Source organism: Staurois parvus, unplaced genomic scaffold, assembly GCF_062004578.1.
Source record: "Staurois parvus isolate SC_StPar_1 unplaced genomic scaffold, SC_StPar_1.0 ptg001418l, whole genome shotgun sequence".
In the NCBI taxonomy this organism is placed as follows: domain Eukaryota; kingdom Metazoa; phylum Chordata; class Amphibia; order Anura; family Ranidae; genus Staurois; species Staurois parvus.
Window position 1 is genome coordinate 3,212,501 of NW_028319214.1, and position 53,222 is coordinate 3,265,722.

A 53,222-nucleotide genomic window follows, 5' to 3' on the forward strand; every position below is an offset into this window, starting at 1 on the left:
AGTGGCCTGCTGAAGGTCATTTTGTAGGGCTCTGCAGTGCTCATCCTATTTCCCCTTGCACAAAGGAGCAGATACCGGTCCTGCTGATGGGTTGAGGACCTTCTACGGCCCTGTCCTGCTCTCCTAGAGTAACTCCCTGTCTCCTGGAATCTCCTCCATGCTCTTGAGACTGTGCTGGGGGACACAGCAAACCACCTGGCAATGGCACGTATTGATGTGCCATCTTGCAGGAGTTGGACTGCCTGTGCAACCTCTGTAGGGTCCAGGTATCGCCTCATGCTACCATTAGTGACACTGACCCTAGCCAAATGCAAAACTAGTGAAAAACAGTCAGAAAAGATGAGTAGGGAGAAAATGTCAGTTGCCTCCACCTGTTAAATCATTCCTGTTTTGGGGGTCATCTCATTGTTGCCCATCTAGTGCACCTGTTGTTCATTTCATTAACGCCAAAGCAGCTGAAACTGATTAACAGTTGACCAGATCAATATCCCAGGAGTTTAACTGACTTGATGCTATACTCTGCTCCAAAAAAATTTAAAGGAACATTTTGTAATCAGTGTATATACACACAGACCGGGAAACCATTCTATTAAGGGCTTGTTCACACTTGACTAAATTTCTAACTATTCAAAAACGCCCCTATAGTGTTAGTATAGGCGTTAATGAGCTTTAGTATGGGCATTAACAAGCGTTAAAAACGCTCTCCAAATGCACTATGCTTGGTTTTGAGGCATTTTATAAGCATTAAAACTGCACCACAAACGCCTATTATAAACTCCTAAAGATATTAACGTGCAGCAACTGCACTGCTAGTGCCCCACAAATGGCTGCCAGGGCGTTTGAGGAGCATCACCCTAGACTTGAATGGGAAGCGTTGAAAGGCTTCAACTCCTCCTAATTTGACATGAGTCTTCAATTTTGAAGCAACGCAATGCTGAGGCTTCATGTTTTGATAATGTGAACAGCACTGTGTGCTGCCCATAGTATAATTTCCATAGGCTTTTGAGAAGTGTTAAACGCCTGCTTTCAAAGCTAGTGTGAACTAGGACTAAGAGTGAACACCATCAGCCCCAGTTTATAGTTTTCAAACTTGATGACAGTTAATGTTTGGGATAGCATATGCTTTAGCTACAGTGATAATTGCATTTTAAAATTCAGTAAAAGCCAAATGCATTAAAAAGCTGTGCCTGTCTAATGTCAGTGCAAGGCAGGACTGTTTATGTTTGCTGTCTCCTGGGGGCTGCAGCGCTTTGCCAAGCAGCAATAGCTGAAATCATTTCTTGCCCTGTGTCCGACCTCCTTTTTTCTCTTCTCCTTCGAGACATCTCGGCTCAGATTCTGCTGCACATCCCTTGTTTTGATTTCATAGCACAATAGTTTGCATATGAATAGTATAGCGCCCCCGCATTTAACAGATACAATGTGAATGTGGTATGTATGCAGTTGTATGACAGGCTTTTTGAACATAAAACAGTGTTCATGTAGATTGATATCTTCACTTACTGATTTATATCTTTATTCCTCCCCATACATGTGTCAGTTGGGATCTTTAAATAGGAAATTAACTTATAATCAAACCATCGTTTGTAACTACTGCTCTAATATAATTACAAGGGAAATGGCCATTTTTAAAACTGCAGTTTAATCTGCTTATATTTTGCCTTTCCTTGGATAAGCTGGGGAGGAAAGTGTTAGATGATGATGGATGTTCTCCTGGCAGGAAATTAAGTGGCTCTGTTTGACCTGCCGCAGCTTCTACACTATGAAAGGCTCACAGTATACAGTAAAATCAGAGCGAACAATTTCAGTAAAAATCTGCAAAACTGAAGGTGAGGCTGGAGTTCAGCTTTAAAGTGGTATAAACCTAAAACAAACATTTGTTATATTGCAGTTTACTAATTCTTAAATGTGGTGGATGCATTAGTTTTCTTTAGGCTTTTTTCCATTTATTTTCACCTGATGATCTGCCCACTAAGTCTATTTTTCAACTTCTTTAACCCCTTTACGTCGGCCGCACACAAATGTGCGGTATCCCGGGGTCTGGGCCTAGACGCCAAGCGTTTTTGCATTCATGTTAGAAAAAACATACGTGCTGAGAGCGCGCGCCCTGGGCACTCCCAGCACACATGTCCGGTACTCACGGAAAGGTCCTGGTCTGCTCTTTCGATCGGGACCTTTCCCGATCATATGACTGCCGTGACGATGTGTCATGGCGGTCACATGATCCCTAAACGACGCCACGCCTCCCAGCGTCTGAAACTCTTAAAGGGCCGGGAGGTGTCGGCGGGAAGTGGTTAAGGCTGGGTTCACACTCGTGCAGTACATCGCATGTGATTCGCACAGAAACCGCACTGCATTCCTGTGCAAATCAAATGCGACTTGCATGCAGTGTGATTTGAACCATACGTTATGTTTTGCTCAAATTGCACCGCATCCAAAAGGTGCAGGACCCTTTTTTGGGTCCGCACTAGAATCAGATTGCATGGGTATTCACACCTATGCAATCCGATTCTGCACATCACACCACGTTTTGCCGACTGATTTTCGGGGAGTTGTTAACTTAACATATACACCCACAGCAATTTGCATAAATGGGGTGCGAATCTGATGTGGTGCGGAATTCGCACAGAAAATGCTGGAAATTCCGGACCACATCAGTGTGAACCCAGGATAACAGACCTGCAAAAGTGTTAGTTAGAGGGTTGAGAAACTACTTAACACTGACGGGTGCTTACAATAATCCTCATTTATTTATGTAAAATCTTTATCCCAAAAGAAAATAACTGGTTGCTGTAACTGCTTATGTGATAGATGGATTTGACTAAAAATTAAAGCTGAACTCCAGCTCAGTCTGCTAGTGCATCTAAAAATGCTGCTATCCAAAGATGTCTCTGTTGCTCCTCCATCCAGTGTGGAGACACCCTAAGACATGAAGTGTGTTACTGACTGGACCACCAGGTGAAAATAAGACAAAAACCCTAAAAAAAAAAAACTACTGCAGCCGCTATATCTAAGGATTGGTAAGCTGCAATATATTCTGTTTTTGTTTTTGAGTTTAATACCACTTTTAACTCTTCCAGGATCCCTTTCATTCTGTGTATTTTACTTCCTTAACCTTGCTGAAATTTTAGTGAATCAGCAACCTTCTTTTCTTAGAGCTTTGCTGGCCTCGGTTGTTCTGTGAAAATAATTCTATGTACATTGATGTTACAAAGATCTTTATTTCTCCTGTACTCAGTTACACAGTTGTTGAATGGCAGTTCTGACTGCGCACCTCTGCAAAATGTTTTGCCAAGCATGCAGAATTCACAAAGTAATGGCATTTGTCTTCAAATGGGAGGAGTTGTTTGACTCCTCATTCTGTGCTGAATACAAGATGTGGGCTTCATGCATAAAACAGGAGGGGAGGAAAGTCGGTTCCCATTGTAAGTGATCAGATGCTTTTCTTCATTTTCTGGTCTGAGCTGGAAAATGACAGCTGGAATCTGGTTGATCTGGGAAACAGATTTTTTTTTTCCCTTTTTGTTCCTATTTTAAACTTGCTCAGCGTGTGTGGCCATTACTTACATGCAAAAATAAGAGAGTGCACTGCATAAATATTTAAATGAGCTCGCGACCTGTGGTTGGAAGAAGAAGGAACCCTTCTTGAGCATACTTTTAGGTGGTAGTGAGTGTATGTATAAAGTTACTCTAGCCTTGATTTTTTTTTTTTTTTTTTTCTTTACTAGAGTTATTCCACAGATAAAAATAAGATTTAAAAGGTTCTTGCCAAGCTAAAAATATAAGAGCAGCTATTGATCTATTTTTAAAGGTGAGGTTGTCATCCTTATCCTTCCGTCATGAACTGGTAGGCCATTGAACTATAACGTGTGTATGTAAGTGAATAAAGCTCAAAATCCTTCTAATAGCTTTTATTTCCATACATACAAATGCATTGGGAACACTACACATTCTATTCCAAATCAAAACATGAAGAAAAATATATCAAATTTGTGTTGTTCCTCTAAAAAAAAATTGAAGAAAAGTGATTAGACTGTTCAAAAAAATAGCAGTGTTTTGTATTCTTTACAAACTCAAACATTTACTATATAAACTGAAAAATGTTTGAAGATTTTGCTTTCCTTTGAATCACTTAATGAATATTTAGTTGTACAACCACTGTTTCTGAGAACTGCTGTACATCTCTGTTGCATGGAGTCAACCAACTTCTGGCACCTGTGAACAGGTATTCCAGCCCAGGATGATTGGACTACATTCCACAGTTCTTCTCTATTTCTTGGTTTTGCCTCAGAAACTGCATTTTTGATGTCACCCCACAAGTTTTCTATTGGATTAAGATCCGGGGATTGGGCTGGCCACTCCATAACGTCAATCTTGTTGGTCTGGCACCAAGATATTGCACGTTTACTGGTGTGTTTGGGGTCGTTGTCTTGTTGGAACACCCATTTCAACAGCATTTCCTCTTCAGCATAAGGCAGCATGACCTCTTCAAGTATTCTGATGTATTCAAACTGATCCATGATCCCTGGTATGCGATAAATAGGCCCAACACCGTAGTATGAGAAACATCCCCATATCATGATGCTTGCACCACCATGCTTCACTGTCTTCACAGTGTACTGTGGCTTGAATTCAGTGTTTGGGGGTCGTCTGACAAACTGTCTCCGGCCACTAGACCCAAAAAGAACAATCTTACTTTCATCAGTCCACAAAATGTTGCGCCATTTCTCTTTAGGCCAGTCAATGTGCTCTTTGGCAAATTGTAACCTCTTCAGCACATGTCTTTTTTTCCAACAGTGGGACTTTGCGGGGGCTTCTTGCAGATAGCTTGGCTTCACATAGGCGTCTTCTAATTGTGACAGTACTCACAGGGAACTTTAGACCTTCTTTGATCTTCCTGGAGCTGATTGTTGGCTGAGTCCTTGCCATTTTGGCTATTCTTCTATCCATTCGAATGGTAGTTTTTCGCTTTCTTCCACGTCTTTCAGGTTTTGGTTGCCATTTTAAAGCATTTGAGATCATTTTAGCTGAGCAGCCTATCATTTTCTGCACTTCTTTATATGTTTTCCCCTCTCCAATCAACTTTTTAATCAAGATACGCTGTTCTTCTGAACAATGTCTGGAACAACCCATTTTCCTCAGAATTTCAGAGAGAAATGCACTGTAACCAGCATGTACAACATTTGCTGCCTTCCTTCCTTAAATAAGGGCAATAATTGCCACCTGTTTTTCAAAGAATGCATGACCTCACTAATAGAACTCCACACTGCTATTATATTGAGCCTGCCCCTTTCAATTAGTGATTCAATTACACAGAATCAGCAGCATGCATGTCCTGACTGTTGGGTCTGTTGGATTTCTATTACTCTACTACACCTGCTAGTAAATTATTTGCCATGTAGAAATATCATTTCTACCAAAAACAGTGATCAGGTTAGTGATGTCTGACTGCTATTATTTTGAACACAACTGTGTGTGTGTGTGTGTGTGTGTGTGTGTGTGTGTGTGTGTGTGTGTGTATATATATATATATATATATATATATATATGTATGTATGTATGTGTGTATATATATATATATATATATATATATATATATATATATATATATCACAGTGGGGCAAAAAAGTATTTAGTCAGCCACCAATTGTGCAAGTTCTCCCACTTACAAAGATGAGAGAGGCCTGTAATTGGCATCATAGGTAGACCTCAACTATGAGAGACAAAATGAGAAAACAAATCCAGACAATCACATTGGCTGATTTGGAAAGAATTTATTTGCAAATTCTGGTGGAAAATAAGTATTTGGTCAATATCAAAAGTTCATCTCAATACTTTGTTATATATCCTTTGTTGGCAATGACAGAGGTCAAACGTTTCCTGTAAGTCTTCACAAGGTTGGCACACACTGTTGCTGGTATGTTGGCCCATTCCTCCATGCAGATCTCCTCTAGAGCAGTGATGTTTTGGGGCTGTCGCTGGGCAACACGGACTTTCAACTCCCTCCAAAGGTTTTCTATGGGGTTGAGATCTGGAGACTGGCTAGGCCACTCCAGGACCTTGAAATGCTTCTTACGAAGCCACTCCTTCATTGCCTGGGCGGTATGTTTGGGATGATTGTCATGTTGGAAGACCCAGCCACGTTTCATCTTCAATGCCCTTGCTGATGGAAGGAGGTTTGCACTCAAAATCTCACGTTACATGGCCCCATTCATTCTGTCCTGTACATGGATCAGTCTTCCTGGTCCCTTTGCAGAGAAATAGCCCCAAAGCATGTGGTTGCCACCCCCATGCTTCACAGTAGGTATGGTGTTCTTTGGATTCAACTCAGCATTCTCTCTCCTCCAAACAGGACGAGTTGTGTTTCTACCAAACAGTTCTATTTTGGTTTCATCTGACCATATGACATTCTCCCAGTCCTCTTCTGGATCATCCAAATGCTCTCTAGCAAACTTCAGACGGGCCCGGACATGTACTGGCTTAAGCAGGGGGACACGTCTGGCACTGCAGGATCTGAGTCCCTGGCTGCGTAGTGTGTTACTGATGGTAGCCTTTGTTACATTGGTCCCAGCTCTCTGCAGGTCATTCACTAGGTCCCCCTGTGTGGTCCTGGGATTTTTGCTCACCGTTCTTGTGATCATTTTGACCCCACGGGGTGAGATCTTGCGTGGAGCCCCAGATCGAGGGAGATTATCAGTGGTCTTTTGTATGTCTTCCATTTTCTAATTAATGCTCCCACAGTTGATTTGTTCACACCAAGCTGCTTGCCTATTGCAGATTCAGTCTTCTCAGCCTGGTGCAGGTCTACAATTTTGTTTCTGGTGTCCTTCGACAGCTCTTTGGTCTTCACCATAGTGGAGTTTGGAGTGTGACTGTTTGAGGTTGTGGACAGGTGTCTTTTATACTGATAACAAGTTCAAACAGGTGCCATTGATACAGGTAATGAGTGCAGGACAGAGGAGCCTCTTAAAAAAGAAGGTACAGGTCTGTGAGAGCCAGAAATCTTTGCTTGTTTGTAGGTGATCAAATACTTATTTTCCACCATAATTTGCAAATAAATTCTTTCCAAATCAGCCAATGTGATTGTCTGGATTTGTTTTCTCATTTTGTCTCTCATAGTTGAGGTCTACCTATGATGCCAATTACAGGCCTCTCTCATCTTTTTAGGTGGGAGAACTTGCACAATTGGTGGCTGACTAAATACTTTTTTGCCCCACTGTGTGTGTGTGTGTGTATATATATATATATTTATTTTTTTGGACACTATGTAAACATATCCTTGCTTTTGACTTCGTGTTAAGAGCTCAGTTTCTTTAACATGCCCATGTCAAGCTCACCTGCTCTGTGTAATGGTTTTGCACCATGCAGACTTGATCCTCCTTTTCTCAGGTCCCCCGCTGGCGCTCCTAGCCAACCATTATGCTTAGGTTCACATTAATAACTTAAAAAATACTGAGACTACAGACCGCTAAAGAAGTTCAGATTTCTCCTGTTTAGTTTTCTTTAATTTGTCCATAGTAGGGTTATTTGGTAGCATGTTATGTCTCTCTGGAGTTCAGCTTTATCAAATTTATTGTACAGTAAAACTATATATTGTGGACTGCTGCTTGTGTTATGAACTGTACATCTGTATCCTTTTGCCACCCGAGCTGTTGTTGCATTCTTTGCTTACATGTTAAAGTGATTCTATAGGCTTAATTTTTTTAAAGAAAAAAATTACAAACATGTCTATACTTACCTGCTTTGTGCAGTGGTTTTGCACAGAGCAGCCTGGATCTTCCTCTTCTAAGGGTCCCCTACATGCTCTCCTGGCCCCTCCCCCATGGCAGGTGCCCACACAGAAAGCAGCTTGTTATGGGGGCACCCACTGCTCAGTTTGTCCGTTCACACATGGAGCTGCGGCTCTGCCCCGCCCTCTTCTCATTGTCTCTCTGGCTGTGATTGACCGCAGTGGGAGCCAATGGCTCCCGCTTCTGTCTTAGCCAATGAGAAGAGGAAGTCCCGGGATAACCAAGACTCCAGTGCAGATTGCTGGACCGAGAGGGGGCTTTGGTGAGTATTGGGGGGGGGGGGGGGATGATGCACACAGAATGTTTTTTACCTTCATGTATACAATGCTTGAAGGTAAAAAAAAAAACTCAAGCCTTTAGAACTTAAACTTCAGGCTTAAAATTATTGCTTTAGTTAAAACCCCCTGAACAGTAAACCCAGACCCTAGATCAGTGGTTCTTAACCTTGTTGGAGGTACTGAACCCCACCAGTTTCATATGCGCATTCACCGAACCCTTCTTAATTGGAAAAATAAAATATGATTTTTAAAATTCAAAACATAGGTATACTGTATATTTATACATAGGTGCACAAAATGAACAAAACCGTTAAGAACAAAACCATTAAAACATGATTTTCACACAAAAACAAAAACATAATAATGAATATTTACTGCACGAATCATATGAGTCGGGTGTGGGTCTTCACCTCCGCCGAACCCGCGAGACTGACTCACCGAACCCCTGGGGTTCGATCGAACCCAGGTTAAGAACCACTGCCCTAGATATTAAAATGTTCCAATTTTTTTGCAATACAATATTAGCACAATAGTTATCAAGCTCAAAAATACCCTAAGGTTAATTTTATTGTGCACAAATGCAATTCATTACACAATTTGTTGGTAAAATATAAAAAAATTAGGTTGTGCTGAGTAAACGGGTACCAAACATGTCAAGCCATGAAATTGCAAACTTTGGTACCAAATATTTTCCATAGGCAATGCTTCAAAAGTTCTTACAGGTCATCAATTTAGAGTTAAAGAACTCTGGGCAAAAACCTTCTTACATGTCCTTGTTGCAGATTTCCTACCTTCACTGAATGTCATCAATCTTCTGGTTCTCTCAGTAGTTGCCTATTCATTTTCAAATCAAACCATTAATTTACTTTGTTTTCCTGGTTGTAAAACCATTGACTACTATGCCTCATATCACCCCAGCCACTAGTCTTGGCACATACCTTCTGTAGTTCTTTTTTCAGGAAGCAGTGATGTAATTTAGCTCACATTCAACATGTACAGGCCTAGTGTACTCGCCCACATTCACTACAATTCCCTGTGGTTGATGAGAACTGTAGTTTCCTTACTCTAGTGCACGGTGTAACATGTAGTGCAATCTGTTTTCGTGAGTAAGCCGTTTGCTGGTCTCCCTCCCCTCTACCATGAAAAACCCATCATGTGGATCCCAGGCCTGTAGGAGGGATAGCGAAGCCTAGTCAACATGGCAACAGGGTTGCACATGTTATGGGGGTCAGTGCAAGTGACTGGATGGTTGAACAACTGCCTGATCATTTTCACCTTAAAGTCGACTGTTGGCTTGTCAGATTAACATGCATGTGTGTGTGAAACCCGCCACTGCTGCCGTCATATGCCAATTACAGAGAACCTATATTAAGCAATCAATCATTGATAAATTGTATTGGAGTCAACTGTGTTGGTTTTCAGTTACAATGGTTTAAGTTTTAACTGGAAATGTAAGTGGTTACAAAAAAAATTGTAACATATCTCCAGATGATCTGTGTCAAACAAAGTAACACAGGAAAGATACAATGTTTTGTGATTATTTATGCATCCCAGCAGCTCAACAATTGAATTACAAAGATTGAAGTGCCTTAGGGTTTGGTAACACCCTGGGTTTAGTGGGGGGAGGGAAGAAAAAAATATGGGGGGGGGGGGTGATGTTGAGAAGAGGATAGAGGAGTAGGAGGGGTGATGAGATATGGATTTAATCGTTTAGCTAATGATTCCTTTGCTAGGAAATATCTAGAGTGATTGTGGGAGAGGAATAGGTAAGAACGACCTATTTTTTTTTTTTTTTTTTTTTTTTTTTTTTTTTTTTAATGCAATGAAGGAAATAGAAGAATGGCAGTCAAGAGGGAAGATTGAATTGGAGGAAAAAAAGGAAGCAAATAAAGATTGTGGTGCGGGGGCTCTCCTTCCCCTGTGGTGGGTTCCCCACAAGGTTGTTAGGCTGTCGTTAGAAAAGGGCTGGACTGCCTGAAAACCTTTTCCCATAATTTTGGAAACAAACTCGCTGTCCCACCCTACAAGACTGGCAGCAAGAGGTAGATAGAGTGATGGATGCAGAGAGATGGGTTTACACTGCTAAAGAGAAATTTTGTGGCATCTGATCTGGCTGGATGTAATATTTTCTCGAACTTGACAGGCTAACCCAACCTGATACTTGCCCACTGCACTGACCGTTCTTCAACGCTGGACATACCTTCAGAAGTCATGATAGCCCTAACAGTTGCTGCTAACTCCCTAAAGGGGAATTATAATTGTCTGCAATAGACTATACACTGATCTTCGCTTTCCATGTTGCTCCTTATGGACACATCTCTACAAGCAAGTAGACCTACTTTTGTCATCCTAGTTGACCTTATTGCATAGGTTTATGTTGTGTGTGTTTGTGTGTTCTTTTTTTTTTTTACTTTTTAATTTGATCTTTTGATGTTCAACTGTTTCGTATCTGTGTTATTACTGACATCCTATCACTTTGGTTTTATAAATGGTGTGGTGAGATGGAATTCCACTGTCTTTTTGCTGGACGCTACTTACAATTGTTAAGATGTGGAAATGCAATGATTGTAATACTTGCTACAGCACATTTGCTGCTCTCCCTTAGTGATCTTTTACTTCTGTATTGTATTGAAAAATCTTCAATAAAGAAAGATTATACAAAAAAATAAAAGTGTTGGGTGATGATTGTAAGCTCGAAGGAGCAGGGCCCTCCTAACCCTCTTGTATTGAACTATCATTGCTGTATTGTCTCCCTTTTATATTGTAAAGTGCTGAGCAAACTGTTTGGTGCTATATAAATCCTGTATAGTTTGAATTTACAAGCTCCACACCTTGAGAAAAACTGCTCATAGATATCTGAAAAATGCTAGTCAGCACTTTAACACTAGCTATATGGATATTCACTAGGTAATCAAGGTATCTGGATCAATCTACCACACAGTACTTCATACTTTGAATTACCTGGCAATACCCGATTACTTTAGTTTTCTGACATAGTTGAAGATATTCCACTTCGAAGTCTTTATAGGATACCACTTCTGGACAGCCAATAGGGAGTGTTCATGGCATGCAGAAACATACTGCATCAATTTAAAGGGAATCTCTAGTGGTTTTGTATATATTTTTTCTTTTTATAGTATGCAGATAAGGCAACGCTTTTTGTTTTACACAGCTCAAACTAAATATTTACACAAAACAACTGAGTGTGTCAGAACAGTGACTATCAAAGCTCTGAGGAAGGGGGTTTAGCTCCCGAAACGCATCAACTTATACGCATCATTAGACACAGATGTACTGTGACTGTGCTTGTGGACCACACATATTGCTTTTATATCACGCTAGTTTGTAAGTATATATATATATATTCTTTTTTCAATAAATACGTGTTTTACCACGGTAATGCACGATGAGAGTGCGCCCTTGTCTGTTCTTTTCTATTAGAACAGTGACTATCCCTGCTACTTGTTCAAGAGGATGTTCCCACTCTCTAATAAACGGCCAATAATATGTGATTTTGGTGTCCTTTTATGAAACTGAGATCAGCAGCGATCCTGAGGATCGTTGCTGATCTCAGATCGTTAGTGGTTTGGGAAACCGAGATGATCAGCGGAGAACATGTTCTCCACTCATCATCTCCACACACAGATGGCCAGTGTATGAAGGAGCGATGTCAGCCCTTTACTGGTAATCTGTGTGAAAATTCTCCCTCCACATTCTCCAGCCCAGAGGTGTAGAATCGGGGAGGAGCAAACGAAGAAGCGGTAATTTACCTCTGCTTAGTAAACTTTGTGTTTGATCTCTTACTGTAATCTTGCGAGATTACAATAACAGCAGCCGTTTTCTAAAGCGTTTGTAGATCGACTCTCTCCTCATTAGGAGAAGCAATCTACACTCCTTCATGAACGGGCATTCAGATGAGAACTGTCTTCTCTGAGAATGCCAGAGAACTGAGCAGTGGTCATTTACCGCTGCATGATAAAAGGACACCTTAGTGTACATAAACAAGTATATTTGTTTTCATACTGCCTTTGTGCTGCCTGGCCCATTGTTCAGCCATTTTGGAAAATGATGTCATGATTCTGCTATGCAGTATTGTTGCATGCATGAGATATAGTGCATGATATTGTGCTTCAACATATGCATGTGCAGTATGAAAATACTGCAAGATCTCGCAGTTTAGGTATGAGGAAACAAGGAAATGAAAAACAAAAATGGTAAGTAAACAAAATAATAATTGTAGATAAAATAATCAGTGTTTGGTTTTACATCTGAACGTGAATTTTAGGAAAAGGAGGGAAACTTCAACTTTAGGAATGCTCTGTACCAGGTTTTACAGCTTCAAGAAGAGAGGGTTCTGAAAATCAGCAAATTGTGTTATGCTCTCTTGTTATATTAAATCCTATGTCCCCCTGTTGAATGTGTATCTAAAAATACAAAGATTTTATTAGTTTTTAAAAAAAAAAAGAAACATTGGTTGCAGTATACCTCCAAACTGTTTTGCAGATGGACCCTGGATGGTGCTGCTCCATCTCTTCTAGAATATGAAAATACATAAAAACACTGAGGTCAGTTTTATGAAGTTTTGTTGGGATTATGGACATTATGTACATGGTTGCTCAACAGTGCCATTAATTCTAAACTATACACCACCATGCAGTATTGTGTGTTTGTGTGCTGTGTTGCTACCTTAACACAGCACATATGTTGAAAAGATTAGATTTTAACCACTTCCAGTCCGGACACTTTGAATGACAATTGCGCGGTCATACAACACTGTACCCATACAACACTGTACCCATATGAATTTTTTACCATTTTTTTGAGACATTAAAAGCTTTATTTTGGTGGTATTTATTCACCGCTGGGATTTTTATTTTTTTTTGCTATGTAAATGAAAAAGTCCAAAAATGTTGAAAAAAAGTGTTTTTCTTATAAAATTTTGCAAATAATCTTTCATCATAAATCTTGGCCAAAATGTATTCCGTTATCTTTTTAGTAAAAAAAAAAATAAGCCAAATTAGTTTATAACCAAAAATTATAATTTTGTAAATTTTTTTTTAACATTTTTTTTTTTTTTTTTCTTTACATAGTGTCACCCTAGCAGTACAGTATCACCATGGTGACACTGTACTACTTGTGGGGGGTGATGAAGATTTTTTTTTTTTTTCTTTACAGCAATTGCTTTTACACCCATATAGGATGTAAAAGCAATCATTTCTCTTTCTGCATTCTTGCAGCCATTGAGAAATAGTGAGCTGTGATTGGTCACAGCTTGTCACATGGTACAAGGCTGTTGTGAATAGCCTTGTACCATGTGACCACTGTGATCATTCACAGATTTCACACGTAGTAAGCAATGATGTTACAAGTGACATCTTGCTTACTACTTTGCATGTGATCACTGATTGGCCTATCAGTGTTCACATGATCGGGACCTCGTACAGAGGTTCCGTCCGACGATCGGTGTTTCACTGTGTCCGGAGGACACAGCGGGCACCGGATCGCGGTGCTGCGCACTCAGCTAGAAATGGGGGGTGCTGTTTATGAATGGCAACCCGCCCCTGAAGTGCCACCGTCCTGCCGATTATAAACAGCAGGCGGACCGCAAGTGGTTAAAACCAAGACAAAAGCAGGCAGCTACAACCAGAAGTCGGTGTCTTGCTCAAAGCACTTTTTTGCAACCAGGTGAGGTCCTCCCTTTTTTTTTTTTTTTTTCCCCCTACTTTTGTCACAGTGCAAAGTGAACCTGATTAATTATGTAGGCCACTTTCACACAATGGGGTCCGATCCTGTTAGCCTGTCTGTTTTTCAGGTGCCCACTCTGCTCTGATAAGCAGGGGATCAGCGGACAGATCCCCTGCTAATCTAAACAGAGCTCGCCCCCCCTGTAAGGGGCCATAGACTTAGTATAAAATGTTAACATGCAATTGTTGGGAAAACCAGTCATGTGGTTATGACAATCACCCTCAGCTACAGTGCATATGCAAAAATGGTTTTGTCCTTTCCCTACTGTTGTGGGATAATTTAGATTGTATAAAAGTGTAGAGTGCCAAAATAAAACATTGTCCTTGTACCTTCACTATTTCTGTCTGAGAAAACTAAAATGAGATGGGGCTTTGAATTCTAAATTCAAACCTCATCCAACTGGAAGTAGCTACAGAGCCATTCTAGGCAGGCCAGGATTATCCTGCAAATATATATATGTATAACTTTATATATGTGAGCTAAGGCTATTACACTTTGTTACTAGACATGTGCGGTTCGTTTCGTTCCGAATCAAAATTCAAATGAATTTTTCGTTATTTGGAGATTCGAATGTATCCAAATTACAATAGTAACGAATTTAAATGAATCTGAAATAAGGAAATAATATTTTGTCCAAGATTCAAATTGAATTAAAAAAAACCTAAATCTAATTTGAAAACCAAATTGAATTTGAAAACAAGAATAGAATAAAACAGAATAGGAAATAAAGGAATAGAAGAGTAAAACAGAACAAAATAGAATAGAAAATAAAGGAATTAAAATAGAAACAAATAGAAAAGAATAAAGTATAATGGAATATAAAATAAGGGAAAAGTAGAGAGTAGAAAAAAACAATAGAATATAAAATAGAATAGAACTGTATATAAAGTCAAGTTCAAATACCAATTCAATACTTTTCTCATTCGATTAAAATTTTCTGAATTCAGTCAACTTCAATTCAACCAAATTCAGAAATTCAAATCGAATTAGAAAACAAACAAAACTAAATAAATTCCAAAAATGAATTTGACAAAAAATATTTAAATAAAATGTTTTTGTTCTGCATTTCTGTTTGTTACACTGATTTATATCTGCAAATGTTAACAGCTCACTCAGACAGAAGTTACCCACAGTGCCATGTATATTTTATTATAAAAGGCTGCCATGGAATCTGTATGAAGTATAATAAAATGGGCTCTCCACAGATGTAATTTTCCTACCTCGGAGTGTGTGTAAAAAGAAAACACAACATCTAACAAAACAAAATGGTGGAGTTGCTATTGCAGACATCTTTCTGAAGATGCTAGTTTTCTGGCTGTTACCCAGAAAAAGAATACAGATTAGTTCTGACTTCATTGTTTGTGTGCTTGTTTATGGTAGGTGTCTCAGAATGTTTTGAAACTAGTAACAGCCTACTAGCTACTCTTTTCAGAAAAGTGTCAGCAATGGCAGCTCACATTTATTTCTTGGGATAGTTTTTTTTAAACATAATAACACACAATATACTGTAGATTTGGTTCTGGTGCCTGGCAAGAAATGAAATCCACTAAAATAATGTCTATAGCTCCTCTACCAACAGCATATTGAGCATACTCGTATACTTCAGCTGGCTTTCTGTAGGCAACATTTATAGTACCACCACTACACACAGACCTAAGGCTAATACTACACCAAATAATTTTCATATTGTCTAATTTTTTTTTTTTTTACAATGTCTAAATTGTATTTGTTTATAAACTGACCTAATACTGTAAACTAGTTATAAATTCTATATAAGAAACATGAATACCGCATGTCTTTAAAGAGGAAAAAAAAATAATAGTAATGCATAAATAATATCTACCAAATCTAAAGTTGTCTAAAGTCTTAGGCAGGTGTGAAAAAAATGCTGTAAATTAAGAATTCTCTCAGAAATAGAAGTGGTCATAGTTTATTTTTATCCATTAACAAAATGCAAGTGTACCTAAAAGAATTTAATATTTAAACAGTTTTTGAAGGAACTTGGCAGGTAGGTTGTTCCAAACTTCTTGGAGAACTAACCACAGGTCTAATAATTATGCAGGCTGTCTCTCCGAGTCTGACTGGGATTACATGATGATGTTGAGCCACTGTAGGAGCCAAGCCATCACTTCCAGGACTCCTTGTCCTTTACACTGAAGATAGTTCTTAATGAGATTTGCTGCATGTTTGGGGTCATTGTCCTGCTGCAAAATAAATATAGGGTAAAATCACACACCTGCAAATAAAAATGTCCACCTCCCAAGTCTATAACTGGCTTATGAAGCAAGGACACATAAACAGGCATCACATAGTGAATAAAGGGGAGAGAACAATGTTCTTGGACAACTTGCCAGCCAGCTTGCTAACAACCAAATTAACCTGTCTAACAGTATGCGTTTAGAACAGGGGTTTAGTTAGCACACATTTGCAAATACATATGTAAGCCACAGAGCCACGTCACGGCACCCTGATAATCTGTGGTCCTAACTCTACAATTTCTGAGAGTCCCCCCATAGTAGAGGCACATGCATTTAATGGATAGATCAAGGGCAGGTGTACCTGAGGGAGCCCACCCCTCACACACCTCCCTGATGATATAGCTTGATGGTTAAGTGTCAGCCTGTACCTCTCATCAATGAGGATATCATTGATCCTGACCAAATCTCCAACTCCATTTGCAGAAATGCGTCCACAAACTTGCAAGGAACCTCCACAATGCTTCACTGTTGCCTGCAGACACTCATTATTGTACCACTCTCCAGCCCTTTGAGAACAAACTCCCTTTTGCAACAGCCAAATATTTAACTCATCAGCCCAAAGCACCTGCTGCCATTTTTCTACACCCCAGTTCCTATGTTTTCGTGCATAGTTGAGTTGCTTAGCCTTGTTTCCATGTCCTATGTACAAATTTACCTATGGTACAAAACCCCAACTGTCCTGCATAAAATGAACTGGTGAATAACAAAAATGTCCTGGTGGCAACGCAAAGTGAAAGGCAAACTTTCACATTTTGGTTTAGTTCAGCAATCCAGCCATTTTGTAAGAGAATTCAAAACCGCTGACAAACATTACGGTAACTAAATTCAGTGCCATACTCATGAGCAAACCTTCTGCTCCTATTATAACTCCCTGCATAGACATCTGATAAATGCTGCACAAAAAGTAATACCTCGACACTAATGATGCACACACACACCTACCAAAAGATATGTATGTTAACTATATCTGTGAGATGAATGAATTGTCAGCTACACAAGGCACTTGAACCTTTCATCACAATGTGATATTACTGGAAATGCTTCACTTTTTCCCATGAATAATAATAAAAAAAACTAGTCATAAGTGTATAAGTCATAAGTAGCCTTTGCTAACACTGCCCTCCACCAGAAATTAGGGGACTCTTTTCCTCCTTTGATGAAAATTGAATGATGACCAACATACTCTCCCCCCCCCCCCAAACCTCTTCTACCATACCTTCCCATGCCCCAGAATAACCCCCCCCCATCCTTTTTGTTATCTCCTTCTTTCTTTCTCCCAGTCTGGGAGGGGATCATGGGGCCCCTGTGTCTTGCCCAAACTCAAAAAAGCCTATAAAAATGGTACCAGGGGCATCTCATGGGGCCCCCTACTGAGCCTGGGCCCTCGGACAGTGCCCGAGTTTCCAAATGGTCAGTCCGCCCCTGTGTTACACTTAAATAAATTGAATTGCAGAAAAAAATCTATTAGAAAAAAGGGATAAACAGATTAAGCTTCCCATAATTCTATAATAATAATAAATGAAGCGTGCGCATATTCAGAAATATCTAGGTGAATAAAGAATTAAATGACGATTATGTGCAAATACTAAGATGCAAATATTCACTGTACTATACTAATGGCGTTGTACTCCATAGGCCCTCACTTTCACTGTCCTTTAACTGAATGACCTAATCATGCACAGCAATAGATGGGGAGTCTATTGTACCGGCATATCCAGCTGCTTTCACTGTACATGTTCTGTAGCTCTCCCTTTTAAATGCAAATTTAGCTCTGTATCCCTTACTGGTAAAGAGAGGCTCTGGGAGGGGAATGCAAAGCAAAGTCCTTTTTTTGTATTGAAGTCCACAGCAGGTGCTTAGAGTCTCATGTTCACCCCAGCAGCTGACAAAAAACATTGTCCCACCTGTCAAACTGTAGACAAGCAAACTGTACTGTACTCTCTAAATACCCAGAGAACATGCAGGAACAATTTTACTGCTTCTTTCAAATACCCAATAAACTGTGTGGAAGAAATGTTAGTAGTAGGCAGTGATTAATATGAGAAGTGTATAGCACTGGGATATCAGGAATATATCCACTTAGATCGTATGTTCAGGCTCTGAACAATCTAGATGATTTATTTATGCTATTTCATCAGATATAAACCATGTTTAATTTATGACCCATGCTGTGGTAACTAGAGATGAGCGAATTATTCAAAAATTCGATTCGGCTGATTCGGCGAATTCGCGGAATAAATTTGATTCGAGTCGAATATATTCGCTGCGAATTTAACTTATAAAAAGGATGTTTCTAGGCTTCAGAGAGCCTTTATATTAGTGCAGAACACTGTACCTTTAATTTAAATGCCCTTGGAGTCTGCTGGGGAAGAGAAATAATACTGTCAGTCAGTATGACATGCAGATGAGTGCCGTCGATCTTAGAATCACCGCACACTTCACTCATTTGGGCAGTCACGGGGCCAAAACCAGAGTGTGGAGCCACAGTGTGGCGGTGGAGGCAGCAGCAATGGGAGGCCATACAGCACCCTATGAAAAAATGGAACCCACCAGCAGTGTGAGGAGACCTGAAAGTGGCACATGGCAGAGTGTGGTAATGGAGACAGCAGCAATGGGAGGCCGTACAGGGACCCATGACACACTCTGGACCTGGCAGCAGCATGAGGAGGCGGTACAGGGGCCCATGACAGATTACGGGCCTGGCAGCAGCATGAGGAGTCGGTATGGGGGACCATGGCAGATTACGGGCCTGGCAGCAGCAATGGGAGGCCATACAGCACCCTATGACAAAATGGAACCCACCAGCAGTGTGAGGAGACCTGAAAGTGGCACATGGCAGAGTGTGGCGATAGAGACAGCAGCAATGGGAGGCCGTACAGGGACCCATGACACACTCTGGACCTGGCAGCAACATGAGGAGGCGGTACAGGGGCCCATGACAGATTACGGGCCTGGCAGCAGCATGAGGAGTCGGTACGGGGGCCCATGGCAGATTACGGGCCTGGCAGCAGCAATGGGAGGCCGTACAGGGACCCATGACACACTCTGGACCTGGCAGCAGCATGAGGAGGCGGTACAGGGGCCCATGACAGATTACGGGCCTGGCAGCAGCATGAGGAGTCGGTACGGGGGCCCATGGCAGATTACGGGCCTGGCAGCAGCAATGAGAGGCCCGTAATCTGCCAGCAGCCTATGACAAAATGGAACCCACCAGCAGTGTGAGGAGACCTGAAAGTGGCACATGGCAGAGTGTGGTGATGGAGACAGCAGCAATGGGAGGCCGTACAGGGACCCATGACACACTCTGGACCTGGCAGCAGCATGAGGAGGCGGTACAGGGGCCCATGACAGATTACGGGCCTGGCAGCAGCATGAGGAGTCGGTACGGGGGCCCATGGCAGATTACGGGCCTGGCAGCAGCAATGGGAGGCCCGTAATCTGCCAGCAGCCTATGACAAAATGGAACCCACCAGCAGTGTGAGGAGACCTGAAAGTGGCACATGGCAGAGTGTGGCGATGGAGACAGCAGCAATGGGAGGCCGTACAGGGACCCATGACACACTCTGGACCTGGCAGCAGCAAGAGGAGGCGGTACAGGGGCCCATGGCAGAGTGGCGAAGCGTAAGCAGCTTAAATTGAAGGCCATACAGAGGCCTATGTTAAAAATAATAACATGTTTGGGGCATGATTCATGGCGGATTTAGTCAGTTGTGTCAGGAACTGGGGGTTTGAAATCCAGACTAATCCACGCCTGATTCATTTTCACAAACGTGAGTCTCTCCACACTTTGGGTGGACAGTCGTGTCCTCCGCGGAGTTACAATACCTCCTGCCGCACTAAACACGCGCTCCGATGCCACGCTACTGGCCGGGCATGACAGCCTTTCAAGGGCAAATTCAGCTAGTTGGGGCCAAAGGTCAAGTTTCGTTGTCCAGTAGTCAAGGGGATTGTCTACCTCGGTTGGCAGGGTGCTGTTCAAGTAGGCCCAAGCCTGTTGTTTGAGGTCCTGCTCCAGGTCCACCTGATGCTGCTGCTGCTGCGGCTGGTTAGTAGTTTCCTCACTGCGCTGGTGAAGAAAGCTACTCGTCATCGACTGCAGACTGAGGCAGCCGCTGCTGGTGGAGCTGTACAGTCAACACACTGTAGGCCCAGGCTGACAAATCTGTGCCATCTGTGTCCCTGAGTAACAATTCTGTGTCCCTGAGTAACAATTCTGTGTCCCTGAGTAACGATTCTGTGTCCCTGAGTAACAATTCTGTGTCCCTGAGTAACAATTCTGTGTCCCTGAGTAACAATTCTGTGTCCCTGAGTAACGATTCTGTGTCTGTCCCTGAGTAACGATTCTGTGTCCCTCAGTAACGATTCTGTGTCCCTCAGTAACGATTCTGTGTCCCTGAGTAACGATTCTGTGTCCCTGAGTAACGATTCTGTGTCCCTGAGTAACGATTCTGTGTCCCTGAGTAACGATTCTGTGTCCCTCAGTAACGATTCTGTGTCCCTGAGTAACAATTCTGTGTCCCCGAGTAACAATTCTGTGTCCCTGAGTAACGATTCTGTGTCCCCGAGTAACGATTCTGTGTCCCTCAGTAACGATTCTGTGTCCCTGAGTAACAATTCTGTGTCTGTCCCTGAGTAACAATTCTGTGTCCCTCAGTAACGATTCTGTGTCCCTCAGTAACGATTCTGTGTCCCTGAGTAACGATTCTGTGTCCCTGAGTAACGATTCTGTGTCCCTCAGTGACAATTCTGTGTCCCTGAGTAACGATTCTGTGTCCCTGAGTAACGATTCTGTGTCCCTGAGTAACAATTCTGTGTCCCTGAGTAACAATTCTGTGTCCCTGAGTAACAATTCTGTGTCTGTCCCTGAGTAACAATTCTGTGTCCCTGAGTAACAATTCTGTGTCCCTGAGTAACAATTCTGTGTCCCTCAGTAACGATTCTGTGTCCCTGAGTAACAATTCTGTGTCTGTCCCTGAGTAACGATTCTGTGTCCCTGAGTAACGATTCTGTGTCCCTGAGTAACGATTCTGTGTCCCTGAGTAACGATTCTGTGTCTGTCCCTGAGTAACGATTCTGTGTCCCTGAGTAACGATTCTGTGTCCCTCAGTAACGATTCTGTGTCCCTCAGTGACGATTCTGTGTCCCTGAGTAACAATTCTGTGTCTGTCCCTGAGTAACAATTCTGTGTCCCTGAGTAACGATTCTGTGTCCCTCAGTAACGATTCTGTGTCCCTGAGTAACAATTCTGTGTCCCCGAGTAACAATTCTGTGTCCCTGAGTAACGATTCTGTGTCCCCGAGTAACGATTCTGTGTCCCTCAGTAACGATTCTGTGTCCCTGAGTAACAATTCTGTGTCTGTCCCTGAGTAACAATTCTGTGTCCCTCAGTAACGATTCTGTGTCCCTCAGTAACGATTCTGTGTCCCTCAGTAACGATTCTGTGTCCCTGAGTAACGATTCTGTGTCCCTCAGTGACGATTCTGTGTCCCTCAGTGACAATTCTGTGTCCCTGAGTAACGATTCTGTGTCCCTGAGTAACGATTCTGTGTCCCTGAGTAACAATTCTGTGTCCCTGAGTAACAATTCTGTGTCTGTCCCTGAGTAACAATTCTGTGTCCCTGAGTAACAATTCTGTGTCCCTGAGTAACGATTCTGTGTCCCTCAGTAACGATTCTGTGTCCCTGAGTAACAATTCTGTGTCTGTCCCTGAGTAACAATTCTGTGTCCCTGAGTAACGATTCTGTGTCCCTGAGTAACGATTCTGTGTCCCTGAGTAACGATTCTGTGTCCCTGAGTAACGATTCTGTGTCTGTCCCTGAGTAACGATTCTGTGTCCCTGAGTAACGATTCTGTGTCCCTGAGTAACGATTCTGTGTCCCTCAGTGACGATTCTGTGTCCCTGAGTAACAATTCTGTGTCTGTCCCTGAGTAACAATTCTGTGTCCCTGAGTAACGATTCTGTGTCCCTCAGTAACAATTCTGTGTCCCTGAGTAACAATTCTGTGTCTGTCCCTGAGTAACAATTCTGTGTCCCTGAGTAACGATTCTGTGTCCCTGAGTAACGATTCTGTGGCCCTAAAGTCTCTCTGGCCCTAACTCTGTCCCTAATACAGACAGGTCTGTCTCTCTTGAATGACCGGAGGCTAATGGAGAATTGTAAGATGGCCGCAATTTATAGCTCCACCATTACACAGTGCTGGCTGGCTGGCTGCTGATTGGCTAATGCGATCACATGTCATGAATGAATGCATTATGGGTCAGCGCGCCTTGTCTGCGCGCCTTCCCAGAGATCCCCGCTCCGTCGCCACACATGTCGCCGCCATTTTTGGGAAAATTCGATTCGTGCATCCGAAGTTTGCTAATTTTCGGATTCGGCGCGAATCGAATTTTTCCTGATCTTCGAAACGAATTCCACTTCGCCATGTTCGATTCCCTCATCTCTAGTGGTAACCCATATCAGCTAGTCAGTAATCAATATACTTTTCTCTGGCTGTTTTATGGCATTTATTCAGGGGCTTTTGTTCACATCACTACTTCCTTTCCCACCATACAAACCAATATAATAGGAAGCAATTAGGAAGGAGGTCAAAATCACCTGTGAAGGAATTACAGAAGGTCAAAAATTGCTGAAAGGTAAAAAAGGGTGCTTGCAAAAGATATATCACTGCTCTTTGCAGCATTCTCCTGTGAGCCCAGAACACCATTGGGACACACCACAGGGATGTCCCTGTTGCACAGGCCCCCACCCCCCCTCCAAAAGTCGGCTGAGAAATTATGGGCTTATTTTTTTATGGGAGAGGCTATAAAATAAATAGACTGGAATTGTCAGCAGAACACACAAGTAAATGTAAAATCTGACAGGCTGGTTGTACGCAAGTTGATCGATCATTCAACTTGGCTACGTTCAGTCTGCTCATAAATGGTTGGAAATTCGGCTGATCTCTGTCGAGCCGACTGAGATTTGAACTGGCTATGGCTGGCTTTAGTCAACACACTGTAGGCCCAGGCTGACAAATCTGTTTTTTTTCAAATCCAAACAACTTTTATTGTCAAGATAATAGAGAAAATGGAACAGTACTTACAGAATCCACAATGACATTACTGCAACAGCAGGATTACACATAAATAGAACAACGTGGATACACAGATCCCGTAATAAACAGAATAACAGATATGGTAATCAAACAAAACAGAGACCACAAGGATCCAAAACTTTCTTGAAAATATCTTGCTTTTTCCTTTTTACGTCTTATTCCTTCCCGACCAGATGTAAGCAGAAATGGGGGAAAGGAACAAAGCCAAAAACATCTTCAAACGTGCACTTGCCACGAAACGCGTTAGAGAGATGCTACTTCACCTACCACTACTACCCATATGGTCCACACCTTGATACGGGCGGCCATCTTTGGATTTGTTTATTGTAAGTGCTTCATTTGTTTATTACTCCTTAATAAAAGTTATTACACCATCGGAAGCCTCTCTTTTGGGTTTATTTCTGAGCCCTGAAGGTGATTCCTGTTCCTTGAGTGCATACCGCACCCCTGGAGGTCGCTGACACTAAAGGATTCCACTACACACTGGATGAGCGTTTATTCCACTGGATACCTGGTAATGCCACAACAGGAGAGGACGCAGATGTTTCTGGTGACCACAGCAGAGACGACCACCACTCCGGCAGGTTTCCTGATCCATTGACCAGGAGTAGGTCATTTTACTCTAATGCGCTACTATCTGCGCTATCTGGTTAGTGCATTCTACAGCCACACTTCCTACCACAGATGTCACAGATTTATTTTTGTCACTCCAATGATATATTGACTTTGACACCTATGTCACCATTTACACCTTTGTAACCAGGAGAATGTTATAGTATTGGTTGCCTAAGACCATTACTTTTATGCTAGCTGCGTTTATATCTATCCAGGTGGTCACACTTCATCGTGAGACAGACCTTTCTACTCTAGCGCTGCATGTTTTGTATTTGTGACTGTTATCCCACGAGGCGTTTTGGAGGCTTCCTTTCATGCTAGCTGCTTGCATACTTTTGTTCTAAAACTATCCAGCGCTCGTTACACCCTTTTTTATATCTTTTTTTATATCTATTTTAATAAAAAAAAACACATCAACAACAACCTCTGGTTCACCCAAGACGTCTCATCAAAAAGAATGGGCAATGTTCATGAACTCCCCCAGGGGAGGAGTGGAGCCATGGACCTTATATGAAATATCACACCTGCAAAAGTCCACTATCAATTGAGGGGCGAGTTCAGGTGTATCCAGCCAACCCTGCCATACCTGCTGGAACTTACGATAAGCATTGCGATGTTGGTACGTGAGTTTCTCCCGTGGGAGTAAAGAATTAACATAATCTATCCATTACTTACTAGTCAGAGGAGCCGATGATAACCAGTACATTGCTATCAACTTCCAAGCCAGATATAAAAGTCTAGATACCATAATATACCCTCCTGGTTGGAACAGTTCTTGGTCCAGTGCACCCAACAGACAATGCAAGGGATATATTGCGATACTAGAGAAATAAATTGGAGAACCTCATTCCAATATCTATGTAACTTGGGGTAATGCCAGAGCATATGAATGAAATCACCCTGTTTGACCCTACACCTCGGACAATCAGGTGAATCCCGCCTGCCCCACCAATACAGTTGCACAGGGGTCCTATACGATGGAGAATAAACAATTGAGACAATTTATGAGAGGGAGAAAGAAATTCCTGGAACAGATTCCAGGGCAGCATCCCAGACATCTCCAGCAAACTCTCCAATATCCCGGGACCACTGCGCCCTGCTCCAGAGACTAGATTGATCCTGTACTATGGACAATAGCTGGGAGTATACCCGAGAAATCATGCCCTTCTTATGGGTTGTCTGAGTGACATCCACAAATCTATTTTACAGCCAATAATTAAATCTGAATTACGAGTAATTATGACAAACATAACTGCCTAGCACCATTATAAACCAAGGGAACTGGCAGGATTTTACAGTGCTGGAATTTCCAGAAAAGAACATCTAAAAAGGTAACTTACAATTTTTCAATATTTTTTTTTTACAATATGCTAAGTGAATGAGAACATGAAATGAAATCAAACATGGAAATACACTTTAAATTTGGAGATGGTATAAACATTTTGTAATAACGTTGTTCAATTTGGGATTAATATTATATGGGAAGTAATAAGCATCATCCACAAATGCAAATATATGTTTTTGGCCTCCTGTGAATACATCTTTTATGTTAGGATTCTTGTGTAGGGCAATAGCAATAGCCAATGGTTCAATGGCCAGTAGAAAATGGATTTGAAATAGAGGAACTGAAGACAGTTGCAGTAGAGGCCTGGCAGAGCATCACCAGGGATGAAACCCAGCGTCTGGTGATGTCTATGCGTTCCAGACTTCAGGCTGTAATTGACTGCAAAGGATTTGCAACCAAGTATTAAAAAGTGAAAGTTTGATTTATGATTATTATTCTGTCCCATTACTTTTGGTCCCTTAACAAGTGGGAGGCACATATGCAAACTGTTGTAATTCCTACACCGTTCACCTGATTTGGATGTAAATACCCTCAAATTAAAGCTGACAGTCTGCAGTTAAAGCACATCTTGTTCGTTTCATTTCAAATCCATTGTGGTGGTGTATAGAGCCAAAAATGTTAGAATTGTGTCGATGTCCCAATATTTATGGACCTGACTGTATGTGCTCAGTTTTAAAGGGATGAGGTGGCAACCCTAGCAGAAACCCCCTTACATCAGAGTTCCCCTTTACATCAGAGTCTACAACTTTCCCCCTTACATCAGAGCCCCCCCTTAAATCAGAGTTCCCCTTTACATTCCAGAGTCTACAGAGATCTCTCTTATAGTGTAAGTGGAAATTCTGTAGGGGAGCTCTGCGGACTCTGATCTAGAGGGGTCTGCAGACTCTGATGGTGCGGGCTCTTCGGACTCTGATGTAGAATGGTTCTACGTACTCTGATGTAGGGGGCTCTGCAGACTCTGATGGTGGGGGGCTCTGGGGACTCTGATGTAGGGAGGCTCTAGAAACCCTGAATAAAGGGGAATTCTGGGAACTTTGATGTAAGTGGGGGCTCTGGTTACCAGAGACTCCCTTATACCAGAGTTTCCCTTACACCAGAGTCTGCAGTGTCCCTTCTTACATCAGAGTTCCCTCTTTACATCAGAGTTCTCAGTGTTCCCCCTTAAATTAGATTCCACAGAGTTCTCCCTATACATCAGAGTCTGCAGAGTCACCAATTACAGTGCAAGGGAACTCTATGAGTTCAGATGTAATGTGAACGCTGTGGATTCAGATGTAAAGGGGAAGCTCTTCAAATTCAGATGTAAAGGGGAACTCTGGATTGAGATGTAAAGGGGAACGCTACAGATTCAGTTGTAAAGGAGAATTCTGTGGATTCAGATGTAAAGGGGGACTCTTATGAATAAATCCATATGATTAGAAATGTTATTCACTATATATATATATATATATATATATATATATACCGTATTTGCCGGCGTATAAGACAACTTTTCAACCCGTGAAAATCTTTTGAAAAGTCGGGGGTCGTCTTATACGCCGGTATACGGCGAGCCAGTGTCAGGGCGGCGCCACCCCCCTTCCTCCTCCAACGGACACCAAGTACAGGGGTGGGCAGAGGGACTGCTGTACCTTACCTGGCTCCGGTCCCACGACGATCCGGTCCAGGAAGCGCGGCTGCTCCTTCTTTCAGTTCGGCCACTCGATGGTCCCGCCGCCCGCTCGGCTCCGCCTCCTCACCGGTGATTGGGCGCCAGCACTGGAAAGGCACACAGGCGACCAATCACCGGCGAGGAGGCGGAGCCGAACGGCCCCGAGAAAATCAAGCGGCCGAACTGAAAGAAGGAGCAGCCGCTCCTCTCCCCCACTGACACTAACGATGGGGCACTATTCCTCCTCCATACTGAGACCAACGATGAGGTACTGTTCCTCCCCCACTGACACCAACGATGGGGCACTATTCCTCCTCCCCACTGACACCAACGATGGGGCACTATTCCTCCCCCACTGACACCAATGATGGGGCACTTTTCTCCCCACTGATACCAATGATGGGGCACTATTCCTCCCCCACTGACACCAATGATGGGGCACTATTCCTCCCACTGACACCAATGATGGGGCACTATTCCTCCCCCACTGACACCAATGATGGGGCACTATTCCTCCCCCACTGACACCAACGATGGGGCACTATTCCTCCTCCCCACTGACACCAATGATGGGGCACTATTCCTCCTCCCCACTGACACCAATGATGGGGCACTATTCCTCCTCCCCACTGACACCAATGATGGGGCGCGTTGGAAGAGGGGTAGTCTTATACGGCGAGTATAGCTCAAACCCTATATTTTAACAGGAAAAGTAGGGGGTCGTCTTATACGCCCAGTCGTCTTATACGCCGGCAAATACGGTATATATAGTATACTTTTAAAAATATGCCACTAAAGCGTTTGGGTTTGGCTTGAAGAAAAGGTGGCAACCCTACACAAGCGGCAGGAAGCCATTCCACTGCAGAACATGTGAAACATTCCTTCTGCAGGGACCGCAATTGGAGTAAAGAGCCCCAGGCTTAGAGAGAAGGAGGGGTCAGGGAGGCCTTTCATGGTTTCTTTTACCGGGGCACTGAAGGTTCTAGTTGCGCCTCTGCCAGCTCTTGCTGCTACTACATGAAAAAACTCAAATTATTCTCCTAGTGACAATCACATTTTTTATTCTCATGTGCACTATAATACCATAATCTCTTGTGATAGTATTAACTAAAAATATCATGACATATATTTAATGAATAGTGGTAGTAACAAAAATGCTTTTGAATAATTTTTCAAATTAGAATTAAGCCAAATATTGTCAGTGCTAAAAGTGATCAATATATACACAAACATAGTGTCCAGAAAAATATTTTTTTTCATATACAATATATGAATTTGATGCCACTCTTTCAACCATAAACCAGAATATTTCTTTTTAAAAATAGGTTTACTAGTAACCCAAAAATGAAAAGGGGGAACATAGTCTGGTGTACAACAGCTTTTTGGAGATCAAATTAATAACAAATTCCTTCCATTGCGCACTGGACATTATATTAATATTTGAAATGTCTGGTTTGATTGGATTCTTGGTGGCCAGGAACATATCCAACCTGATCTGAATGTATATATTGTGGTATGAAAGTATTAATCTTGTTAGCTAATATTTTAGCCATTGATTTATTATCGTTTATTAGGGAAATAGGTTGATAATTTCAGCAGGTTGATAAATAATTTTTTTCCTTTGGGAGCATGTGTGTATATATATATATATATATATATATATATATATATAAGCTTAGTTTTCTGTTTGATGAATGGGATTCCGATTTCTAATGCTATTAAAGCAATCACAAAGGGTTGGAGCTAGTGTATCCATGAATTTGTATATTATGTGCCAGATAATCCCTACTTTGGTTTTGATTATCTCAGGACCCTTGACTGCTGCAGTGTGGTGGAGAAGAAGCTGCGGAGAGGAGTTGGTAGGTAAATCTTCTTTTTTGTTCTCCTAGACCAGGGGTGTCGAACCTTTTGACATTCCCGGGCCACATTGGAAGAAGAGGAATGGCCCTGGGCCTCAGATAAAATGCACAAACAATAAGGATAGGTGATGGGCAGAAAAAGTCGGGCAGATCACAAGTTAACGATCACTGATATAGATAATTTATGCATTTAAAAAAAAAATCCCCCAAAAATTACATTTTTTAACAACTTCAATACTGGGCACTTTCACCCCCTTCCTGCCCAGACCAATTTTCAGCTTTCAGCGCTGTCACACTTTGAATGACAATTGCATGGTCATGCAGCACTATGCCCCCAAATTAAATTTTTTTATTTTTTTTTTTTACTCAGATCTTTCTTTTGGTTTAATCACCACTGTGTTTATTTTCTGCTAAACGAATGAAAAAAATATTTCATGAAAATATTGAAAAAAAAAGATTTTCTGCGTTAAAAAAAACCTTTCTGTTATAAAATTTTGCAAATAAGTAATTTTTCTTCTTCACTGATGTGCTCTGATGAGACTGCACTGATGGACACTGGTGAGACTGCATTGATGGGCACTGATGAGGCTGCACTGATGAGGCAGCATTGATGGGCACTGATGAGGTACCACTGATGGGGCTGCAGTGATAGTCAGGATACTGATGATTAGTGCCCTGATTATTAGTGTAAACAACATACTCACTGTGTCCTGTCAGACTTGCTGATTATCTGCTCTTCTTACCTCACACAGAGACAGCATGTGACGAAAGGAATACAGATAACTGGCAAGTCTGTTTACATGTGACCAGCTGTGATCACATGAAGACAGCTGATCACATTGTAAAGGGCTGCTGTGATTGGCTCTTTACCATGATCTGTGATCAGCTGTGTCCAAAGGACACAGCGGTCACAGAATGCACCCAATGTGCACCCCAGGGGGCACGCAGGAACAGGAGAGCTGTTCTGTAGACATCTTTCTAGGGTTGCCACCTCATCCCTTTAGAACCGAACACATATTGATTACACAGGTTCTGTGGCTGATTAACCACTTGACCTCCTGAGGATTTACCCCCCCCGACCAAGACATTTTTTGCATTACGGTGCTGTGTTATTTTAACTGACAATTGCGCGGTCATGTAATGCTGCACCCAAATGAAATTTATGTCCTTTTTTTTCCCATGAATTGAGCTTTCGTTCGGTGGTATTTAATCAGCTATGTGTTTTTTATTTTTTGCTCTATAAAAAAAAAATGACCGACAATTTTGAGAAAAAAACTATACTTTTTACTTTTTGCTATTAAACATGTCCAGTAAAAAATTTAAAAAGTCAAATTTAGTCATAAATTTACACCAAAATGTATTTTGCTACGTCTTTGCTGAAAAAAATCCCAATACCTGTAAATTAATTGTTTTATCTGAAAGTTATAGCGTTTACAAATGGCGGTATATATACTGGGATTTTTTTTTTTTTTTTTACTAGTAATGCCGGTGATCAGCGACTTATAGCGGGACTAAGGCAGACATTCTGACACTGGGGGAAACAGACATCCCCAGTGACACCAATACAGTGAACAGTGCTAAAAAAAAAAAGCACTGGCACTGTACTAATGGCACTAGTCAGGAAGGGGTTAACATGAGGGGCGATCAAAGGGTTAACTGTGTGCTGTTTTACTGTGTGCTGTGTCTGTGTGCTTCACTGTAAGCACACTGCTTTGGATGGTTGTGCTGTGCACAGCCATCCAAAGCAGTGTGCATGAGCTGACAGGTAGGAGGACTATTTTGTTCACAAACAGTTCTCCCCATCGGAGATGCTCAGCAATCACCGGGCGCCGGCGAGTAATCACCGGCCAGGTCCTGGTGATTGACAGCCATGGCTGCGAATGGTAGGGTGGGTATGGCTTCCGCGCACCCCCTGGCCGTAAATGCAAAATCACGTATATATATATGTGATTTTGCGCACCCTTGCCACCCTGTAGCAGTATTTCTGCTATAGGGTGGACGGGAAGCAGTTAAGGTGGTAATTAAACTCACTTGGTGCCTTATCTGCAATAAATTTGCCTCAGAAGCTGTGTAATTAATATGTGTTCAGTTTTAAAGGGATGAGGTGGCAACCCTACATCTTTTGGCTAAAGCGGCGGTCGAGAAGTGATTACGTTTAGGATTTTGTGTTGGGTCACATGGACACCCCTGCCCTAGACCAAAATGAACAATTAATCCTAGCAGTGCAGGTACAGCTCCATTTCAAAGGAATAGTTTTTATTTGCCTAGAGCTGGTCTTTAAATGTAGTGCCTACATTTGTTTTTGCATTTTTAAAAAATTTTTTAGGTTTTTGTTTTCACATGGTGATTTAGCCAATAATACATTTCACTGGAATAGACTACCGCTGCAGGAGCAACATAGACACCTTTGGACAGCAGTCAATATGGGGAGAGGGTAGTGTTAGATGCTAGACCTAACTAACAAATTAAAACTGAACTCCAGTTAAGAGTTTTAAGCGGTTACAACTATTTTTTTTCCTTTTGGGAAAAAGGCTTTATATAAATGAATAAAAGGTGACCACTGATGGAAGACACAATTTTAAACACACGAACTTCATTGATTTATGTAATCGTTACACTTATGCGTGATATAAATTTACTTGGAATATTGCCTAATTGTGTTACACTATTCATGGTGCTGCACATTTGTTTTATCTGTATCAGCTTATTTGGTTGCTGCTAGCTGCCTGGCTCCCATAAGCACTGCCTTTTTACTTTTTCTTAGGTATTCCTTTTGCTTTGTTTGTTTTTTAAAAAGTTGCCTTTACATGGTTTTTAGTTGAATAAAAAGGTTTAGGATGGAACAGAAGAACAGTACATACTGTATAACCAGCTGGCTGAACGTCTCTTTCTGGTTTCTCTAACTCTCACTTGTTTCTGGAAAGTTGCTGAACATTCTGGTTGCAAGCCAGAGAAGGAAACTCACTGCTTCCTGTCTTGCATCAGATGTAGCTTAGTCTTTCCTATTGGTGTTAAAGTCACAGTTTGCTATATGCACACAGCCACAACAGCTTCACTACATACAGCTCAGATGAAAAAGCAGTCGGCAGTTCATCTGGGCATTTTCACATACGGTCAGGCTGAGTTAAAGCGGAGTTCCAGTCACACTGTAAAAAAATAAGTCAGCAACTACAAAACCGGTAGCTGCTGACTTTTAAAAAAACTGCCACTCACCAGTCCCACGATCCCGTGTTGCCCCTGCCACAGCCCATTTCACCGGCTGTCCAGTATTCCAGGCGCCGGCATCTTCAGTGTGGGCACCCGGCTGTGACAGCTTGCGGCTTCACAGTCAGGTGCCCACTGCGCATGCGCAAGTAGCGCTGCGTTTCCTGAATCACCCCGTAGAGTTCTGGGACCTGTCACGTGTCCCACAAGACTACGGAGAGGGAGGGGAGAGGACACCTTCCGCTTCCGATCGCCTAGGCCAGGGTAGGCAACCTTTGGCTCTCTAGCTGTTGTGGAACTACATTTCCCATGAGGCATTGCAACATTACAAAACTGACAGTTACAGCTATGACTTGCAGAGGCATGATGGAACTTGTAGTCCTGCAACAGCTGGAGAGCCGCAAGTTGCCTACCCCTGGACTAGGCGATTGCAGTGGAAGTGGGAGCGGGTACCTGTCAATTTCGGGTACCTGCTCCCCAAAGGTGCCAATCCTTAATGGGGAGCGGGGACCAGTCTTTAAAACGGAATGTCCCCTTTTTAGTGGAACTCTGCTTTAGGTTAATCTAACACAGAAACACTGGTCTGTGTAATTGGAAGTCACCATAATGTTCCCTCAAACTGGTAACACTGTGCTGCAGGTCTGCAGAGCAATGTGAATGTAAGACACAAGTAGAAGGGAAATGACAATGCAAACTAGTCTTGATTATGTAAAAAAAATGAAAGTGTTACTAAACCCAAGACCCTGCATTCACTATATCTTGTCTCCCACAGTAAACAGAACATGGGAATTTAAAGTGTTACTAAAACCGCAACAGTAAAATCAGTCTGTATATGCAGTAAAGCATGCTTGTTATATTCACTGTGGAACTTAAGGGGTTAATCCTCTGCATTGTGCAAAAAGGATGTTTGATCCTGTCCTCTCTGATCCTCCCCTTCTTCCACAGTGCCCATTACAGCTCCTGAACACAGCCTCGGGGACACCCTGCACATGCTCAGTCTGGTGTGTACTGCAAGAGAGTTTTTTTCTTGGGAGGGTGCATGTGATCATCAGAGGGCCAATCAGCACTGTCCAGACAGAGGGTCAGGGGTTATGCAATCTCATAGGGCAGTGAGAGAAGAATGAAAACGCCTACAAGATTCAACTAGTGATCAGCTGAACACTGATAGAAGTCACAAGACTGCTCTAACTGCTGATGAGAAAAGTTATTTAGCAGTTTATATTTACTAAAATAATTGCACTTCCATGTTCTGTGTACTGTGGTAGACCAGATATAGTGAATGCAGGGTCTTGGGTTTAGTAACACTTTAATTATTTTAGTAAATATAAGCTTCTAAATACTATTTTCTCATCAGCAGTTAGAGCAGTCTCGTGACTTCTATCAGTGTCTGGTCGGGCACTGGTTAAAGCTTGTTGGAGGAGTTTTCATTCTCCACTGACTGTCCTATGAAGCTGCAGGACTCCTTACCTGCTGTCTGGACAGTGCTGATTGGCCCTGTGCCGATCACATGCACACCCCCCCCCTAAAAAAAACTCCCTAGCAATACATACCAAACTGAGAATGTGCAGAGTTGTCTCATAGGGCTCTGTACTATCAGCAGATGGATTGGGGACTATGGAAGAAGGAGAGGATCAGAGAAGATAGGATCTAACAGCCTTTTTACACAATACAGAAGATGAACCCCTTAGGTTCCACAGTGATTATAACAAGCATGCTTTACTGCATATATAGACTGATTTTTACTGTTGTGGGTTTAGTAACACTTTAACCTTTGGCTGGAGCCTCATATTACACTGAATGATCAATTTACAATGTATTTTGTTAGCCCACACACTATTATTAGACATTATTAGGCTCAGTTCTCTACGCCAGCTCAGAGGTGGACCTAATTACCACCAGTTTTCTAACCTGAAAACTGGCAGCAATTACGTAAGAATTTTCCTTTCAATAGTTTTTATTGGATGTTTGGTATTTTTTTAAGTATAAAATACAGTTTCAAAAACTTAGTAGTACAAAAACAGGATCACAACTATGAACAACAGTCAACAGCAGCCGTATACAAAAGAAACGTAATTAGAATAGGTAACGTTCTAAACGACTTGTCAAAAGGTAGAAATAGAACATACACGTCAACCGTGTCGGTTAGGTAGCCAGTGTACAGAAAACGTAGTCTGTCAGTAGCTCAACCGCCGTCACAGGGAATATACTAATGTATTACAAACAGAGATGTGTAAGACATCTCACAGGTTGTAGGGAATCCCCGTGGGATAGCCAAGAAATGGAAATCAAAAGAAAAGAGAGAGAAAGGGAAAGAAGCAGATTGAAGGGAATGGATATCTAGAACACCTGAATTCAATTTGGAAAGTTTAAACAGAGGGGAATCTGCTGAAATCTCAGGATGGGCGTGTAGGATCCATGGAGTCCAGGTTTCGAGGAATCTCTCATGGGTGTCTGAGAGGATGCTAGACAGTTTCTCGTTTATAAAAAAATTGCCTTGCAGCCCTAGTGACAGGTTCTTAAAGTGGCAGTGTTACAACTACCTGACTTTGCCACACAAGTTAATAATGTTACCAAAACTGACGCAAATGCTTGCCTGAATTAGGTGCAGGTGGTTCTTAATTGAATTACCACCAAAAAGTTGCGTTAGTTCCCCAGACTATGCCTCTTCTGCATTAGTCATCTTACCTGCTTGTTCGCAATGCACACTATGCTGCTCATGTACAGCTCGGTGTACAATTGTGGCATCTACTGAGATGAATGAACTCCAGCACATGCGTAGGAGGGATGTCAGAAATTGGGGGAAGACCAGCCGAAGATTTCAACGGCCAGCAAAGTTGCTCATGGACATTACATTGCTGGAGTGGAGATTAGTACAGGTGCACTTTAAATATTTTTTTTCTGCCTGGTATATCACTGTAAATACTGCTGATTTCAGCCAGGGCTTAGGATAGTAATGTAGAACCTAGAAACTAACAAGATAGTCTACAATGCTTGTAGACACACGGGGTATTAATTAATATAAAGTATCTGAGGCAAACTTCGTCCAAACTGGAGTGTAGTCAGTCACCTTTTAAATTTTAATTTTCAAGAAATACAAATGAATGAAAGATAGATGCTGATTATCAAGGTACCCTTGATAATGTCATTTATGATGAAACGCGCTGGTTGGAGCCGGAGGCTGTCACGCCACATACTTGTGCATGCGCACTCCTGCATTTGGTGGAACGTTGGTGAACGGAGCCTAGCGGAACTTTATTTAGAATGCCTGTATACAAGATCTTCATGTGAGTTTTATACCTTCCTTTTAATAAACATTTTATTGGATTTACAATATTGGAGCCTTCTCTTTTCTTCCTTATGTGAGTGTTATGTCAATATTGCCCGTTCATGGAAGAAGAGTTGGTGCTAATTCTCTTATCTGCTTATGATTGGTTGGCGGCTATTGCTTCAGTCTATGAAAGCTTTTGTTGACTTCTCATATGAGGGTCACAGGGCTTCTGGTAAGATTTTTGATTTATTGGTGATTCGCACCTGGTGATTCCATTTACACAAGACTGGGGAAGAGGATCATCGATTTACTCATTATTTCACGTATGTCCCTTATTCATCTGTCCATTTACGAATGAAAAATGGACACCCATGTATTTCTAGGGACTAGCAGATGTAAACGGATGATCATTTGTTTACATCCGTTAATGTCCACTTCCATTAACATCCGTTTTTTTTAACAGAAGAAAACCCTATTTTTCTTCCATTAAAAAAATCAGAACTGACAAAAAATGGATGTAAACAGATAAAAAGGATGTAAATGGATGAAAAGGGATGTAAATGGACAAAAACTGATGTAAAGGATCAAAAACTGATGTAAACAGATGAAAAACGGGCAAAAAATGGATGTAAACTGATGAATAACTGACGTAAACTGAATACAAACTGGTGTGAACTGATGAAAAACTGATGAGAACTGATCCATTTTTTCTTGGAAAAAGCATGACTGAACTGATGAAAAAAATGGAACACCCGTGTAAAAGAAGCTTAAGGCATAAAACATGCCCATGACAATAAGACCGGAGGAAATACAAGAAGCAGTTTAAATGTTGTTACAGGGTAACAGAGGTCATGAATCCTGCATACACTGTAAATAGAATATCAAGCTGCATAATTGACACAACGAAAGGAATTGCAAAAACGAACAATAATCAGGACCTACAAATAGCATTGCATGTAAAGTGTAGGGTCAACCATATGTAACATGAGGATATATGTACCAGTGAGTGCCGGATTAAAGTCCGTCACTCATCAACAGGAAGCAGAGCTTGAGGTCTCAGCTCTCCCAGTTAGGCAAGAAGATGAATCTGGAGTACTTTTTGGTGGGAAACTATGTGAGGTTAAGTTGGACCACATATCTCTCTGATCTCAGATAAGTGTTTTTTTATCAAGTTTTGAAAAAATAAGTAAAAATACACAAAGATGTCCCACTGGGCATATCCAAAAACCTTCTGCCATCTGAGAATAAAAAGAAGAATCTAAGCTACATGTAGAAGCAACTAAAAATCAAAGGCTTCCCCCACCTGAATCTCAAAGCTCAGGCACTTTTTTTTCATATTATGAACCCAAAAGCTATAGTTTAGTTCAGTAATTTTGACTTTTACTGATTTTTAAACCATATGCACCAAACAATGGCAACCACTAAGCAATGAGCTTTTTCCACATGTAGTCACATGACTGTTTCAAAAACGTTAGTGTTGCCATTTGTATTTGTATTGGTGGTTCCACATGTACATAAATAAGAATTGTCAGAGTCCTATACTACAGCAAAAGCAAACCAATCAGGTTTTCTCCCCTTTAGGGCTTGGTTGACCAACACAGCCAGCTATCTCTTTTATGGTAGGGACAATGTATTACCAATACATACTGTAAATTTCTTTCCCTGACCTTTGTTCATGGCATCACATATGGGGCATAGTCACTCTAATGCGTGATGCTATGGAGATGTAAGGATTAATGTGTTTTTGCTGTTTTCTGTGTCCACATTGAAGATATTTCCCATAATTTCCTGTTACAAGAGAAAGTAGGGGAATGCTCCTAGTAAAGACACAGCATCACCAGCAAGGTTCCTATCATCCATCCACTACACATCTGCATCAGAGGCTGGTCAGTAGCTCTGAGGAAGGAGATTCATCCCGAAACGCGTCAACCATTTGACCGCACTGACAGTTGGAACACCTTGCTTGCCATTGTGGCCATCGTCATTTTGCAAATGCTTTTTAGATATATGCTTTGTCTGTGAGTATGTTTTTACTTTTCACTCCTCTCAATAAGCCTTGCATAATGCACTAGGTGTGTGCGCCACCTGTTTATTCTCTTTCTAGTCGCTGATCTCCCCATCTGAGGAGGGCTGCACCCCTGAAGCATTTCCTTTGGTTGTCGCTGTCCTGGTTCCCTTGGCTTCCCTTTTGGCTGTGCATATCCTGAGGCGCTGGAGAGTACATCCGATATCTAACCACACCAGAATAAAATGTTTTGGCTGATGTTAGCTAGTAATACTTTCTAAGATGCCATTATACTGCACATGCCGAGCATTGTGGTGGCAACCCCTTAAGACACAAGTCCAAAGAACCCAGCAAGCAAAACATGTTTAGGGCTCATGTACACTGCAGCTGATAAACTGACGTTCAGGAGCTTTTCTGCGTTTCTTTCAGCAGCCCCTGAACTCTCCCTAATGTTTTCCTATGTGTCCATGTACACATAGTTGTTTACAGTCGTTTACAGGCAGTTGAGTTTACAGTCATTTTTTTTAACGCACCAAACTTGCATTCAGGAGTAGATTTTACTGGCGTTTCCAACGCCAAATACTTGTAAACGTGTGTCATTCAAGGACTTTGTGTGCAGTATCTAATGGACAACACATTCAGACATATGTTTGTGCTCTTCAAAAAATAAAAACATTGTCAATTATGGGCTGTGCTCTGTGATGTAGCCCCTAGTAGCCTTTATTTATATAGCTGTGATGACAATCCAATAAACAGTGATACACAATCGGTATTATGCTGCCATCTAGCGTTCAGCAATGGTAGATTCAGTCAACCAAACTGACTCAAACTGCTACATATTGCCAGGCCCTTTCTCACCTTAAGGGCTAAATTCACTTTAAAATATATATATATATATATATAATCCAGGTCCCCCGTGTACCAATATGCCATTAACGTACCTCAGTTGCAAAAATATTCAAGCTCTCTTTGATCTGGAGAGCAAGACCCTACCTTAGCCCTTGTTAAATTTCTTAGAAAGCTTTCTCAATTCCTGGAGACAGAAGATAGAGGAGGCAGTAGGACCCCAGAAGCAGGTTACCAGCTGATTTTGTTACTTATTTGTAAAATCATTTTCTTGGAGTACAGTGCAGGATACAGGCTCTTTAAATCTTAGACCCTGGTTATATGCCACCTTCAGGTGATTAGACACAGCAAAAACAATAAAACCCTGTAGGACATCCCCCATATAACCCGTCTCTCCCAGCAAGCCTCAATTTTATAGCAAGAACAGAGAAGAGATCCTGTTTCCTATACTGTACTCCAAGTAAAGGATTTTACAAGCAAGTAAAAAATCCTATTTTCTTAATCGTACAGTGCCGAACACAAACTGTTTAAAGCTCTGACTCTGAAACATCCACAAGCAGTCCAACTGAAGGGTGAGCAACACAGCAAAAACAAAAAAAAACAGGCCCACTAGCAGGGGTGGACTGACCATTTGGAAACTCAGGCACTGCCCAAGGGCCCGGGGTCAGTAGGGGACCCCATGAGATGCCCCTGGTACCTTTTTCATAGGTTTTTTTGAGTTTGGGCAAGAACACAGGGGCCCCATGATCCCCTATTGCCCGGGGGCCCCATGAGTTGTCAGTCCGCCCCTGCCCACTAGAGAGACAGGCAGAACTGTGAAGTTGGATACATTAAGAGTGCCGCTTGAGTCACCTTATGCTCAACGCTGGCATCATTCACATAGAATGTGTTCTATGGTGGACTCCCTGACCCATGGTGCCTTGGATCTTCCATGTGCTACCCCTAAGAATGTCTTCAGAGGACATTTACGACTTTTACACTGCAGGGAGCAAAGGAACAATTGTCAGGATTCACAAAAGGTCTGAGATGACCATATATATGTAGGTACACCAATAAACTGGGACCAGACCACGTACAGTGCCTTGAAAAAGTATTCATACCCTTGACATTTTCCACATTTTGTCATGTTGCAATGAAAATGATAAATTGTTTTCAAACATTTTTACTAATAAATATCTGAAAAGTGTGGCTTGCATTTGTATTCAGCCCCCTTTATTCTGATTAATTCAAATCTAGTGGAACCAATTGCCTTCAGAAGTCACCTAATTAGTAATTGTGTTTAATTTTATCTCAGTATAAATACAGCTGTTCTGTGAAGTCTATATTTAGTGGCAATCAAATCTTTAGAAAATAAATCTCCAAAATATACAAATATGCAGGCAAAATGTGTTAAAAAAAAATAAGTAGATAAAGTAAATAAAGACTTTTCCGCAAATATAATAAAATTAATACCCAGTGTCATTTAAAGTCCAAAATTTAAATAAATAAAGCAATGTCCAAACTCCAACTTGGTATTTCTTTCAAGATGTTTGAGCCTTTCCTCTGGCTCCCAAAGGTTGGAAAATGCCTCAAAGAAAAACAAACTCACAATAGTGCATTATCTTAATGATAATATTCCATATCACTCTATATCAGTGGTGGGCAACCTTTTTGAAATTTATTTTGAGAGCCACATTTTTAAAACTGAAAATACATCTCCCATATAGTAATTCATCCCCCATAGAGTAATTCATCCCCCATAGAGTAATTCATCCCCCATATAGTAATTCATCCCCCATAGAGTAATTCATCCCCCATATAGCAATTCATCCCCCATAGCAATTCATCCCCCATATAGTAATTCATCCCCCATATAGTAATTCATCCCCCATAGTAATTCATCCCCCATATTAATTCATCCCCCATAGTAATTCATCCCCCATATAGTAATTCATCCCCCATAGTAATTCATCCCCCCATAGTAATTCATCCCCCATATAGTAATTCATCCCCCATATAGTAATTCATCCCCCATATTAATTCATCCCCCATATTAATTCATCCCCCATATAGTAATTCATCCCCCATATAGTAACTCATCCCCCATATAGTAATTCATCCCCCATAGTAATTCATCCCCCCCATAGTAATTCATCTCCCATATAGTAATTCATCCCCCATATAGTAATTCATCCCCCATATAGTAAGTCCCCCCCCATATAGTAAGTCCCCCCCCCATATAGTAAGTCCCCCCCCATATAGTAAGTCCCCCCCCATATAGTAAGTCCCCCCCCATATAGTAATTCATCCCCCATATAGTAGGTCCCCCCCCATATAGTAAGTCCCCCCCCATATAGTAAGTCCCCCATATAGTAATTCATCCCCCATATAGTAAGTCCCCCCTGTGTCAATTCACTTACCTTTGCTCCGCGCGTTCCTCTCGCTGTGCTTCCCGCGCCGTTCTGGTCTTCAGGGCGGACTGTGAGAGGAGAGGAGTTCGTCACGCTGCCCCGCCTACATCCTGGCTGCCCCGCCTACATCCTGACAGCTGCAGAGTCCTGACTTTTGGGGCGGCCGCCCGAGAGGAGGGAGGGGAGCGGGCGGCCGTCCGAGAGGAGGGAGGGGAGGGGAGGGGAGGGGAGGTGAGGGGGCGGCCGCCCTGCACACGCCCGTCTGAGAGGAGGGAGAGGAGGGAGGGGAGCGGGCGCCCGGCACACAGAAGAGCCGCATTTAAGCTTGTAAAGAGCCGCATGTGGCTCGCGAGCCGCGGCTTGCCGACCACTGCTCTATATTTAGTGCAAAAAATGTGCAAAACCAAAAACAAAATAAACCAACATTGTGCAAGATCAGTGATGTGCTTCACTCTGTGCCAAACACAACTCCAGTGATGTGTCACCTCTACTGAAATCAGCAAGTATACCCTTACCAGAAATCATAGGATAAAACGCCTTGTATATCAAATAGAAGGTATCACCAGAAGCGCTTCTTCTCCTCTCCTCTACTCCTGAAGCTTTCCACTTTGATTACCTTCCCCTCATGGTCCCACATGAGCCTTAACCAGATCTCATACAGATTCCTCCACAACGTATATAGGTGAAAAGCAATGATATAATAATGTGACACCGTATGGTAAATGGAACAATACCTTTTAATCAATCTGCTTACATCAAAAACATAAAAAACGAGCGTGGTAGATGTGTTCCCTGTTCAAGGGATTACCAGGCAGCTTCCAGGTGGATTACTCTGCGGTTTCCAAGACCTAAGATGGCCGCTGTACCACTTCCGGTTCCTGTTTAGCGTCCGACGTCACTTCCTTTGACGCGTTTCGTCACATCCGGGGCTTAGTCATAAAGGATAGATACGTCGGAACAACCAGCCGCAATTTATCTCACTCTTCATCCTATTAGCGATGCATCGGCAGACATATTGGATCAGGGAAAAACTGCCCAAACTCCAACCACAGCGGTATCGAGATATGTCCATGTCACTGACTACAATTCATTTCCCCATATACCTCACATTGCCCATCCACCCCTAAGATCATCCCTAATATGTAATTACCCATATGTAAATGGTATATAAAGGACGAATTACACATAGTAGTTCAGTATATGGACTAATCAATACTTCAGCAATCTACCTATAATACAAACATAATTAGAACCTACTACCCATAGAATAAATATATATATACATATATATATAAATAGACACAAAATAAATAGATATATATATATATAAAAATAGACATAGGAGATTATACAAAAGAATTGTCAATCTGCAAATTCAACACCAGCCAATTCACCTACCAAAAATGGTATGTCTAATAATGAGTTCTCTAGGGATAAAAGGAAAGACGAGAAGGGCAAGAATATGGCTATGGACACACAAAGAGGACAACAGAATTCCCCATGGAGGAGTAAGGGAAGAGGATATGGGGGCCCTAAAAACTCCTTTAATAATCATTTCCAAATTCCTGTTCAGAATAGGTTCCAACCACTAGATGGCTGGAACAATCCCCAACAATATGGTGGTGGCCCTTGAATTGGGAATTTTTTTCCGAGAGGTCACAGAGGGAGACCCCCAGGAGCATATCCAAGACCCCCATTCTATCAGCAGGGTTGGGGGAGAGGGGTACAGGGGAACTTCCCTTATCCAAATCAGGTACAGGGGAACTTCCCTTATCCATATCAGTACAGAAGCGAAACAGAGAGACCACCCTCTCTAGGAAGAGAGGAACAGAAAAGTCCAGAGGACAAGGAGGAGGAACTAAGGGGAGACAACAAAAGGAAAAGGAAAGTTGTTTAGGGGAGGGTATTTATAATATCAGTTCCGTCACTCTCACCTTAGATGAGATTAAAGTTTTAGATAAGTGTCTCAAATTTGCACCAAAAGCAAATTTGGACAGATTTGGCACTTATATAGACATCAACAAATATATAAGAAAACTAAATATAAAAAAAATACTTTGCATCTTTACCGGGTCCTAATAGAAATGCGAACAAGAGTAGTCCCTGTGATGTTTTCACACATAGTGGGCTTAGGAATTATTCAACATTTAATCCTAATAATAACATGAACCAGCATACTGAAGTGTTTAAACAAATGATTATTGATGATATGGTGGAGATAGAAAACAAGAAGTATCTCGAAGAAAAAACATTCCTTTTAGTCTTACAAACCCTTAAAGAAAATAAAAACATCGTGATTAGACCTGCAGATAAGGGAGGAGGTGTGGTCATATTAGACAGAAGTGCGTATGAAAAAGAAATGGAACGCATGTTAAGTGATCAAGAAACATATATGAAAATTAAAGGTAACCCAGTGAAAAAATATAAGAAAATACTTCAAAATTTAGTAAAGGAAGCAGAAAAGGAGGGAATAGTATCAGAGAAGGAAAGTAGATACTTAGTCCCCAATCATTGTAAAATGCCAATTATATATTATTTACCAAAAATCCACAAAGACTTAACTAATCCTCCAGGAAGACCAATAATTAATGGCATTGGGTCACTACATTCGAGAATAGGAGAATACATTGATTTTTTCCTACAACCGATAGTGAAAAAGATGCCCTCATATTTAAAAGATGGGCAAGATGTAGTTAAGTTAGTGGACAACATGGAGATTTCAAATGAAACTTTATTGGTTACAATAGATGTTAACTCTTTGTATACAAATATAAGACATAATAATGGTATTAGAGCTATTAAATGGGCATTGAAGAATTTTTCTGATTTACATAGAAAACAAAGAAAATTTATTGTCCAATTACTTGAATTCAGCATGGATAAAAATTACATTTGGTATGATGGAGAGTTTTATTTACAAAAGAAAGGAGTAGCAATGGGCGCAAAGTTTGCGCCCAGCCTTGCGAATATTTTTTTAGCGAAATGGGAGGAGACAGAAATATATGGAAAGCATAGAAAGGAATTGGTATTGTGGAAGAGATATATAGATGATATCTTGGTTATGTGGGATGGTTCCATGCAGTCTTTACAAGAATTTTTTCAGATCTTGGAAAATAATGATCTGAATCTTGGTTTCTCTTTTAATGTTGATATTTTGTCCGTAAATTTTTTAGATTTGAATATTTTTAAAGAAAATGATAGATTATGTACCAAAACTTATTTTAAAGAAACGGACAGAAACGGATACATACCGATAAGTAGCTGCCACCATCCCACATGGATCAATAGTATACCGAAAAGCCAATTTGTTAGGATAATGCGTAACTGCTCAAGACTTAAAGAATATATTGAACAAACTGAGATGATTAAAAATAGATTCATTCAAAAGGGTTATAATCCAGTTATACTAGAAAAAAATAGATTCGAAGTAAGTAAAAATTATATTGGGGATAAAAAAGTGAAGTATGAACCCAAAGATAGGGAAGGAAAAACTAATGGAATTGAATATGCTTTTTTAACAAGTTATAACTGTCAGTACAAGGAGATTGAATCTATTTTTAAAAGACATTGGCCTATAATTAGGAAAGATAAAGTGCTAGGTCCTCTAATTCCTAACAAACCGACGTTTATTTATAGAAGAACTCATAATTTAAGGATTTTTTTGGTAAAAAATATAATCTCTCCTCCAAATCGGAAAAAGTGTAGTTTATTTCATTTTAAAGGATTTTATCCATGCCGGAAATGTTGTATTTGCAAAACAACAGGCATTAACACTAGGGTTATTTCACAATTCACTTCTCAAAGCACTGGAAACAATTTTGATATTAAGAAGTTTATTGCATGCAATACGCCGTTTGTAACATATTTGCTCGAATGTTCGTGCCACTTGAACAAACATCCAGAGGAGTATTTACCGCCAAGCTAACAAGGCGTTTGCCTGGGGTGGCAACTTACAAGGGGAAGGCGCCAATCCCCGGAAGAAGTGACACAAGTGGAAGGGATGGGGATCTGGTGAGGCACTACATGAACCCCACCATGCTCTGCAAGGAGGCTGCGTGCTGCTGAAGGGTGAAGTTGCTGGTGAGGTGGGGGGCACCTGATTTTAGCATTGCCTAGGGCAGGAATAAATACACCACTGCAAACATCCCCACTAGAAGATTTGACTGGTATTTGTGTTCCAATGTCAACTCAAATTGTTGGATTTTCATACACATTCACATATTCAGTCCTGGTGAGAATGGATGAGGACACATAGGGAGGGTGAATCTCCCCAACATAGGCAGCAATATTAATCTGATAAAGGTTCTAACTGTTCTCTGCTCTATCCATACCAAAAAAGGTAGACTTTGAAAGTTAAAGTTAGGTTTAGTGTTTTGGGTTAGGGAGTAAGGTTAGGGTTGGATTTTGAGGGCTGAAGTGTTGGGATCCAGTTTTTTTTAATTAATGTTAAGTGTTAGATTTTAGGGTAGGGTTAAAGTCAATATGAAGCTAAGAGTTACATTTGAAAGGTTAAGTGTTATGGAAAACTTAAATGTTAAGGATTTATTTAGTAGTTGGATTATGTTTTAGGGTGGGGGAAGATTAAATGTTAGATGTGTAAAGGTCAAGATAAAGGTAAGGGGTCAGAGGGGGTAAAAATAATAATTTTACTTTCCCAGTTGTTTTTGCTGCTGGAAAACCTGGCGTGGGTTCTCAACCCTGAAGGTAATGCAGCGTGGAAGTAATATGTAAAATGTTTTGTGCTCTCCTTTTATCTCACCAGTATATACCTGGAGGCTGTGAACATGAAAACTGCAACTCTAGACAGAACTAAATGTTCTCTATGTGTATATGTTTACCAAATATGAAAAGGAGGCATGATTGTTAAAATACAGCATGTCCTTGTGGATAAAAGCAAATACAAAGACAACTAATATGCACAGAGCAAGAGTTTGTTAAATTTCAATTTGTGTTTGTTTTTTACAACACTTAGGGGTCCATTTTCACATAGTTACACCATTTTTGCCCAAGGGTAACATATTTTCTAATTAGATGCAATTAGAAATCCTGGGGGAAAGTTGTGTAAATCTTGTGTGAAAAAAATAAATAAATATAAACACAGATCTCTTAAATGGAACTCCAGCCACAACATTTTTGTTTCACACACAATGTTGAAGGGTTAACACCTCTGTTCGGTTTTGATTGTTCTGTGTACCCTCTTTGGTGGTCACTGGGACCCCAAACATTTTAATTCTGTCTAATTCTACATTGGGCACATTTCCTCTCACTCCTTGTGTAGTCAATAATCAGGACGTGAAATTTCTCAATTTGGGACACAAATAGCAAAAAAAAAAAATTTTGGTTCAACTTTAAATCAGAATTCCAGCTAAAAATAAGATATGATGAATCAGCTCATTACAAAATAAAATAAAATCAGCTTTTGCTGTATAACTCACAAAAGATTTTCCCAGCAGTACTTTTTTCTGCCACTAGATTGCATCTGTCTGATATCCAGCATCATTCAACCCACATCTTCAGAGCCTAGGTCATCACAGATCTGCCTCAACCTGTGGCTGGACAGTAAAAAGAGAAGCAGCATAGTGATGAGCTCACCTCTCTGTCGTTATGCTTTCTCTTCATATGGGGATTACAAGAGACTGACATTAAGTCAAAAACAGGTACTTACACTTCTCACTTTTTTACACTGCTCAAAAAAGTTAAAGGACACTGTTTAATCAAAGTATAGCATCAAGTCAATTAAACTCCTGGGATATTGATCTGGTCTATTAAGTAGCAGAGGGGGTTGTTAATCAGTTTCAGCTGCTTTGGTGTTAATGAAATTGATAACAAGTACACTAGATGGGCAACAATGAGACGACCCTCAAAACAAGAATGGTTGGTTTTACAGGTGGAGGCCACTGACATTTTTTTCCCTCCTTATTTATTCTGGCTGTTTTTCACTAGTTTTGTATTTGGCTAGGGTCAGTGTCACTACTGGTAACATGAGGCGATACCTGGACCCTACAGAGGTTGCACAGGCAGTCCAACTCCTCCAGGATGGCACATCAATACATGCCATTTGTCAAGGTCCTACCTTTTCCCTGAGGTTTTGTTGCTCCATGTGCTGGCGTCCATCTTGGATTCTGCTGTGCATGGTGGGAATCCTTTTATGCCTTCAGGTCTCTGAGGTCCATCCCCCAGAGGGGTGTGGCTGATGACATATAAGCCTGTGGCCCGCACATGCTCTTTGCACTTGTGTCTTGTGTCTTTGTCTTCCTACAGCTCTGTGTATACGCTCGTGACTCTTCTGGTATTCTGACTCGGCTTGTGATTAAGACCATTCTCTGTGTTTTCCTTCGATCTGACCTTCCGTTGCTGAACCCGGCCCGTGACCTGTGATTCTCTGTCTACTGTTCTGTACCGTTTTGTCCCGTTGTTGTCGACCCAGCTTGCCTGACTACGCTATTGTCATTCTCACCAGCTACACGCCATTGGCGGCGGCCATTACCGCAGCCGGGGTGTCTCGGGGGCCGCGACCTGGTACCTGGCTGCGTCAAGTCCATCCCCACCATCAGGGGCCCTGGTGAAGGGCAGCCTGGGACTTAGACTCCGCGCCCTGAGGGACTTCGGTCTGTTGGTGGTGGTTGTCGTCAGCCAGTGCGTTACCCTGCCACTAGGCCTACCTGTCCGTTCCACAGCCCTGCCCTGACACCATTGCAAGGTTTGCTGTGTCTCCCAACACAGTCTCATGAGCATGGAGGAGATTCCAGGAGACAGGCAGTTACTCTAGGAGAGCTGGACAGGGCCATAGATGGTCCTTAACCCATCAGCAAGATCGGTATTTGCTCCTTTGTGCAAGCAGGCCTGTCAGGGATCCCGGGTCCTCGGCGGTGCGCGCATGCGCAGACGGCCGATCTGTCCCGGCCGACGATCGCGGCGGCGGCCGCGCATGCACAGTAGCGATCGCGGCCGCACCAATGGGAGAGCAGGGCGCTCTATTTAAAGCTGCCCTGTGCATCTCCAGGTTGCCGCAAGGTCTTGTTCCTGAACCTGTAAGTACGCTTCCTAGTTGCCAAACTCTGCCTGTTCTGACCTATGCTGACCCTCTCCTGCTCTGACCCCGGCTCGTCCCTGACCATCCTCCTGCCTGACCCTCTGTACCGCGCTGCCCGCTACCTGCTGATCCTGGCTTGTGACCCCGACCATTCTCCGCTTACTTCCCCTGTACCACGCTGCCCACACGATACCGACCCGGCTAGTCTGACCTCGCTCGCTCCTAGCTGTCACCCATCCATCCCGCTCGGATCGGGATCTGGCATCCGTCCATCCCGCTCGGATCGGAGTCTGCCATCCCATCCATCCGCTCGGATCGGACCTGTCGTCCCCTTCGCAGCAGGCTCATCCCGGGCACATACCCCCAGCGGGACCCCTCTACCACCGCCGGGGGTGCCCAGGGGCGCGACCTGGTTCCAGTCTTGCACCAAGTCCATCCCCACCATCAGGGGCCCTGGTGAAAAGGCAGACTGGGGCTTAGACTCCGCGTCCTGGGAAACCCCGTGCTGTGGACCACTAGAGATCCCGTTAGGCGGAGCCTGACAGTACCTTGCGGCCATGACTGAGCCTGGAAGGGGAACGTCCCCTCTGGATGACATCTGCCGACAGATGGAGACCCTTACATTAGGTATTAGGGGTCTACAGGAGGGTTATACTAGATTGGACAGTCGCATGCAGACCATAGCTACATCTACCGGGGGGTCTGGGGAACCCACTAGGGAGACACCAGGGTTGTTACCCGCACCTGAACCCCGTGTCCCCACACCAGAACGTTTTTCTGGAGACCGAAGTAGATTCAGGGCCTTTCGTAGCTCCTGTCAGCTATACTTTGACCTCCAGCCTCGGACCTTTTCCTCTGAATCAGTGAAGGTAGGGTTCATCATTGCCCTACTACGGGGTGGACCCCAAGACTGGGCCCACCGGCTCCTAGAGAATCAAGACCCGCTGTTGAGGTCAATGACGGTATTTTTTGAGGCTATGGCCCTCTTGTATGACGACCCGCTGCGCACCGCAACGGCCGAGAGGGCCCTATATACACTCAGGCAGGGTCAGCAGACAGTGGAGGACTATGCCGCCGAATTCAGGCGTTGGCGTAGTGACAGCCAATGGAACGAGGCGGCTTTGCACCACCAGTTCCGCATTGGGTTAGCTGAATCACTGAAGGACGAATTGGCCCGAATAGACATACCTAGTACTTTGGAGGCCCTAATAGCATTGACTATTCGAATTGACCGCCGGTTGCGGGAGCGCAGGCAGGAAAAGTGCAACCAAGGACGAGGACCAACTGAAACACCCCCTCAGGCTTCAACCCAGTTCCAGCCGGCAAGCCAGAATCAGGATGCTATGGATACACCCAAGACCGGGCCACCGGGAAGGACACGGCTGACACTTACACCTGAGGAACGCCAGAGGCGTCTTACCAACCATCTCTGTCTATACTGTGGGGGAGCAGGCCATGTGGTACGTACCTGTCCAGCCAAGGGGGGTAAGTGTTCCGCTGTTTTTTCTACGATCAATTCTACCAGTGTGGGCAACACTAGTTATCTAGCGGTACCTGTGTCACTTCAGCTGCCGGGGAGAACGGTGGTGACCACAGCAATTGTGGATTCTGGGGCATGTAGTTGCTTCATAGATTTGGACTTTGCAGTTCAGCAACGAATCCCCCTACAAGCAAAGGAGGTGGGATTGAATATTTTCCTGGCAGATGGATCCCGTATTAAGTCAGGGGTGGTGGACCATGAAACCCCACCTATCCGTACCACTATATCGACCCATCATGAAGAAATCCTTCGGTTAGACGCCATAGCATCCCCATTATTTCCAATTATTTTGGGACTCCCGTGGTTACGAGCCCATAATCCCCAGGTGGACTGGAAGACGGGTTCTATCCAGTTCCTCTCCACATACTGCCAGCAGCATTGCCTCCCTAAGACCTCCCCGATTCCGGAGACCTTGTTGTGTCTAGAAACAGATGTGGAACTGGCGCAAGTCATTCCTTCGGCCTACCATAATTTTTTGGATGTGTTTAGCAAGCGGGGGGTGGACACTCTCCCCCCGCACCGAGGTTATGACTGCCCAATTGATCTCCTCCCAGGGTCGGAGATTCCATTTGGGCGGATATTCCCCTTATCCGAGCGGGAGTTAGGGGTACTGAGAGAATATATCGATGAAAACCTCCATAAGGGGTTTATTAGACCCTCCACGTCGCCAGCTGGGGCGGGCATTTTCTTTGTGGAAAAAAAGGACAAGTCCCTCCGGCCCTGCGTAGATTACCGGGACTTGAATAAAGTCACGGTGAAGAACCGTTACCCGCTACCACTAGTCCCCGAACTTTTTCAGAGGTTGAAGTCAGCATCTGTCTTCACTAAACTAGACTTGAGAGGTGCCTATAATTTAGTCCGTATCAGAGAGGGGGACGAGTGGAAGACAGCATTCCGTACCAGATTCGGACACTATGAATATTTGGTTATGCCCTTCGGCCTATGCAACGCTCCAGCCACCTTCCAGCATTTCATAAACGATGTGTTCAGGGACTATCTGGATGTCTTCGTCATTGTGTACCTAGACGATATCCTTATCTTTTCCCCAACCTTGGAGGACCATAGGGGTCATGTGAAGCGCGTGTTAGAACGGCTCCGCCAACACAGCTTGTATGCCAAGGCAGACAAGTGCTGTTTTGAACAGAGTAGTATTTCATTTCTGGGCCTAACCATCTCGCCCACGGGAATAGCCATGGATCCCCAAAAGGTTTCGGCCATCTTAGACTGGCCAGCCCCCACCGATAAGAAAGCGGTCCAACGCTTTATTGGCTTCGCGAACTTTTATAGGAAGTTCATTAAGAACTTTTCGGGCCTAGTATCCCCTATCACCCAGCTGACCAGGCAGGGGGTCCGCTTCCAGTGGACGCCTGAGGCACAGAGGGCATTCAAAGCTTTAAAAGAGTTGTTTACGGCAGCTCCTATTTTGAGCCACCCTGATTCGTCCTTGCCATATATCTTGGAGGTAGACGCATCCGAGAATGCGGTCGGGGCGATCCTGTCCCAGAGGAAGGGCATCAAAGAGCTTGTGCACCCGGTGGCTTTCTTCTCCAGGAAACTAACTCCTGCTGAAAGGAATTACGATATCGGGGATCGGGAACTCTTGGCGATCAAGGTGGCACTAGAGGAATGGAGATACCTGTTAGAGGGGGCGGTACACCCGATATTGATTTTCACGGATCACAAGAACCTAGAGTATTTGAGAACAGCTAAACGTCTGAGGCCACGTCAGGCCAGGTGGGCACTGTTCTTTTCACGGTTCTTTTTCCATATAACTTATAGGCCAGGGTCTAAGAATACGAAACCTGATGCGCTCTCCCGCATGTTTGGGGACCCCGAAGAGAGTCCCAAGCCAGACACTATCCTGACCCCAGGGAATTTCCTAGCCCTCCAATCAGAGCTTCATTCTCAATTGCAGACCGCATCCGTAGGTATGCAAGGCCCACCCGGTGTCCCCTTACTAAATAGGGAGGGACTCCTCTGGAAGGAGGATCAGATCGTGGTCCCTGAGGAGGCCCGTACATTGGTATTGGGATACTGCCATGATCACCCACTGGCCGGGCACTTTGGGGTACGTAAGACCTTGGAGCTGTTGCAGCGTACCTTCTGGTGGCCTAATATGGCCAGAGAGTGCGAAACTTACGTAAAAACCTGTCCCGTTTGTCAGAGGAACAAGCCTACTAGGAATAAGGCTTGGGGTCTCTTGCGTCCATTACCGATACCCGACAGACCATGGACAATGATTTCCATTGACTTTATTGTGGAACTTCCACCCTCTCAGGACCACACAGCAATCTTCGTGATTGTAGACCGCCTGTCCAAGATGGCCCATTTTGTACCTCTAAAGGACACACCTACGGCCCTTGAGACAGCACGTGTGTTTATTAAAGAAGTGGTAAGACTCCACGGAATTCCCAGGGATATTGTATCTGACAGAGGGGTTCAGTTTACATCCAGGTTCTGGAAAGCTTTATGTGATACCCTGGGAATTAAGCTGTCATTCTCCTCTGCTTACCACCCACAGACCAATGGCCAGACGGAGCGTACAAACCAGACCCTAGAACAGTACCTCAGGTGCTATACCACCTTCCTCCAAGATGACTGGTTTACTCTCCTGCCGCTTGCGGAATTCGCATATAACAATGCGAGTCACTCGGCTACTGGACAGTCCCCGTTTTTCGCAAACTACGGGTTCCACCCTGTATTCCTGCCAGATCTGATCCCGGAGGTCGCAGTCCCGGCCACGCAGGATATGTTGAACTTTTTGTCAACCAATAGTAAGGTATTGCAGGAAGCAATGGCAAAGGCCCAGGGTGACAATAAGAGGGCATTTGATAAGAAGAGAAGGGGGGAATTGAGTTTGCAGCCAGAGGACCAGGTTTGGTTGTCCACCGCAAATTTGAAAATGCCCTGCCCTTCGAAGAAACTGGCTCCCAAATTCTTGGGGCCCTTTCGTGTAAAACGTAAGATCAACGAGGTGGCATACGAGCTTGCACTGCCCGAGTCTATGAAGGTTCATCCGGTCTTCCACGTGTCCCTGTTGAAACCAGCAACTCCAGATCCCTTCCCGGATCGAAGGTCTAAACCACCGGAGGCAGTAGACATGGATGGGGAGGAGGAGTTTGAAGTTGAAGCTATCTTAGATTGTAGGAAGAGGGGAGGCCGAACTCAGTTTCTGGTTAAATGGAAAGGATATGGGGCGGAGGAAAATTCATGGGAGCCGGCCCAAAATGTGCACGCCCCAAGACTTGTGCGGGAATTTTTTCAGAACCGGCCGTTCGGTAGGGCTCGGTTGGGCATCCGGAGGTTGCCCGTAGGGGGGGGGCAATGTCAGGGATCCCGGGTCCTCGGCGGTGCGCGCATGCGCAGACGGCCGATCTGTCCCGGCCGACGATCGCGGCGGCGGCCGCGCATGCGCAGTAGCGATCGCGGCCGCACCAATGGGAGAGCAGGGCGCTCTATTTAAAGCTGCCCTGTGCATCTCCAGGTTGCCGCAAGGTCTTGTTCCTGAACCTGTAAGTACGCTTCCTAGTTGCCAAACTCTGCCTGTTCTGACCTATGCTGACCCTCTCCTGCTCTGACCCCGGCTCGTCCCTGACCATCCTCCTGCCTGACCCTCTGTACCGCGCTGCCCGCTACCTGCTGATCCTGGCTTGTGACCCCGACCATTCTCCGCTTACTTCCCCTGTACCACGCTGCCCACACGATACCGACCCGGCTAGTCTGACCTCGCTCGCTCCTAGCTGTCACCCATCCATCCCGCTCGGATCGGGATCTGGCATCCGTCCATCCCGCTCGGATCGGAGTCTGCCATCCCATCCATCCGCTCGGATCGGACCTGTCGTCCCCTTCGCAGCAGGCTCATCCCGGGCACATACCCCCAGCGGGACCCCTCTACCACCGCCGGGGGTGCCCAGGGGCGCGACCTGGTTCCAGTCTTGCACCAAGTCCATCCCCACCATCAGGGGCCCTGGTGAAAAGGCAGACTGGGGCTTAGACTCCGCGTCCTGGGAAACCCCGTGCTGTGGACCACTAGAGATCCCGTTAGGCGGAGCCTGACAAGGCCACTGGTGTGAATGTCTCTGACCAAACAGTCAGAAACAGACTTCGTGAGGGTGGCCTGAGGGCCCGACATCCTCTTGTGGGCCCTATACTCACTGCCTGGTACCATAGAGCTTGGTTGGCATTTGCCATTGAACACCAGAATTGGGAGGTCCGCCAATGCTGTGCTTTTCACAGATGAGAGCAGGTTCACCCTGAGTGCATGTGACAGACGTGAAAGGGTCTGGAGAAGCCTTGGAGAA

The 53,222-nt window shown here is 43.1% G+C and overlaps 2 long non-coding RNA genes across 2 annotated transcripts in view; one reads left to right on the forward strand and one right to left on the reverse strand.

Annotated features, from left to right (window-relative positions):
• The window catches only part of LOC149436141 (uncharacterized), a 24,463-nt gene extending 13,724 nt beyond the window's left edge, over positions 1 to 10,739 (forward strand). The window contains exon 3 of the long non-coding RNA XR_016308332.1: positions 10,212 to 10,739. This is a non-coding gene — a long non-coding RNA (uncharacterized LOC149436141). The remainder of the gene's footprint in view (positions 1 to 10,211) is intronic.
• A 4,988-nt stretch (positions 10,740 to 15,727) lies between these two features.
• On the reverse strand, positions 15,728 to 31,584 carry LOC149436142 (uncharacterized). The gene is made up of 2 exons (XR_016308329.1): positions 31,497 to 31,584; positions 15,728 to 16,017 (listed from the first exon to the last, which is right to left on the reverse strand). It is a non-coding gene; the product is annotated as an uncharacterized LOC149436142 (long non-coding RNA).
• Between the last annotated feature and the right edge of the window lie 21,638 nt (positions 31,585 to 53,222).